General features: G+C 48.4%; 1 protein-coding gene across 3 annotated transcripts; it reads left to right on the plus strand.

Annotated features, from left to right (window-relative positions):
- Positions 1-29,726: 29,726 nt before the first annotated feature.
- TSKU (tsukushi, small leucine rich proteoglycan) lies at positions 29,727-55,606 on the plus strand. 3 transcript variants are annotated; one of them, XM_048840127.2, is made up of 2 exons: positions 29,727-29,903; positions 51,084-55,606. In XM_048840127.2, exon 2 carries the CDS (start codon positions 51,092-51,094, stop codon positions 52,148-52,150), a length of 1,059 nt encoding a protein of 352 aa, XP_048696084.1. In that variant the 5' UTR covers positions 29,727-29,903; positions 51,084-51,091; the 3' UTR covers positions 52,151-55,606. The 3 variants fall into 3 exon arrangements, with proteins under 3 accessions (XP_048696084.1, XP_048696094.1, XP_048696074.1); XM_048840137.2 differs by lacking the exon at positions 29,727-29,903 and adding an exon at positions 29,953-30,103; XM_048840117.2 differs by lacking the exon at positions 29,727-29,903 and adding an exon at positions 31,654-31,735.
- Positions 55,607-71,471: the final 15,865 nt, after the last annotated feature.

Below are 71,471 nucleotides of genomic sequence, written 5' to 3' on the forward strand. Positions count from 1 at the left end.
CAGCCTGGGTCCCCTTTACCTGGCCTTGTGGGTTTGGCTCACAAGCCTCTTCCAGCCAAGCACACAGGCAGGGCCACACCCAGCTGCACAGAGAGACAGAGATCCGCTCTGGAAAGATTCAGCCTTAGGGGCTTGCCCCAACACTCTGGTGCCCACTCCCTTTAAGGGGTACAAACACACAGGCTTTATGAAATTCGCCTCCTCCTTCAGTGTGGAGGGAGATATGCACAACTTCTCCCCCACCCCCACCGTTAGAAATTACATAAACTGGGTTATATTATAAACAAGAAATAAGTTTATTAACAAAAAAGGTGAATTTTAAGTGACTATAAGAGATAACAGACAGAACAAAGCAGATTACTGACCAAATAGACAAAATATGCAAGCTAAGATCAATATATTTAAGAAAAAGTTTACAAAATGTAAATTCTCACCCTAAATTTTAGGCAGGTTGCAAAGCTTCAGCGGTTCAGAGTTCCAGTTATATTCCTTTTCAGACTGGACCACTGTCTCAGTCTGGACTCCCCCTTGCCTTCCCTTCAGGTGGCTTTAGCAGTCTTTCTTCTTGGGCAGACAGCCCATGGAGAGGAGGAGTCCTGTTTGCCTTCCTCCCCACCCTTAAATACGATTTACATAAGCCAGGAATCCTTTGTTTCCCAAACTTGACCCCCCCCCCCTTCCCTTCCAGTGGAAAGTTACAAGAAGTCCCAGTAATGTTTAGTATCAGGTGACAAGACCACCTGATTCTGTAGTACCACAGCATCCACGAGTCAGTGGCAGTAGGGAGTGTCCGCAGGAAGGCCGAGCCTTTTCACAGTCCATTGTCCTCGCTGATGGGTCATCAGCCCGGTCTGGCTTTTCCATTGTTGTACCTGAAGTGTTAGCAGTGGGCATCACCCAAACTAGCATAGCTGAAATACAGATACAGAGTCAATATTCCTAACTTCAGATACAGAAATGATACAGGCATACAAATTGGATGGTCACATTCAGTAAATTATAACCTTTCCAATGATATCTTACACAACCCATCTTGCATAAAGTACATCTCAGTTATGTCCTATTCATATCATAAGTATGTTTTCATAAAGAATATGTAGTGAAACATAGAATCAATCATAGAATATCAGGGTTGGAAGGGACCTCAGGAGGTCATCTAGTCCAACCCCCTGCTCAAAGCAGGACCAATCCCCATTTTTTGCCCCGATCCCTAAATGGCCCCCTCAAGGATTGAACTCACAACCCTGGGTTTAGCAGGCCAATGCTCAAACCACTGAGCTATCCCTCCCCCCATCACAAATGTCTCCTGAGATTTTGACATCATCAAATGTAAACCCAGACTCTGGCCCTTATTTGGCTTTGAACCCTAACCTAAAACCCTAATGTACACCTAATACATATATCTCCACTTTGTCTACCCCTAATACATATGTCGCCCCTAACACGTCTACCTTGGCGCATCTGTTCATTATACAGCATCATGCAAATGGACAGCTATATTAAAAGAATGTTAAAGTTGCAAAGTCAAGCACCCAAAGCTAGACCCCTCGTGTGTGTGCGTTGTGATGCAGGCCTTAATTAAAGGATTACATTCTAGTTTTTCCACAGGACCCCTGTTTCATTCTCTGAACAGGACTGACAGTGCTCTGGGGATGAAACAGCCTTGTTCAGCAAAGGAGGTTGTTGTCTGTAGGATCCCTGCCTGATCTGTTTCAGAAGTTGGAAGGTGTGCTGTGAGTGGGAGTGGGAGTGGTGGGGGCTTGCAAGAAGAGAGAAGATAGTCTTGTGGTTTAGATATGTGAAGGCTGCCATAGAGAATTGGATTCTAGCCCTGCCAATGCCACAGAGGTTCCATGTGTTGCTGGGCAGTCAGTTAAACCAAGCTTTTCACATGTGGCCACTAATTGTGTGTGCATCATTTTCTCAGTGCCCAACTTGAGAGACTCTGAGGTCTGATTTGCAGAAGTTCTGATCATTCACATCTGCAACCGAAATCAGTGGGAGCTGTGCTTTGAGCATCGATAGGGCTCTGCAATGCTAAGGACTCTGAAACATGCCTGATATGTAGAGACAAATTCTAGTCTTCAATACTCTGACAATCTTGTTTAATTTGGGGCATTTTGACTCCTTATTCTGAGTCTTGTCTTTAGTTTGTTACATTTACTGAACCTTCCCAGTCTGCCTCTTCTGGTTTAATCACACTGTATTTAATATGATACTGTGGTTTGTTATATCAGTGGATGGGGATGATAAAACACTGTTGTGGCTTTCCTTGCTTGGCTTGTTCCCAGATCATTAGTTAGTAACAGTTGGTAAATATTTATATTTTTCATGCAGAGTTCACTATCTGCATGGATGTGGACTGGGATTTTCAAAGGAACCTAAAAGGCGTTAGATGTTCAAGGCCCACTAAAAGCTGAATGCCTAACTCCCTTAGGTTCGTTTATAAACCCAGCCCTAAAGTCCAAGGGCCAAGCAGCTGACCTCAGCACCCGCTGATGTCAGTGGTAGCTGAGGTGGAGCCTTTCACAGGATCAGACTCGAGTACTATAGTTGATGTATATTACATAGTGTTTGTGTTTTAATATTGTGATCTGTCTTGTCATGTTACTGTCTGCCAAGCGCTTTGGGATCCTTTGCAATGAAAAGCACTGTAGCACCAATTCAGCAAAACATGTATGCGTATATGTAAGTCACATTGACTGCAGGAGGACTTCAGCACATGCTTTGCTGACCTGGGTTGGACTTAAGTGAAGTCAGGCTCGCCTTCCCAGATGAAAATTTTTATTATTCCAAGAATAATCCTTTGGCTAACAGAGACCTCTCCCTGCGGACGATGGGAAAGAAAAGCACCCAAACTGGAATTGCAGATGGGGTTTAGTATGGATCATGTAACAGCATCAGAATGAAATAGAGAAGCCCGGCTTTTTTAAAAGCCTCCATGTTTTTCCTTAGGCCTTTAATTCTATCCCTACAGTAGGGTGTGTAGCTGGGAGGAAATAATTAACAAGACATAGATCACTAGTGTAATTTCAGCACCCACGGGGGGCCTGATTCAACATCCATGGGGGTTGTGATGGGTCTCGCTTTTAACTGCAGAGGAGTTTGGAGTAGGCCCCCAGAGAAAGCCTGGTAGAGGGAAGGGAAAATGGCTTCTAGACTAGGGTGCTGGAGACCCAGGTTCAATTCCCACTTTGCTACACCCCTCCTGTATAACTTTGGCATGTTACTTGGTCCCCCTGTGTCTTAGCTCACCATCTGTAAAACTGGGATATTAGCACTGCCCTATTTCACAGGGATATTGTGAGGAGATGAAAGCCATATCAGTATCTAAGGGTACGTCTACACTACCCGCCGCATCGGCGGGTAGTGGTCAATTTATCGGGGATCGATTTATCGTGTCTAGTGTAGACACAATAAATCGATCCCCACTAGCTCTGCTGTCGACTCCTGTACTCCACCGTGGCGAGAGGAGGAAGCAGAGTCAACGGGGGAGCGGCGGCCGTTGACCCTGCGCCATGAAGACATGAGGTAAGTCGACCTAAAATACGTCGACTTCAGCTACGCTATTCTCGTAGCTGAAGTTGCATATTTTAGGTCTATCCCCCCCCCCACCCCACCCCACCCCCCAGTATAGACCAGGCCTAAGATTGTGATGATGAAAGGTGCAAAATCTTTTTATTGCCAGCCCATATCTGGATCTACAGGAGCCAGCTGGCTGCTTTTCAGTTTCACTTAAACCAGTCCCAGCTACCTACCAATAAGGGCCCTGGTCCTGATCTGAATTACACTGGTGTAAATCCAGAATAATCACATTGACTTACTCCATAGTGCTAATCTGAATTTACACTAATGTCAATGAGATCAGAAACTGGGCCTAAAGCCTTCTCTATTGTTACTCGGTTAGACAAAGCTACATGGATAAAATAACCCTCTGTGCATCTGATTGTATGTGCCCTAGACATGAATCTTATGGCTTTGAAATATATCCCTTTCCTGTTGAAGGCTCTGTCTGATTGATGCCAGTGTACCATAAACAACACCCTGACCCCTCCTTCTGTATTCTGGCTACTTTGTAGCTCTCAGCAGTTCTCCAAGGAGCTGAACTTCTCTGTAGATCCATGTGGTCTCAGTTTTCTATGGACACATCTGTGTGAATAGTAATACACGGCACTTTTCATTTTCAACTCATTTTGAAAACACAATCCTTACAACTCTGCCTCTCGGAAGGAGGGTTGAAAGTGGCCTCCAAGGAGTGCTGGATTTGTCTCTGCTCACCAATGGAATGTTATTAATTTATAAAAACATTATGGAATTGGGGGAGGGGGGTTTTATTGCAAAATATATTTATAATTAATTTGTATAAGGAAATATGATATGGGTTTAATCATCAATAATGCCCTGCACTCAAATAACAGCTGGTGAAATTCTATGGCTTGTGTTACACAGCACGTCAGACTAGATGAACGTAATGGTCCCTCTAAAATCTAGGAATCCATGAAAGCTAACAGCCCCCTCCCACACGCTATCATCCATCTTCTTCATCCCATCTCCATCCCAAAGACTGAGGAGTAAAGTAGGGCTTTCCAGCAGGCACAGAAGATTAACAATCTGGCTCTGATGGACTGGAGTGGAGATGCAAGCTCCAAAGTCCAGGACCTTTGACAGCTATTCCCCTGATTTCCATTTACACAAAGAAGTTCCAGCTTCAGAGTCTCCTCTGATCACTTGTGTGGCAGTAGTACAAGGGAGAGCAGCATTGTCATAGGAAGGCAGGTCTCAACCCATTAGGGCTTTGTAGGTTGGAAGCCAGGAGGGACTAGAGTAGTTAGGACAGATCACAAGGGTTATGTGGTCCCAGCGAGTGGCCCTGCTCAATGATGTGAGTGTTTCATACAAGATAGAGATGGGACAGGTGTTTTAATCGTGGAGAGCAGGCACCAAGTGAATACTGCGGTGGAATAATCTGGATTTGGATGTGGGGGCTGACTTCCTGGTTTAACCCTTGGAGAGGCATTGACATGGCATTGATTCCCTGGCTGAAAAATAGCACAGTTGAGACATCCAAGAGTTCAAAAACCAGAAGACAAGGCAAAACAAACCCAGGAGACTTTGGTCCAGTGGTTAGGGTGCTAGCTGGGGATTTAGGAGACTCCGCTCTGACACAGACTTCCTGCATTACCTTGGGCAAGTCACTTGATCTTTCTGGTTCTCAATAACCCTCATAAATGGGGTTAGTAGCACGTCCCTAGCTCACAGGGGTGTGGTAAGGATAAAGTAAAGACTGCGAGATGTTCAGACCATTCAAGAGGGTTATGGGGCGGGGTTGGCCAACACTCCGCTCCCGGTTTCCCAGCAGTGGAGGGCTACGTCCGACTGATATGACACTATATGCACATGCAAAGCCGAGTCATAGAGTTTAAGCCCAGAAGGGACTACTAGATCATCTAGTCTGACCTCCTGCGCATCACAGGTCACCACCCCACCCAGCACCTGCACACTGACCCAGCAAAGTGAAAGAGGCTCACGGGAGACTGGACTATGATGTGCCACAGGCAGAGAACAGGAGGGATCAAGGTACTCCAGTGCCTCAGGCCCCTGCAGTATCTTTGAGCACAGAAAGAGGGGTCACCTAAAATGGTAGCCCTGTCCTTCATTGCAGGAGCACCAAGCCCCCACTGCCACCTCTTGACTCAGGACCGGATTAAGCATTAGGCTAATAAAGCTATTAGGCTATAGCCTTAGGCCCTTCTATTTTCAGGCGCTACTGGTCAGGCAGGGGGCGCGGCTGGGGCCAGGTGAGGGGGAGCGAGCTTGCTCAAGCAGCCCTGCTGGAGCGCTCCTGCTAGCATGAAAGACAAAGCAGCCCCCCATGGCTTGGAAGGGGCTCATCCTGCTGCGTCGCCCCGCGCTACAGGAACACACTGCCAGGGACCAGTTAACACTGGTAACCGGACACTACAATCCAGTTACCATGGGAACCCAGGCCAGCCGCGTGGGGTAGTCTGAGCAGGCATTGCTCCCCCCAACCTCTCCAACGCATCATCAAGGATCTACAACCTATCCTGAAGGACGACCCATCGCTCTCACAAATCTTGGGAGACAGGCCAGTCCTTGCTTACAGACAGCCCCCCAACCTGAAGCAAATACTCACCAGCAACCACACACCACACAACAGAACCACTAACCCAGGAACCTATCCTTGCAACAAAGCCCGTTGCCAACTGTATCCACATATCTATTCAGGGGACACCATCATAGGGCCTAATCACATCAGCCACACTATCAGAGGCTTGTTCACCTGCACATCTACCAATGTGATATATCAAAAAGAAAAGGAGTACTTGTGGCACCTTAGAGACTAACCAATTTATTTGAGCATGAGCTTTCGTGAGCTACAGCTCACTTCATTGGATGCATGCCATCATGTGCCCGCAATGCCCCTCTGCCATGTACATTGGCCAAACTGGACAGTCTCTACGTAAAAGAATAAATAGACACAAATCAGACGTCAAGAATTATAACATTCAGAAATCAGTCAGAGAACACTTCAATCTCTTTGGTCACTCAATTACAGACCTAAAAGTGGCAATTCTTCAACAAAAAAACTTCAAAAACAGACTCCAACGAGAGACTGCTGAATTGGAATTAATTTGCAAACCGGATACAATTAACTTAGGCTTGAATAAAGACTGGGAGTGATGGTCATTGCACAAAGTAAAACTATTTCCCCATGTTTATTCCCCTCCCCCCGTCCCCTTCCTCAGACGTTCTTGTCAACTGCTGGAAATGGCTCACCTTGATTACCTTGATCACCTTGATAATATTTGGGTTCAATGTAAAAACAGTAATTCATTGTCCTCAGCCAGTGTAACACTGGGAGGCAGCTTTCAGAGCAAGTCAGCCTGAAATACAATGCCACCCAATGTAACTTTCCCACTATTACTTCTTCTACTTCAGTGGATTTTACACTGAGTGGTTTTATTTTACATAATAAAAGCTGGCTACCTCCCAGGCTATGTGGTAGATACGCTGGAGGGGAGGGATAGGATACAGAAGGACCTAGACAAATTGGAGGATTGGGCCAAAAGAAATCTGATGAGGTTCAATAAGGATAAGTGCAGGGTCCTGCACTTAGGACGGAAGAACCCAATGCACAGCTACAGACTAGGGACCGAATGGCTAGGCAGCAGTTCTGCGGAAAAGGACCTAGGGGTGACCGTGGACGAGAAGCTGGATATGAGTCAGCAGTGTGCCCTTGTTGCCAAGAAGGCCAATGGCATTTTGGGATGTATAAGTAGGGGCATAGCAAGCAGATCGAGGGACGTGATCGTTCCCCTCTATTCGACATTGGTGAGGCCTCATCTGGAGTACTGTGTCCAGTTTTGGGCCCCACACTTCAAGAAGGATGTGGATAAATTGGAGAGAGTCCAGCGAAGGGCAACAAAAATGATTAGGGGTCTGGAACACATGAGTTATGAGGAGAGGCTGAGGGAGCTGGGATTGTTTAGCCTGCAGAAGAGAAGAATGAGGGGGGATTTGATAGCTGCTTTCAACTACCTGAAAGGGGGTTCCAAAGAGGATGGCTCTAGACTGTTCTCAATGGTAGCAGATGACAGAACGAGGAGTAATGGTCTCAAGCTGCAGTGGGGGAGGTTTAGATTGGATATTAGGAAAAACTTTTTCACTAAGAGGGTGGTGAAACACTGGAATGCGTTACCTAGGGAGGTGGTAGAATCTCCTTCCTTAGAGGTTTTTAAGGTCAGGCTTGACAAAGCCCTGGCTGGGATGATTTAACTGGGAATTGGTCCTGCTTCGAGCAGGGGGTTGGACTAGATGACCTTCTGGGGTCCCTTCCAACCCTTATATTCTATGATTCTACCACTACAAAAGGTTCCCCCTTCCCCCCTCCCGCTCTCCTGCTGGTAATAGCTCACCTTACCTGATCACTCTTGTTACAGTGTGTATGGTAACACCCATTGTTTCATGTTCTCTGTGTATAGAAATCTCCCCACTGTATTTTCCACAGTATGCATCCGATGAAGTGAGCTATAGCTCACGAAAGCTTGTGCTCCAATAAATTTCTTAGTCTCTAAGGTGCCACAAGTACTCCTTTTCTTTTCATGGAATGTGTGTGATTCGAGAAGGGAATGAGAACACAGGCCAATTCCTGCTGACAGTTACACCTGTGTAGCCTTATTGACTTCAGGGAGAACGAATTTTTGCACAAGAATAGATTTTGGTCCCTTCTGCTTTTTCACACGTGGCATAAGCAAAATCTCGTTCACTTTCCTCCCCTAAACTCTGAGCACTTAAGGGAAAAAAATAAGCAAGGTCTGCTTGATTTTCACATGCAAATGAAACAGGAAGCTCCCCCTTCATTCTACACCAGCCATAAACAGACCTGATGTAGCAAGGGTGTCACTACAGCAGCCTTAGTTGGACTGTTCTTTTGAAAGAGCCTTAATGGTTCTTTTAAGATGCTGATTTTCAGTGAAGTCTTTTTGTTCAGGGGGGGCAGAGAACACAACAGGGAATAGCTCTGTTTTGTCACCTCCTAGTTACTCAAAAGCTGAAAGGCTTTAGATTAAGTTTGTTTAATGTTTGTACAGTGATTCTGAAGAGCTAACATAGTACAGAGGTGCTAAATATTACGACTGGGTAACCATCTAAAGATCTGTGTCACTTCTAGCTTTTACCTTTTTCTTACAGAAAACTTAAAACAAACAAATGCAAACACTGTAAGGGGCTGGTGCACACAGAACTCATGCTTAAAGAACCTCATGTCAGAGCTGCTGATCACACATTCTAGAATAGATAATACTTTTAGTCCTGCCATGAGTGCAGGGGACCAGACTAGATGACCTCTCGAGGTCCCTTCCAGTCCTATGATTCTATTCTATTATTCTAATTGTGGAAGAGCTTGGTGACAGAATGGCCTGATGTGGTGATTCACTGGAGATTAACTATACAAACTGGGTATCATCCCACAAATAATATTTGGGTTCAATGTAAAAACAGTAATTCATTGTCCTCAGCCAGTGTAACACTGGGAGGCAGCTTTCAGAGCAAGTCAGCCTGAAATACAATGCCACCCAATGTAACTTTCCCACTATTACTTCTTCTACTTCAGTGGATTTTACACTGAGTGGTTTTATTTTACATAATAAAAGCTGGCTACCTCCCAGGCTATGTCTACACTACAGCTGGGATCGACCATCTGAGATCGATCCACCAGCGGTCGATTTAGCGGGTCTAGTGAAGACCCGCCAAATTGACAGCAGGTATCGCTCTCCAGCCGACCCCTGTACTCTACCCCTGATGAGAAGAGTAAGGTAAGTCGATGGGAGAGTTTCTCCCGTCAACCCCGCTGTAACTCGACCTAAGGCACGTCGACTCCAGCTACGTTATTCACATAGCTGGAGTTGTGTAGCATAGGTTGACTTACCGCAGTAGTGTAGACATAGCCTGCAGTCAGAGGGAGACAGGGTATGTGGTGTAGAGTCCATAGCTTGGGGGAACACCTGCAGGGCTTGGCTTTGCACTGTGCCATGTGGAGAGCTGAGGGTAGAAGCACCAGGTGAAAGAGGTGAGCAGGACGGGGAATGTTGCAGCGTTCATCCTCGTACAGATGACCACTCCACGACCTAGGAGAAAGGAGGCCTAAGACAAGGACCTTGTAGCATCCCTCATGCTACCTCTTACTCAGAAGTATCTGTTTGAAGAATTCAGTGTCGTGAGAGTAGAATAACCTTGTTAATTTTACATACATAAATATGTATGTAAGAGAAACGTTGGATGACTTCATAATTTTTTTTGCAATATGTCATTCATACTTAGGCCCTCCCCTCCCATTAGCCTTAGGCCCCTTAGAACCGTAATCCGGCCCTGCCTTGACTCACTGCGGGTTCTGGGTGCACAGGGACTGGAGGCTCAGGCCTTGGGGCGCAATGTCAGGTCTTGAGAGGGACAGGAATGGTGCATGCTCCTTTTGCTGGGGCACATTTCACCCTGAACTGGCCCCATTCACCTCAGTGCACTTGCTCCTGAGAGTACAGGCAGCAGGATTAGGCCTATATGTATAAAATGTTTGGAAGGACAGAAAGGCTGAGCGTTTCAAAGCTGCCTTGGTGTTTGGGTGCCCCGTTCCTGTTCATTTTAATAGGAATCAGGCATCCAAACCCCACAGGCAGCTCTGAAGCCGCAGCCATAAGTGCCAAGTTTTATCACTATTATAATGTTTTGGCGGAAGTGGAAGCTGGAAATTTGGTCTAGCTCATTTCTACTGGGAGTCATAAATCTCCCCCGCTTCATGATCACCCTTGGATCTCTGTGTGCTCTTCAGCAGCTGGGCGCTCTGTCTTGTTTTCAAACAACGCACCCGATGATGATGTTTGACATTCCCCTGTGCAGAGCCGAGCGCATGAAGCCAACTGTACGAAAGTTATTGCTGTATTTGAGTGCACTCCTGTATCTTTCAGTACTGCTCAATGCCAGGGCTAGTTAACTGCCATTTTAAAAATAAAAGTCACTGTGGTGACTGAGTTGTGCCACAGAATGTGAATCTGCCCGGTTTCGAAGCTTAAATTCATTGGAAAAGAGTCGGCCTCGATAACAGTGAGTGAGTCTGGTTTGTATCATCCTTTCTCCCTGGGCGAATGTGTTCATACACCGGGTATGCAGCATTTTAGCGTGCACATGTACTCCAAAGGTTATGGTATCACTCGCAGTGGGAGTGGAACAGAACACCGGTGAGGATCACTGCCACTCTAGGGAGAGAGAGTCAAGTTGTCAACAGCTGCTCCCTGAGGCAGAAGTTTGTCTGACTGATCACTCCTCGCAGCAGAGTGGCCATTCGCCATTTTGTAATACTGGACGTTGTTAACTATTGGAACAGCTGAGCAAGGGAAGTGGGTGGATCCTCCATGGCTTGACATCTTGATGAAGAGTTGATGTACACAGCTGCCGGAGGAAGTCAGTTAGAGTGCGTAACACCTTGAACTGGTCCTACAAAACCCAGGAAGTGTGCAACATATTTCTGAGCGCCATCCACAGGCACCTGGTCTATTAGCTAAATATATACGTATACACAGAGAGAGCTCTCCTAGGTGGTAACAAGATTAGATATCCTTCTAGGAGATGTGCTGTAGCACAAGCCACAAGTTATTGCGCTTCATGCAGGAAATTCTGTGGCCTGTGTTATGCAGAAGGTCAGATTAGATGATCATGGCGGTTCCTTTTGGCCATGAAATCTCTGAATGTGTGTTGGGGTATTGATTCAAGACTGATTCACAAAGAAGAGGAATAACTAACTGCACTTCCTGTGGCCTCTGGGTTCCTCTGGGGAGGTGACTAATTTTATCAGGTCAGACAGTTTCAGCAGCAGAGATAAGAGTTTGCAAAGAGAGAGTGTACGCAAACTGGCATGCAAATCAGTACACAAATTTTTGTTATGCATTTATAAAAAAGAGTGAATTCCATGATATCATTACCGGATGGCAGATGTATTTAAAACAGGCTTGATCAAACCCCTACAGCTAAGAACACCTGACCTTTGAGCTCTTCCAGGCCTGGATTGAGATATTGCAGCTTGGGCCCATCCTTCATTGTGTCTATATTTAATACCTGAGGAATGCATTCCATTGTCCCAATGCTGCTCCTGTTTGAAGCCAGTGAGAGCATAGCCATGAACTTCAATGGAAGCAGGACTGGCTTGGATACACTTCTGGAGGTAATGCTCGTTACATGCTCGTTTGTTTATATGTGAAGTAATGTGTGAGAGCGAGATGATCGCCCAGCGCAGTTCATTACATTTCAGTTGTTGTCTCTGAGCTCACTTCCCATTTCCCGGTGTGTTCCAGGTGTTAAGAAATACCATCAGAATAGAGATCATTGCTTTTATAGTTTACAGCATGGGGTTATTGTTACTGACCACGATCACATGGCATATCTGAGGACTACCAGCTGCTGCGGGCGGTAACTACTAACTACTAGGCAACCCCATTCACACTTGCCCTGTACTTTGTTCAGTCACTTACATCAGAGCAAAATGATGTACAATGCTTCCATACTGACCTGGTAGCATTTTACATTCCGTTGCACTGATATAAATGATTACGTGAGTTTATAGTTTTTGTGGCAGTGATGGAGCGGGGCTGATCAGACCACAGATTAGATGATCACAGAGGTTCCTTCTGGCCTGGGAATCTTTGCATTTATTCTAATCCTAATGCACCCATCACCTGGGCATCTGACTCATTCTGTGCCACCCTACGTAATTCCCCTCCATCCTTGGTGCTTTCAGATTTGCAGCCTTTTTAGACAGCTATCACAATATATATAAAAATAAATTAGAGCCAAGTCAGGGAGGCCTGCCCCCTCTCGCCCCCTGTCACAGGGTAACTGGTCCCTGTGAAAAGATCAGGCCCAGCACCCCGCTGCCGGAGCAGGTGGGCCCAACTGAGCCAATTAAAGGGGGCATGCTTACACGTGGGCTATGAAGGCCTGTTAGAGGGCAGGATGGAGAGGCACGACTGGGACAGGCTGTGCCTGGGGAGAGTATGAACTACAGAGGTGCGGAGCAAAGTCTGGTGGCGGGTCCCTGGAAGAAGGGGCCAGGTGCACAGGGAGGGAGCCCTAGGGTGTCTGTTCCAGAGAGCTAGCTGTGAGAAGGGAGCTGGCCGGGAACGGAAAGCTGCAAGAAGCTGGATTACCAGAGACCCCTGGGAGGGGAGGTCGTGAAACCCTAGGACAAGGGGTCAGCTGAGGAGCGTTTTTTGTCTGTCATGTGCTTATGTTTGGACAAATAAACCTACTTCAAGGAGACAAGGCATGGCAGTGAGTGCTGGTTAAGCTGGGGAGAAGCCCTGTCGTGTCATACATGGGGGAGAATACGGTTGCTTTAGCTGTTCCCTGATACAAGGGCAGAATGAGATGGTGCCCAATGAGGAGGGGGAAAATAGAGGCAGAGTGCTAGAGAGCGACCTTTGGCCACAAGGGGGCACTCACTGTATTACACCTCCCCGCACCCCATTAGCTGTTGCGTAGCAAGGCCATTCAGAATTGATTCTTTTAAACTTTTCTCAATACTGATATTGGGGGCGGGGAGGACCTTAAAACCGTAACATAAATTCTAGCAGTAATGTAGCCACAAAAAGAATAAAAAAATGGGATAAATCTCTTTCTTTCTCCTCCCAGCTCAGACAACAATCGTAATGATAGCCCAGATAATCTGCATTTACAATCAGTGAGTGACCACAAAAGAGGCCCCAGGGAAGCTGCAATCCATCCAAAGGCTTTTCTTCTTATCCCATTGATCAAAGGACAGAACAAACAAATCAAGGACTGTCAGGGGATGTTTTTACCTTCCTTTTGACAAAAGGGTAATACCATATTCTAGCTAAATTGCACCTTGCGGGGGTGCTCTGACACGTTTTAGTGCCTTCAGGGGAACAATGGGATTCTGGCCGTGTAGGAGGAAGTGTGCTCTTGCTGGCATTGCTGCAGGCTGAAGAGAAGGAGTGAATGAATGCTAAAGGCTGTGTCCAGGCATGGAAACCTGTCCAACGGTCAAGATTTGTCTTGCAAGCATCTGGAGCTAGAGGGCAGGCAAAAGGATGACAAAGCAAGGTAACACCCATACACAGAGGTCAAGGGGCTAAAAATGGGGAAATCCTTAGGCAACTGCAAAGCCTTGCCAGGCCTGATCAGGTGAGACTGCAGTCAGTGGGAGTTAAGGGCAACAAAATCTTGTGGATTTGGTAACGGGAGGCAGGTGACTCCTGCATTTGGGGAGGCTAGGTGCAAGCACCAGAAGCTCACTAGAAGTCGGGGGGTGCCACTGGCACCTGGATTGTGCCCCGCACCCCCCTGCTCCGCCTCAAGGCTCTTCCCCGCTTGGCCTCCTCCCCCAAAGCCCCATCCCCGCTCCGCCTAGCGTTGCCAGGCGTCTGGTTTTTGACCCAGTCGAAAAGAGACCCTGGCGGCTCCGGTTAGCACTGCTGACCGGGCCGTTAAAAGTCTGAACAGCGGTGCAGCAGGGATGAGGCAGGCTCCCTACCTGCCCTGGCTCCGCACGGCTCCCGGAAGCGGCCAGCATGTCCGGCTCCTAGGCGCAGGGGTAAAAAGGGAAGCGCCATGCGTTGCTCCCACCCCGAGCCCCAGCTCTACAGCTCCCATTGGCCAGGAACCGCAGCCAACGGGAGCTGCAGGGGCAGCACCTGCAGGCATGGGCAGTGTGCACTGCATGGAGCCGTCTGGCCATGCCTCCGCCTAGGGGCCAGACATGTTGGCTGCTTCTGGGAGCCACGCGGAGCCAGGGAAGGTAGGGAGACTGCCTTAGCCCTGCTGTGCCACTGACTGGGAGCCACTTGAGGTAAGTGCCACCCGGGTGGAGCTCGAACCCCCACTCACACCCCAATCCCCTGCCCCAGCCCTGAGATCCCTCCCAGAGTCTGCACCCCCATCCGCACCCACACCCCAACACTCTGCCCTAGGTCAGAATGCCCTCCTGCACCTAACTCCCTCCCAGAGCCTGCACCCCAATGCCCTGCCCCAGCCCTGAGCTCCCTCCCAGAGCCCGCACCCCCTCCTGCACCCCAACCCCCTGCTGCACTCCAAACCCCTTATCCCCAGCCCCACCCACGAGCCCACACTCCCAGCCAGAGCCCTCACCCCCTCCCACACTCCAACCTCCTGCCCCAGCCCAGTGAAAGTCGGTGAGGGTGGGGGAGAGTGAGCAATAGAGGGAGGGGGGATGGAATGAGTATGGGCAGGGCCTCAGAGAAGGGGCAGGGCAGGGGTGTTCGGTTTTGTGTGATTAGAAAGTTGGCAACCCTAGCTCCACCCCAGGCCTTGCTCCTGCTCCGCCCCTTCCCCTGAGGCCCTCTGCCCACACCTCTTCACCCCCTCCCCTGAGACCTCCCCACCCGCGCCTCTTTGCCCCCTGCCTTGAGGCCCCCCAGGCCCACCTCTCGCTCCTCTCCGCCCCCTCCGAGGAGGAGCGCTCCGAAGGCGGCAGGCTGGCACGCATCCAAAGGGAGATGTGCCGCATCCTGTTTGGGGAGGCTTAGCCTTCCCTGGCCTCTTATACCTGCCGCGGGCTTAAATTGGGTGTAAGTCATGCATTGGCCTTGTGTGACCCATCTGTTCAGAGTCATTATGATTGTTCTTGTTTGTTTGTAGCACCTTTAGGGCCCTAACCAAGATTGTGGGCCTCCCTCATGTTAGGTACTGTATAAATACAGCAGAAGACCGGAGTTCAATTTCTGGGTGACCTTGGGCAAGTCACTTCCCCCTCTGTGCCTCTAATGCCTCTCTTGCCCTCTGTCTGGGTCTATTGAAATTGTAAGCTCTGTGGGGCGGGGATTGTCTTTTAAGGTGTAGCAAGTGTGAAAAATCGGTATGGGGTTGGGGGGCAATAGGTACCTATTTAAGACAAAGCCCCGACTATCAGGACAGTCCCTATCGAAGCGGGATATCTGGTTACCCTACTGTCTCGTACTATGTGTTTGTACAGCACCTAGCACAATGGGGCCAAGATCTCGGTTGCAGCTCCTGGGTGCTGCTGTTAGACAAGCAGGTGCTACTGTAATATAAAGATGGCCCAAATCAAGGTGCTGATCCTAGGTGATGCCAGAGTAACCTAGGGTGGCTCTAGTCCATGTTTCATCCCTGATATTATGATCCTCACACTTTGCACAACCAAGGGTCACAGTAGCAACTTATCAGGAGCCTGAAGACCTATTTGTAATGGATATAAAATGATTGCATTGCTGCCACCATCACTTTTAACATGGGGGTGTGGCCAATGGAGGCTTTATGACTCCCAGCATGCATTGCTTCATCTTGAGCTGAGCAGGCCACCACCACCTCATTAAAGGGGGCAGGGGTGGCAGCATGGTGTATTGTACTCCACAGGGCACCATTGGGTCAGTTCTGCATTTTGGCTTCCCCATATTTTGTGCATATGTATAAATGGGTTTTCATAGTGTTAGCTCCACCCTGATTATTTCACCAGGGCTCAGTTTTATAGTCCCATGGCGGGAAAAATTCCCATTGATCTCGGCACGACATGCACTCTCAAAGAGCTGTGGGCGTGGACAGCTCTGGAAGCTGATGCACACTTGCTGAAATAGAATATTGGTGTCATTTGTTAAACTTTAATAACTAGCTTGCCTAACAAAGCCAAGAATTCAGGAACCCTATTTCCCCAAGCACTTTATTGGGTCATTATGCTTCCAGTTTACTTTTTTTTTTTTTTTTTTAAATGGCTTCTCTGAAAATATTGTTCTTACCCCAGGTGAAAAATCTGTTTATTTAAACCTCAGAGGAACACAGCTCAATTGCTGGCCCATACAATGTTATGATGACAGTCCATGGGATTCAGTTGTACACTGAGCAATAGACTGACTCATCACTGCTGTCCACAAGTAATGCAAGTTTATGTAGTATGCTGTGGGGGCTCAGAAGTGAATGAAACACAGTCTAATCAAAATTGGTCTCTTAAAGAGGAGATGGAAAAGACTTATATGACATCTTGTCCATGTTGCCTGTAGTGCTTAGATGGACATTCTAGATACGCCGCTGATTAGATAGATAAATCTATTTAAAGAGCTACAGCTCACTCTCACTCTAATAGTCAATTAATATTTTTGTCAAAGGGAGCAGGATGAAACAGATAGAGAGTATATTTTCAGTTCTTTGTCTAATCTTTAAATGCGTAAGCCATGGAACATCCACTACTTCCCCTCGGAGGCTAATCCATCATCTAACAGAGCTCACCTGGAGCAAGCTTTTCCTGATAGCCAGATCCACTTGCCTCCCTCCTCCCCCCCACCCCCGGCATTATTTGGTGTTAAATCTTCATGTGTGACATGCACAAGTGCCCCTAGCATGGTGCCTGTGTCAGCTTTTTTCTTAGAAATTCAGCCTTTGGGGAATTAATAACCTAATCAACAAAAATGGTGTTCCCTGCTGCAGGCAGGGAACTTGCTTCCAAGGTCTCAGCCCATTACCGCATTTGATTTTTCCCAAATTAGAAGGAGGGGGGAGAGATGTCTTTGGGCCACTTTGGCTTGGAGTTAGGACAGCAAAAAAAGAGTAAAGATATCTATCTATAGCTCTGTCTTTACTTAGGTTTGGATGTGGCCTCTCTCAGTGTATGCACAATATGCCCAGACATTTGATAACCTGGTTATCAGCCAGGTGAAGAGCCGGTAGCTCGCCAGCGAAGTCAGTCAGCGGGCACTTTCCAAGGATATGCGACATCGCACTCCCTGTCAGGGCCCAGGCAGGAGAAGCTAATGATCCAACCAGTGAACCGAATTCAGTGATGAATCTTGGTCACGTGCTATCTGACTGCAACCCCGCTGTATGGCCCATCCGACTGTCACTTCGACTTCTTCAGCTTAATGCTGGGTCTGTCAGCAGCTAAGTGCAGCATCGTTAGTGCTTTAGCCCCTCGTCACAGTATGGACATAATGTGTTTGGATGTGGTCTGGGTTTTCAGTGCTGGCAGCTCAAAAAATAGCCGTGCCCTTTATTTTTCCTCTTTTTTTCTCCCCCTGAGGATATTAATGCCATGGTGTTTATGAGCCATGATCCAGCAAAGCACGTGTGCATGTGATCCAGGTCATTCCTATTCCTATTCGTCCTATTAAGGACGTGCACAAGTGAAGTTAATGGGACTTAAGCACATGCTTAAATTTAAGCATGTGCTTAAGCGCATTGCTGAATCAGGGGCTGATCCAGCGCCCACTGAAATCAATAGGAGTTTTTCCATTGACTTTAATGAATCAGAGCCTCGGGCCCCAAGTGCGGAACATAGTGTAACCCCCCCTTTTCTTCCCTGGGTTACTCGGGAGCAGGCGACACTCACCTGTGTGCCTGATGTTGTTGACATTAAAGGAGATCCTGCATATCCCAGTGGTGCTGTTGGACAGGTTGAGAATCCTCTATCCACCCCTCTGCTCCTAAAGGAAGTTAAAATTGGCAGTGCCTCCACCTGGCTGGCCCCTGGACACGCTCCGTGGTGTGCCTTGGGAACCTCCAGCAATAAACCCCTTCAAATAGTAATGCTACTAAAAATGATCTGTGGCATGGGTGTAACTCAAATACCAAATATACATCCAATATGCTTAAATTAGAGCTAACACTCCTTTACTTAAGGAGTTAAAGAGACAGGATATAACAGACTAAGATGAAGGGTCACTACTAATTTAAATCCACGGGGTAGTTGAATAAAATCAATTAACAAATATAGGATACAGTAATAAATGAAACCTATGTAACTGGCATTTACACTGCCACCATTTACCCCACCCCGCAGTGCACACTCCTCTGGATTTCAGAGTCCGAGATGCTTGCCTGCGTGGGCGCGCTGGACGACCTGCAGCTGGAGACAGCGCTCTGTTGGGTCTGTGTATCAGTCTAGCCAAGGCAACAAGCTGCACAACCCCTCTGACGACTGGAGCCAGCTCCACCAAATGCCAGCAGCTCTGGGCCCTGGTTCAGTGGGAAGATCACTCTGCCTCTCCTCAGACTCAGTCTCTCTGCTGTGCCCCTTCCCTTGCACGTACTTTTCCAAACAACAGTGGGGGTTACTCACCGTCCTTCACTGCAGGCCCAGCTCAGTCAGCTCCAGGCACAGCAACAGTCTCTGCTCTGACTCCAGTGAAGCCACCAACAGCCTCTGAGGCTCCCTGCTCGATCAAAGCCCCCGCAGGCTCTCGGCAGCAGCTTCTGGCCTCCTAGCAGCAGCGCCTGGTCTGGACAGAGCTCCACAGCACCAATCTCACTCCTTTCCCCAAAATGCAGTCCGCCGCCGGCTCTCCCTGCACCAGGACGTCTCTACCTCTTTCCCCAAGGCACCATGGGAGTTGTGGTCTCTAAAGCTAGATTGCCCCTCACAGGCTTTCCCCAATAAAGTTCAGAGGCCCCTCTAGTAAAGGAACATAGCAACCGTCACACAAGTTCAGACCCAGGGTCCATTTAGTCCAGTTTCCTGTCTCAGACAGCGTCTCTAACTGGATGCTTCGAAAACCCCACAGTGTGGGGATGTGGCACAATCCGTCCACACATAGGTCTCCTTTGGATCCCTTGTAAAGCTGTGAGTTGTGTATGTTAGTACAAGAGACAGGAATGTTACCTTTCAAGCAAATAATGTGTTTTTAAAATTGCGTGCATATATTTTTCTGAGCCATGATGACTCCTGATGAGGTGCAATGCAACATTAGGCCTTGATCCTGCAAGCATTTAAACCCTAGAAACTACTCACAGGAGTAAATGCACTCGAATACATCAGGGTTTGCAGGATTAGGCCCATATTTTGGGCCACTGCTTTCCTACACATCAGTACCTAGGGCTAAGTAATGAACAATTGCCGAGTTCAGCAATAGCTTAGAACATACTGACTTTACTGAAATAAATCTCCATATTTATTAACCTAAGAGGTAAATATTGACTGAGGTGAAAGGAAGGTCAATATTTACCAGGAAGGACAACAAAGCAATGCAGCAGCTGTGAGAGGCACCCAGGGCATATCTGCACTCCCAGGGCAGGAGCTGCATGACTGGCTAGGAAATATCTAACCCACTTCCCACAAAGAGCTAACAAGTGGAGAGGAGACCGCTAGGAAACCTGGTGAAAAGAAAAGAATGGTACTTGGGCCAGGGTTCAATGAAGCACTAAAACACTTTCAGGGAAGCACATTGTAAAGGAGCAGACTCACCCCTGCGGCACCTCCTGCTGGTCATTGGGGGACTTAGCTCTTTCCAGCACAGAGCACCCTCTGCAGGCCAGTGATCTGCACAGCTCTGCCCCCCACCATGTCCCTTTCTCTGGGCTCTGCTCCCTGGCAGCATCCCCACACTCTACCTCTGGGTCTCCCCTTCCTGGGGAACCCCCAACCCACTATCCCCACATTACTTCAGTCTAGGCTAATGCCAGTCATCACCAAGCCCCCACTCCCTGGGGCAGACTGCTGTGTAAAGGCCACTCATCATAGGCAAGGGGGTTCAGACCTGCTGCCTTCCAGTACCTCTGTTGGCCTTGGACCAGGCCCTACAGCCTAGAGCTCCCCAGCTCGGCACCACCCTCAGTACCCTGTCAGGCAAGCAGCCAGGCCCTGCTCTCTCCCAGCCTGGAGAGAGACTCCCTGGGTCTCTGGCTCACAGCCTTTTTAGACAGGCCAGCTGGGGCCTGATTGGGGCGTGGCCCAGCTGCGGCTGCTTTCCCAATCAGCCATCCCCAGCCACAGCTGCTTTTAACCCCTTCTATTTTAGGAGCAGGGTAGCCATCCCACTACACATATGCTTTAGAACCCCGGCTTAAAAGTATTATTCTCCCCATTGTGTATCAGGAGAAACTGAGGCAGAGAGATTAACAGCATGATCTGCAGAGGTGCTGAGCATTCACAGCTCCAGCCAAAGTCAATGGGAGCTGCAGGTGCTCAGCACCTCTGAAGAGCTGGCACTAGGGCCTTCATCCTGAGCTTGTTGAAGTCAATGGCAAAATGCCCACTGATTTCCATGGTGCAAGTTCAGGCCTTAAGTGATTTGCCCAAGGCCACAGAGGGGAAGTCAGTGTCTCAAGTGCAGAGCTCTTGGCTCCCAGTCCTATGCTCAGACTACTCAACTACAGTGGCAGCCAGAGGAGAAAACAGGTAGGAAGGAGGAGGGTAGGTGGAAAAGGACTATATATAAGCCCATCAGTCAAGACTGAGGTAAGTGACCCAGTTTCAGGCCATCCCTAATAAGTACAGAGTTCAATAAACATTTGACTGGCTGCCAAGGCAGGAAAGTGGGGTGAAGGATTCTCATCACGTGTATTTTTTTCTTTTCAGTGAGACTTTTCCATGCCTGAGTTTGCAAAACATTTCCAACACCCCTGGAACAATGGTGGGAAGCTTGAAACCACCCAATGAAATTTTGCACAAAAGCCACGTTAGCTCAAAAATCGCCACTTGTGAATGTTGAATGAGGGGTTCCTGTTTACAAGATTCATGGGGGGGTTATTTTCATGTACAAGGAGCTGTGACATGGGGAAGGGCACTACCTGGTCCCTGGGGAACCAAGAGGTTAACATCAGCCTAGCTTCTTCTAGCCTTTCCACAGATGCTGAGGGAAGAAAGGGGCTGGGGAATAGAATAGCTTTCTGAATTCCCAGAGCTATGGGATCGAGCTCTATCAGCTTTCTGTTTCCTTTTCTGCTGCTGGGAACTTGTTTATATTTTTTTGTTATAAACATGAATCCTCCAGGAAAAGATCTTTCATCGAGGTTGGACATTTTCCTAAAACATCTACTCTAGGCCAGCAAGAAGTTACTGGGCTTGATAGAGTTCACTTACACTGCAGGAAAAAAATAATTCCTTCCTCAGCAGGAATTCTGTGACCTGTGTTACTGAGGCGATCAGACTGGATGATCACAATTGTCCCTTCAGGCTTTAAAGTCTCGTATTAACCTTGAAGGGACTTTGTGAGTTTTCAGGTTGTTCATTGCATGGGAAAGTTCTGTTCCTGCAATGTCATGAGAAGAGGAAAATCGATATTTCAGAGAATGCAGAACTGCATGAAATCCATAAGTGAAAAAAATCACACTAATTTTTCCCACCTCTTCAAGGCAGTGATTTTTATCCACACTCAGCTGGATTGTACTTGGCAACTAAAGGGTGTAATAAATATATTTGTAATCCTGGCTAACCGGGTTCCTTTTATGAAGAGGCAGTGCTTATGTCATCTGAATTCTCTCCCTGACTTCTTTTGCCAGTGTGTATCCAGTGGGAATTAGGTGAGGGAAAATCAAAATGACTCATGCTGGGAATTTCATACCAGATTTCTTTCCCGTTTGCTGTTGGCTTTTGAATTGCCATGACTTTATCAGACCAAACCACTCTCCTAAATACAGGTCTCTACCTGCTCGTTGTCTGAACACATATTGAGCCAGTTCCTCCAGAGTGGGAGGTCAAAGTGAGGTCTGAAATGCAGGGCAGGGGACTCAGCGGCCCCTGCGATATATAGTTCTGCAGCGGTCTCCAGAGGTAGCCCACGAAGGCATTGTTTGGAGTGAGGTTATTTGGGGGGCTGCAGATTCAGTGATCAAGCCTCACGCATATAGGCCTTGTTTGCACTGAGCTTTTTTCTTAACTCTCCCACTGTTGCAGCTCTGCTGGTGATAGTAACAGTAGGGGGTGCCACTGTAACCTGATTGTCCATTGAAAATCTTTGCTCCTTCTGCACTGAGCTGAGCAGATCTTGGGCTGCCAATTTTGGTTGGACCTATTCCTGGAGGCTTCATCACATGATAATCTTTAATTAAAGATTAATGTGTAATTCCTGGAGACTCCATGACAATCCTGGAGGGCTGGCAACCCTGGTGCTATGAATACAAATCAAAAGCTCATGATCTGTAGATAGCAAAAGTATAATGAGAGAGGAGGGGCTAGGGGCTTGGATCTTAGAGCACCATAGCCATGCCTGATTTTCACAGGGAAATCAGAGGCCACCGGCTGAGACCAGGGTAGCCTTACTCTCACTTTCACAATCGGCTTGTCCCAAAACAGTAAGGCTAGAGGCAGGGAGGTCAGTGAGCAGGGCACTCAGCTAGAGACCTGGGTTCAACTCCTCACTGACCTACTGCATGACCTTAGGCAAGTCACATCATCTATCTGTGCATTAGTTTCCCCTCCCACCCATTCTGTATTTAGACTGTCACTCTTTGGGGCACGGATCGTCTCTTACAATATGTAGGTATAACAGGGCTATGATCCCTTTTAGGGCTTCCAGACTAATGCAGTATTGCCAACTCTCATGACTTTTGGTATTTTTCTTGGTGGCCCTGCTCGGGAAATCATGAAAACCCCAGCTTTCATTAAACGAAAAAGAAGTTTCTAGCTCTCATGGTTGCAGAGAAAAACTGGAAAGCAAAACCCAGGGGGCTCCTGGAGATTCAAAAACCTGAAGGGATATAAAAAGGGAATTCAAAAATTGTTAGTTTTTAAAAGCTCAAGATTTTTAAGCTAGTCTCCTGACATTTTTTTTTTAGACCTGGCTCGTGATTTTTTGAATGTTTGGGATGGGCCACCCTGATACTGTAATGTAAATAATAATGAACGAGGCAAATGGGTGAGCGCGGACAAATTCTGGGTTCTGATCTCATTAGCTAGGCAGACAAGCCTGAGATGGATCAGCCAGGGCAGAAAGTGAAACTGTGGTGTAACATTTAGGCATTCCCCAAAGCTTCAGGCTGACTCATGCAAGTGTCAAGGTAATGTGGTGGTGGGTGCTTTGATTAGATTAGATTAGATTAGATTAGATATGTCTTTGATGGGAAAAAAAGGTGTGGTCTTAACTCGGCTTAAAATAGGACTGAAGACATAGCGACTTGGCTTTAACTGGGTTTAGCAGCTTGAGTTCAACTCCACTAAAGGAGTTCCTCAAACTCCTAATCTGAGTTTCTGTATCTTCACTGTTTGCTAACCTGAGTTAAGAACACACCTCTTTTTACCATGAATGCACGATCTTTGTGCAAGCATCTGGGAGTGTGACAAAGGCAGACAAACCCTTACACATACCCTGGTCACTGACACTGCAGGGGAACAGGTTTCAGAGTGGTAGCCGTGTTAGTCTGTATCAGCTAAAACAATGAGGAGTCCTTGTGGCACCTTAGAGACTAGTCTAGTTTTTGTAAAGTCCAGCCACGAGTCTTGAATAAAGACTGGGAGTGGTTAGGTCATTACAAAGCCTAAACCTAATTTCCCCCTACTGTTACTCACACCTTCTTGTCAACTGTTTGAAATGGGCCACTCTCATTACCACTACGAAAGTTATTTTTCCTCCCTTGATATCCTACTATTAATTGAATTGTCTCATTAGACTGACCTCACATTTGGTAAGGCAACTCCCCTCTTTTCATGTATTTATACCTGCTCCTGTATTTTCCACTTCATGCATCTGATGAAGTGTGTTCTAGCCCCCAAAAGCTTATGCCCAAATAAATGTGTTAGTGTCTAAGGTGCCAAAGGATTCCGCGTTGTTTTTACTGCAGGGGAAGTTAGCTATTGAAAAATCTCCCTGTGTGTTAAGAAAGCTGGTGAGAAGTAAGGGGGAAAGAGGATGGCTGATTATGTTGTTGATTTTTAAGCCACTCCTGTTTTTTTTGAATGCTTGGGGTTCACAGTATTGGTGACTGAACTTAATTCCAGCTGGGCAGCACAACGCCCATCTACTGCTCCGGCTGCTATACCAGAGGCTTTGACTGACACCTCATCACTAGGCTAGCTGGGGTTAGCTGCAGCTTAACAACATTAGCTAGATCTTCCTTTCAGTGGCATGCCCTAACCACTATGGTTGAAGTCACTCAGACTTCAGGGGGAAACAAGCAAAAGGGAGGATACAACAAGAGCTTCTACCTCGCACCTGCTCACATGGAATCATAACAACTAGAGGTGCAAGGATCTTGGTGAATTTACATTCGCAACACCCCTTTCAGGTAAGGAAGTTTTATTGTCACCCACTTTAAATGGAGAAGGGACACACAGCCAGATTAAGGGACGTGCCCCTGGTTGCGCAGGAAGCCTGTGACACAGCATAGTGTTGAGCACAGAGGCCCAGATCCTCAAAACTCCATTGAAATGAATGGGACTTAGGCCACGTCTACACATGCCACGCTGCAGGGGGCGCAATGGCGCTGTGCCGCTGCAGCGCGTCTGGTGAAGACTCTTTCCGGCAGCATAAAAAGCCTACCTGCGTGAGCTCTCCCGCCCCCATAGTGCTGTGCACATGAGCACTTAGGTAGGTGTAATTTATGTCGCTCTGGGGGGAGGTTTATTCTCACGCTTGAGCTATATAAGTTATGCTGACATACGCAGTAATGTAGACATGGCTTTAGTTACCTAAATACCTCTGAGGATCTGGGCCAGACCTTTAAATTCCATTTCACTGTCTTAATCACACTACTATCCTTCCCCCCGTGATCTCGGTGGAGTGACTCTAGTTTTGTAAAAAGAAAAGGAGGACTTGTGGCACCTTAGAGACTAACCAATTTATTTGAGCATGAGCTTTCGTGAGCTACAGCTCACTTCATCGGATGTGAAGTGATCACCAATGAAGTGAGCTGTAGCTCACGAAAACTTATGCTCATATAAATTGGTTAGTCTCTAAGGTGCCACAAGTACTCCTTTTCTTTTTGCGAATACAGACTAACACGGCTGTTACTCTGAAACCTCTAGTTTTACAGTGGGTTTTTCAAAGAGCTCAGAATCTAGTGCATGATACTGGTTACAGGACTATGGCAGAACCACATAATACTGATGTTAGTCAAACATTTTAAGACTAGAATGGACCATTGTGATCTATTCTGACCAGCTGCATAACACAGGCCAGAGAATTTCACCCCCAGCAAGCCCAGTAAGGTGTGGTTAAAGTTATGTAGGTGTGGGCTGTGCCACAGTTTCACTGTGGAATTCCATTGTGGCATGGGTTTCTGGCTCTCTAACTGTGAACGTACATGGAGAAATCAATCAAGAGAGGAGAGTTTAAATTGTCCTTTGTATTCGTTTTTCATAAAAAGGGGAGTTAAACACAAATCTACTTTAATGACGTAGATATAAATCAAGAAATTAAAAAGGTAAGAGTATCAGATTAAACTTCACTCATTAACAATGCACATGTGGAATATTTCAAATTACTAGTGCTACTCAATGTAAATTCAGTACAGTAAATTCAGACAGTACCTAATTATCCCCTCAAATATGCATGCACAATTGGAATTATACATATGTATCTGTGGCCAAAATTGTTCTGTACCAAGTGTAGGAAGGTAAGGTTGCTTTTGAGCACTTAACTCTTCTACTTCCTGACTTAAGAATAGTTAAAAATGTAACCTTAACATGACACGTGCTGGTTTCTATGTGATAAATTGCAAAGCCCTAGGAATAAATTCCACCTTTGATAACCTCACGTGCACTCTCCCATGGGAATACTTCTAACATTGCAAATGTGTACATAGCGTCAGAGAGCCACTGTTTTATTTTTAATCAACCTGCTAAACAAATGTCTCCTTTCTGCAAAATATGGAATTTCCCCTCAAACTTACCTGCAGGAAGCCCAGCACAGACAATATCCTGTATTTGGGCCAACGACAGATCAAAGTTTGATATCTCACAAATCTGCTCCTGAATCTCAATAGTTTGCCTCCAGTGAGGACCGCACTACTTACTCTAGTCCTGGAAGGTCCCAAGACATAGGATGAGGTCAGAGTCTTCACTGTCACTCCAGTGTGAAACTGGAGTGACTCCTTTGAAATTAGTAGAGTCAAACCAGCATAAAAAATGGAGTCATGCAACAGAGAATCTGGTCCATGGCATTTTTATGTATAGGACAGTTCAAGGTCATTTTTAATGTATTGGTGATAAATAGGTGGTAGGTAAGACACCTGGCTTTCCAGGGAGGAGACAAAAAACAGTCCTCGTGACTTTTAAATCAGTTTTTCAGTACTAGACATGGAATGCATGATGGGGTGGTATAAAGGTTTGTGGCCAGATGTGCTGCTCTGGCATAACAGAACCAGAAAGCAGCTGGATTTGGTCAGTCGATAGTCCCTCCAGTATGGGAGAAGTCTCAGTTGATATAAAACCAGCCATTCAGTCTTAGCACAGGGTGTGAAAAGTAGGCTTTGAAATGTTCCACCTGTCCTTGGCTGCTGTACAGTCCCCTGAGGAATGCACCCAGCTGGCAGAGGTTAGCACAGTCCTTAGGCCAGGGGTGCTGGTGAAGGTTGGCCTAGAGAACCAGGGAGCCATAACTAGCTTCCTGGTGGCCCCCTTTCTCCTGTTCTGTGTGGTGATCTGCCTAACTATTTCTGGCTCCCTCCCTTTACTTGTGAGTGATGCAACCATCCCAGACGTGCTAATTCAACCTTCATGCCACCTCTCTTCATATGTTTAAAATAAACCCTAACTGTACAAAAGATCCATAACTGCTGTTTCTAACCCCCCAGCTCTGACACAGTCAATTCCTTGCACACAAAAGGATTAGAAAAATATGGATCCCTAGTGGGGCAATATCCCATTCTGGGCCCGATCCTGCCACATTCATTCGCTACTATTAAAATCCATGTGACTATTTGTGTGAGTAGGGACTGCTATTTGGAGTAAGGGTTGTGGGATTGGGACTCTTTAGGGGAATTTATGTATTCAGAAGCCTGATTGTTTAAACAAAATGATTTGAGATAACAGAATGGGAATCATTATTGCTATTTGTTTCCCTGTTGCAGGGGCCTGATTCTTATTCTTTGTGCACCAACACTCCTACAAAAAAGCAAAAGGAGTGTCGGGTGTGCAAGAAATGCAGAAGCAGGTCTTTTCCCCCTCAGGGATACAGTATCTAAGGGTTTGTCTACATGAAGGGCTTAATCTGCAGCTTTTTGATATGCATCCAGTTATGTGCAATACGCAGCCGCACTAACAGCATGCACACAGGACAGCTGTGCACCCTTCCACTCTGGCAGTGGCTTGCTGCATGCTAAGCACATGGCGTTCGCGGAGGGTATCCCATGGTGCTTGACTTCGCTGCTGAGCAGTGTGCATCCTGGGGTTTTTCTTGCTGTGCATTGTGGAATGCATAGCAGAAGCAAGGCGGATTCAAGTTTTAAAAAACACCATGATTCATCTGACTCCACCCCGACTTCCTTTCTGGGGGGGGCTAGCACCAATTTTGAATTGCTGTCAGCCAGTGTGGACCCAACCGTACTTCATGCCATTAGGCTGGCAAGCTCAAACCGGCAGAGGCCACATTTCAACACTCAAAGCTGGATGAATTAAGCTGGGGACTTCTCCTGCTGCACCACCAAGCAGATGATGTGCCAAGGCAGCAGCTTCTCCAGCCACAGGAGGTGCTTCGGAGGTGGAGCAAGCAAGACAAGGTGAAGGAAGCTGAGGGAGACACCTAGCACCTGAGATTAGAGGAGCAGTTGCTGGAGCAGCAGGAGAGTGAATTTGTGGGGGGGGGTGGAGGGTGAGAAAACCTGGATTTGTGCTGGAAATGGCCCACCTGTTGATCACTTTAGATAAGCTATTACCAGCAGGACAGTGGGGTGGGAGGAGGTATTGTTTCATATTCTCTGTGTGTATATAAAGTCTGCTGCAGTTTCCACGGTATACATCTGATGAAGTGAGCTGTAGCTCACGAAAGCTCATGCTCAAATAAATTGGTTAGTCTCTAAGGTGCCACAAGTACTCCTTTTCTTTTTGTTCACACCGTGATGCACTGTTTCGTGGCTCAGGAAATCAGCGTAGGTAGGTGGAAGGGATCATTCTATGGGCCAGGGATGACCAGCAGTGGTGAGAGCATTTCAAAACAGGGAAAGCAACGGGTTTTTTTAGATATGTGCTGAACTAACCCTGGAGCTGCAGTGACAGCGTGCCAACATGTGGTGTTTCATATCAGTGGAGAAGCAGTTGCCCTTGCCACCTGGAAGCTGGCTACCCCCAAATACTACTTGGCACTGTGATCTAGTGAACCATGCCCCAGGGGGCCTTTGGGTTCTGGCCCCAGCTCTGCCACTTAACTTGTTGTGTTAAGGTGGGTAGATCACTTGTGTTAATGTGAGGTTTCAGAGTAGCAGCCGTGTTAGTCTGTATTCGCAAAAAGAAAAGGAGGACTTGTGGCACCTTAGAGACTAACCAATTTATTTGAGCATAAGCTTTCGTGAGCTAGTATGCATCCGATGAAGTGAGCTGTAGCTCACGAAAGCTTATGCTCAAATAAATTGGTTAGTCTCTAAGGTGCCACAAGTACTCCTTTTCTTTTTGTGTTAATGTGGGTAGATCCATCTCTCTGTCTTGCACGCTGGGGCCTTGATCTTGGTGGGGATCTCTGGCTGCTGCTATAATACCTAGTACAGCCTAGAGAAGGATCCTAATGCATCAATGTGATCCTTTACTTCCCTGGCTATGCGAAAATTAATAGTTTGATCCTGCAAACCTTAGAATGGATAGAATCAGGCCCTATGTTTATTTCTTAGTATTTTATTTATTTCCTGTTTTATGCTGGTTTATAATATTGTAAGGACTCAGCCTCAGTGTCTTTGTGCACCCAAAACTCCCACTGCAGTCAGTGACAGTACTGAATGCAACCCTCATGCCGGATCAAACCTCAATGTTATGGCACATCAGTGAGGGACAGGGATTGCTAGCTACGTGCAATGAACTTCATCTGGGCATACCCCTGGGCCTGAGCAGGATCAGGGCCCTGGATACGACAGTGGCTACAACTAGGTAGATACTTGAGGGAGCGCCGCTGCAAATGCTGCTGGCGCACGCCTGGTGCCTGTGTTGTGAGCGAGCCTATTGAAGCCAATGGTAGCAAACCTTGGGTGGTGGCAGGATCGGGCACTCACTGCGAGAGGGCCCAGTCCTGCTCTCCGGGCAAACTGGGGTGGTGACGCCACTGAAATCAGACCGTGCCCCCCCGGGGCTGAAGCAGTGGGTGTGACGGGAAGGAAGATGACCAGGGTCTGGCCCCCTCGGATTTTCCAACACCACGGGAGACGCTGTCACAGGCGAAGGGATTTTCTGCACCTCCACTTTGGTGCTGCGGCTGCAAGAGCTAAAGTTGCACAAGTCAGACCAAGCTGCCTCCGCCTCCTTCGCTCCCAGATGTTCCCTAGCGTGCAGCCATCTGTTGAGACCCCTCCCCCGCCCCTCCCAACATAAGAACAGCCCGGAGGCGAAAGGCGCAGCGCCTCCGGCCCGGGCGCAGCGAAGCCGCGCGCTGCAGACGCTCCCGGGCGCCAGAGCTTCGCCTCGCTGGCGCGGCGGGGAGCTGGACGCGCCGAGCGAAGCCGGGCACTTTGGAGACGCTCCCCGGAGCGGGAAGTGGGGCTGCCGCCCGGAGGCGGCGGCGAGGGTGAGCATGCAGCGGCGCGGGCGGGAGCGAGGGGGCGCCGGGATCGGGCGTGCAGGGATCGGGCGGAACAGGCATAGGAAGGGGCGTGCGCGCCGGGGAGACTCGGGGCAAGCAGCGCTCGCTCCCGCCAGCAGCCAGACCCGCACCCGCCCCGCCTCTGCCCAGGTGCTGGTCCAGGGGGGCCGCTCCCTGCGGGGAAGGTGAGTGGCTCTCCGCGTCTCCCCGCAGCCGGCGGTGCTGCCAGGGCGCTGCCCCGCCGCCCTGCTCCAGCCCGTGTGTCTGCAGCGCCTGGCGGCTGGGGAGATCGCCCGCCTGCCTCGGGCTGTGCTGAGCTGGGAGCCGGGCAGCCTCGGGCGGGGGTTGCCCTGCGCGGTCCCCACTCCGGCCGCTCTCGGGGGTCGCTTGCAGAGCAAGGCGGGCTGGCCCTCCAGCGGGCTCTCCCCAGCTCCCGCCGGCCCGGGGGGGTGGGAGGACGCAGCCGGCTCGCCCTCCATTTCCTAGGGAAACCGGAGTCGCCAAACCCTTCCCTGCTCCATCGTTCAGTGATCGCCTTCAACTTCGGGCCGGGCGGTTTGCTGTCCGCTCCGCCGCCGGGCTGGGATTGCGTTTGGCACATAAGCACCCCCTGCCGCTTCTCAGCCAGGAGCGAGAGCTTGGTCTGGAGTGGGGTTGGGGGTTGTGGATTTTTTTTAGTCTCTGCCGAGAGTTGGCTGTGTCTATACACGGAAGATGTCTCGATATAAAATAAGGTTCTGGGGGTAGAAGTGTTTGGTTTCCAAAGACTGAAATCTGCCCTGAAGTGAGTTGGAGGCAATTTCGCTCCCTGGGAAATCTGCATGCTTCCTGACTTCCGACCAAGATTTGCAAAGCTTTGCGTCTGTCTCGTTTCCCCGAGCAGATGGTGTGGCGTGCATGTGTCTCTTGTGGCGATTTCCCTTCTCGCTTTGCTTTGTATTCCCCTTCCCAAGCTCTTGTCTCCCCGCTCGGAACGGGGGCCGTCTGATGAGCAGTTGAAATTGCCACGGTTGCAAGTAATCTGATCAGCAGCTGCAATCAGTGCCCGCCTCCCATGCCCAGATTCTGGGCTTTGATTTCACACCCTGATTCCCCGCTTCCAGCCCTCTCTCCCCATAGGCGTAGGCTTCAGGGAAAGGGGGGGAGAGGAAGGAGGCTGTCTTGTCTGGCTGCGGTCGGTGGTGCTCCAGACACATTTTTAAAGGAACTTTTGGAGAGCAGCGATCTGATTAAGGAGACGAGAGCAGACGGGGGAGGGGAGGAAAGGGGCAGCAGGGAAAAGCCGCTGCGAAGGCAGGGCTCACAAGGGTTAAGAGGTGACTGCCTCGTTAACATCTGCCTGGATCAGCCCAGACTTGCAAACTGCTGGAAGGATTGAAGCCTCACAGCGGAGGATAAAGTTGATCTCATGGTCTGGTTTCGAATCCGGGGCATGCCGCCTTCCTAGTCCCGGAGTTCCAAGCCTCTCTAACTGGATTAAGATGAAGGGGGGGGGGGGGGGAGTAGGAGAGGATTTGTCGTCTCGAAAAAAGCAGGCAGCCCGCCCAAGAAGAAGAGGGAATAGCTTAGATAATGCACACACGCCCTGTTAACTTTTAACCAGTCATGAGGATCGGGCAGCTTTTATTAGTGATGCCTTCATCAGTAGCTCATGGTAAATGTATTTATGTGCTAGACCGCAGCACGTGTCGGTTGCTTGTGAACAAAACACTCTTTCTCCTACTGGCTTGGATTGGAAAATCTTGAACTGCGAACTTGATTGCAAGCACTGTGCAAAACTAAAGACGATGGCCTCTGTAAGGGAAGATGCTAAATAGGTAAGATTGTTCCTGGTATGGGAGGGGTTCAGGGTACCCCTCCTCCCCTGCCCTCAATAATCGACGATTCATATTGCTCTTAGCTTGGGGGCAAAATCCTAATGTAATTGAATGGTAGCGAATGAAACTGAGAACCATTGTTGCAAGAAGAAATGAGCCATGTAACTTCTCCAGTGGTTAAGACAAGTACAGTCAGACTAACTCCTGGTTTGTCAGCATGGGCTGGGGAGCTGGAGTTCTTGAGCTGGAAGATTTTCCCAGACATCAGCTATAATCACATCGTGCTACCCTGTATACAGCATTCGCCCGAGTTACATTAGAAAGCTCCTCTTTCTGGACACTGCTCTCTGCACTGTACAAAGCTGAGCACTGTGATGACATTCAAATCACAATCTAGGAGTTACTGCCATAGAACCAGCACTAGTATTTCAAGACGCTACAGATCTCACAGTGATGGTGAGCGTTGAAAATGCCTGGGTAGAAGATATGAACAAAATGCACCGTAGCTGTGCAACCTTCTAAAGATGCCGCTCTGACTCTGCCAGCAATGCCTTCTTGTCCCACTAGATGCTAATATGATTGGAGAGGGCATGATCGTCAAAACCTCTTTCTAAGAGTTTGTAACGTAAGCCTGTCCTCCTGCACCCCAGTACCCGAGGGTGTGGAGAGGACCCTAGCTCTGTAAGGGTTGGTTTAGCTTTAATCTCCAATATCCCTGTTCTTTATTTGTATTACACTATCACCTGGACCTCTGATCTCTGCTAGGGACTCTATGCTGCTAAGCCCTGTAAAGCTACACAGGGAGAAACAATCCCTGCCCCGAAGAGCTCACAGTCTAAACAGACGTGTCAGACAAAGGAAGCATTATTATCCCCATTTTAGAGATGGTGATGTGGGGAACCAAGGTACAGATTAAGTGTCTTGCCCAAAGTCATACAGGGAGTCGGTGGCAGAACCAGGTATTGAACCCAGGTCACCTCTTGGAGTCCAAGCCTCCTAAAGACCCCCTGAGAATTCCCAAATCTTGTTTTATAGTGTCTTGAATGTGGTAGCTGTGTGTGTGTGCACATGCGTGCTCCTGGGAGGGGTTTGATAAGTGGTGAGGAGCAGGAAGAGTATGTGTGAGAGAGAGGCATCAATGGTTATATTAAATACCAATTATGTTCTCAAGACTGTACAATGCAATTCTATATCCATGGCATCCTTGCAAACTGTACTCCATACGCCTTGCAGAATTACCAAGCACACAGGGCAGCAGGCAGTAATGGTGTCAAGTACGCAAAATTGTTCTGAATGCCTGGGATGGTGAATGAATATAGTGGAACGCTATAGGAGACTGGAGAGAGATGACCAGATGCTGAGGAGGGAGAAGATCATATGGAGTGTGCCTAAGGTGGTGCTGGTCACTTGAGAAATCCTGATAAGGCCTTGGTGTGATGAGGAAATACAGGAAGGGCTCCAGACTGCAGGAGCTGCGGAGGAGCAAGCTCTTGCATCAACAGAGAGCAGGAGGGGATGCAGAGAAAAAGCGAGTGCTGAATGATTGGGAAGAGAGGTGAGAGAAAGGAGGCCCGTGAATTAGGCAGCCCAGGAAGGGGCCTTAAAATTTTGAACCAGTGCCTGCAATGTGGATGTGAAGTGCATCTCCACTCAGCGTGAAAAGCTAAGAGTGAGATTTGAGTTTTCAGGAGGTTTAGAGTTTTCACTCTATCCCTAACTGTTCCCTTTCCTCTTTCAGGCTCTTCTCCCTCCTCCTTGCTAGTCAGCTGGTTGGGGGTGGGGGGGATGAAGAGCCTGAGAGTGTGGGGATGGGTCTCTTGCTTTATGAGACAATAATTCCTTTTACACCAGCCCTACTGACTGCGTGAGTTTCTGAAGGCTGGAGACGAGTCCAGGATCAGAGAGGAACAGGGGTGTTCTGTGTGGTGCTTCCCAGAGCTAGCGTTTTGGCAGGCAAACAAAAGAAACTTCCAAAGGTTGAGATTGTGGGGGAGAAGATAAACCTTGGCCAAACCAACCCATTTTTATTTTAAACCTTGGCACCAAGATTAATGAATTAAACAGAGTAAAAAAACAAAGGCAGCTGAATGCCATACATGCGTTAGCCTGGTGATGATTCTCTTTTTTTGAATGGGAGCTGCCTCCACTTACTACTTCTGCTCTAAAGGTTTTTCCCTCCGCAGCTTGCACGCGAAAGAGGCAGGAAAAACAAAACCAGGCATCCTTTGCAAACTCGGAACTGAATGACATTTATTGTTCTGGAACTTGCTCCCAGTGCCACTCAAGCCAGGCTGAAATCTGACTGTTGGGGCCGTGGTTAGTTGATGAAACCTAGCTGACCGTTGGGCCAGGAATGTGGCTGTATGTAATACTTGGTGGTGGAGCTTGCGGGTTCTTGTTGGTTCTCCTTTTTGTATCCTCTATCTGTGTTGACATCTCTAACTGACTCTTCTCCTTTCCCTCTCTCTTAGTCGCTACCCTTCAGACAGAGCAGCCTCCTGTTTCTAGGCTGCGGGGGGGAAGTGCATAGCTAACCGAGAAACAGTCCTCTTCAAAGCATGCTGCAGTCGCCACCATTAGCCATGGGTTTGTTACTGTTATTATTAGATGGGGTCCGTCTAGGAACTTCTTGGCGGTCATTATTCCACACAGCGTAGCCCTCCCAGAGTTTGCAACAGAGAATATGGGATGCCTGCTGACAGAATCACAGCCACCTGAGCTCCAGGAGCATCTCAAGAGTTGTTGGCAGAATAGGGCCTATGACCCACAGATGAATGATTCCGATTTGTCCCTGTTGTGGAAACGCTGGCTAGTTCAGTACAGTGGTCTGCTTTTTTTGGGCGAGGACCTGCAGGCCTCGATCCTCTGGGTCCATGCTTCTCAACTGTTGGGTTACCACCCAGAGTGGTCTTTGTGTCAGGCCTCTGCACTCCACTGGCCTTCCGACCGCTATCTATGGCCATTGTTAAGCAGGGCTCCAGCTAAAACGATTGCTGACTCGCTCTGGCCTTCAAGGGTTCTCACATGTATTGTAAAATGTGGCTCTCTACCCGGTGGCCAGCCAGTGTGGTCTGATCTCAAGTGGGTCAGCAACTGATCTTGCTGGAACCAGCTTAATGCAGAGTTTCCATTTAAAGACCATTTCTTATCTTCTGTAGTGTGGTAGGGCCTGAAGGCTCCGATTGGGACCCTGTTGGGTTAGCCACTGCTCAGGTACATTCAAAGACGTGGTCCCTGATCCAAAGAGCTGACAGTCAAGACGAGAGGCACCAAGTGAGTGTGACAAACTATGTGGGGTGGGGGAGGACAGGGGCCGTGGTAACCACGGGAGCTTGTTCCCAACATGCACAAAGCCATAGCTGCTGAGATGGGAAAATTTCTTGTGGGCCACAGTCTATGGCTAGCCTCCGGCAGTGCAGGATTTGCCCCCGACAGTGTATATATCGCTGGAGCGTCCCAGGTAGCGAGGTTTTCACCACTTCTTTTAGGGGAGCCTTTCTGTGCGGCGTCGAGACTGGTGGGAGAACTGCCGCCAGCCCTTGTGGTGACTGCTGTGCTGGGGCCAGGCCCGTGGCAGAGCACTAGGGCAGACCAGCCAACGCCATTCGTACCGCCGTGACATCTGGAGCTGCTCTGAGCAGAGTTAGCCGCTTCGTAGTCGAAGGTGCCAGCAGCTAGGCTAGGCGGAGGGCTCCCATCACTGATAGGCCCCAGTGCTGGAGCGGTGCGGGGAGGGTCTCCGAAAACCCTGCGTCCTCATAGGGGTCACCATAAGGAAACCGCTGTCCCTTGGTCATGGAAGCATACCCTTAATGCAGGCTCCTGGGCCCCGATTCAGGGAAGCATCCCTGTTTCAGAAGGGCGCTTAATGTGCGTGGATCCCACTTAAGTCAGTGGGACTTAAGCATGTGCTTAACTCTCTTAAATGTGTGCTTATGTGCTGGTCTGAACTGGGGCCCAATACAAGGAATGAGGCAAACGGTGCCCTGGTGCACTCAATGGTGTAGTGGGGCCAGAACGTGGGGAGCGCTCTTCTGGCACTGTATGTGCAGGGCCACGCTGGCAGGGGTGGGGTGATGCCAGTAGGAGCAGGGCATTGGTACTTCAGAAAATCAGGACTCCTCCTCTGGTTACACTAGTATCAATCATTCACTCCCGTGCGTGTCTGAGAGCACAGGTCGGCTCCCTGGGTTTGCCATGGGAATAATGCTGCTTCCTTTGCAAAGTGCTTTGGGATCTGTGGATGGGAAAGGCTGTATAAGACTCCTATCCACAATGACCAACGCGAGAGGTTTAACGCCCTTAAAACTGACATGGTTCTCTTATTTATTTATTTTTATTTAACTACGTTTTCTTGCTTGGCTTGTACCAGGTTTTTAGCTTTCAAAGCATCTTCGGGGATGACTACACAGCCCCCGGCTGCTCGCCTCCCAGCCCGGGTTGACAGACGTAGGCTTGTGCTTTAAAGAAGTTGCGTCTTAGCCTGTGAAACCTTGGGAGGGGGTTGAGTTTCAAAGTCTGAGCTCCAGTGACTTGCTGCCACTGGCTGTGTGGACGTAACCTTTGGTATTTACATGGCCCAAATTGCTGTAGTATCTGAGAACCTCAGACTCTTGGGTTTGTCTTTAAATTGATTTATCATCCTAACATCCCTGTGAGGTAGGGCAGTGCTGTTATTCCTGTTGTACAGCTAGGGAATGGAGACACAAAGAGATGAAGTGACTTGCCCAAGGTCACACTGGAAGTCTGTGGTAGACTGGGGACTTGAACCCAGGTCTCCCAAGTGCCCTGACATCTGGACCATCTTTCCTCTCACTGTTTCAAGTTGGCTGGAATAGACAAGATATGCAGCGTGAGCAAAAAGCCAGTAACCTGCAGATTAAGCCTTGGTCATCACTGGCCAAAAAAAAAAAAAAAAAAGGCCAGCTAAACTTTCCAGAATGAATGTTTTATAAAACCTGCTCAGTGCAGCTCATGGGGCATAGGCAGCTTGCTCCAGACAAGCCAGCTGCATGGCATCATTGGTATTCCACCAGGCACCACCAGCCATGCCGTAAAACCTGGGATTTTGTTAGTGTTCGTTACTCAGGATAGTAGTGTTTGTGAGAATTTTTGGGAGCCTTTCATTTACAGCTGTGCTGTTAGCAGCAATGATAGCCGGGAGTGTATTTATGCCCTCCTCCTATGGAGGATCTGCAGCTGCACTTTGAGTGCCCCATGCCACAAAGACAGGTTTCAGAGTAACAGCCGTGTTAGTCTGTATTCGCAAAAAGAAAAGGAGTACTTGTGGCACCTTAGAGACTAACCAATTTATTTGAGCATGAGCTTTCGTGAGCTACAGCTCACTTCATCGGATGCATCCGATGAAGTGAGCTGTAGCTCACGAAAGCTCATGCTCAAATAAATTGGTTAGTCTCTAAGGTGCCACAAGTACTCCTTTTCTCCATGCCACAAAGAGATTATTCACCAATAACAGCAAAAACCTAGTCTGGTTGTGGCAGTCCTGAAGGGCACCAGAAATTTCAGCTCAAGAGAGTAGGGTTGCAATCTCTTTGTTGTGTAGCACTAAAGATGTGAGGAGCAGGCAGCTCCTGGTATGGGGAAGGGGGAATGCAGAGCACTGTATCCCCCTCCCCCAAGTCCTCATTGGATCAGTACCCCCAGCATGATGCTGTGGGGGGTAGCAGGGGAGGGTGCCTTTTGAATGAGACATAATGCTGTGTCCCTCTAAGATCTCATGTCACTTTCTGCAAGATCAGAGATGTTATCCACTCGAATTCATTTGCAGGATTCCAGGGTTAATTCCTTTCTGCCTCCCACAGGTCTTCATGCAGTTTCAGCTGGATACAACATTCTTCTCTTCCTCTCCTAAAACATACGCAGCGTTATGGTGTGCTATTAAACACTGGCCATGCTGCATTCCAGATGCGTCTGCATTCGGGTGGGAGGCTATGCAAGAAGGGGTCTCCTGGTGCTACACATCAACAGTCAGTTCACCCCTTTTTTGGGGGGGCACGTGAAAAGGCCCTATATAGATATAAGCCATCGTTCATTAGTAGCATCCAACAGGCTGGATGCTGTTGACTGCATCTCATTTAGGCACATGTTGCTGTTATGCTTCATACCACCAGGAGGCAGCAACTTTCAATGTTTTAGTCCAGTGGGCCACTTCTTAAGGTGGGGAATATTTCAAGTGTCCCTGACCCCACCATTGCTGCTTGGTTTGCAACACATTCTGGGTGGGGAGCCATAGGAAATGCCTGGGAGCTGCCCAGTGGCCGTTCACATGAGATCCCTTGCTATAGTATAGAAAATGCCTCCCTCTGTAGTCAGAGGGCGGGGCGGGGAGGGAGATAATCCTGATGTGCACCTCAGGGGGCTGTGTCTGTACTATGACTTGTGGGGCGTCGTCAGCCCTGTTAATTGCTAGGTCTCGTAAGCGGCGGGAGCTTTCCTTAGAGCAGCGGGTTTCAGAGGGGGTGCTGTTGAAGCCATGACACTATCTGTGAATTCTTAGACACTGAGGTGCTCTCTATCCTATTTATTCCTTCATTGGCTTTGCTTTCAGGTTTTGAACCCTGGGCCCTGCCCTGTGGGCTGTGTGAGTGACCGAAGGCACGGTGGAATCCAGCTGTGGCTTGGGTTTTCCTTTGCTACTTCATTGCATGAGGCGACACAGTCGAGCAGCTCCCGGTAGAGGTCAACCCAGAGATTGAACCAGTGTTCTACGTCTGAGTAGTAGATCTCTGCAAAGGCGGATGGTGCAGTAGCAGCATTGGTTGGGTTTTCCCCACCTCTTAACGCTCAGCACTCGCCTTGCAGCTCTGAGACACAAGCAGCATATTATAAAACCAAGTGCATTCCACCCAGATTATATCATGTCTCTGGAAACTGGAGTGCTACAGAGAGGTGCAGTCGTAATGAGTGATTAGACTGGCACCAAGTGCATTTGGGTAGCTAGGTGCGGGAAGCCTCATGTAGGGTTTAAATAGAACCATATAAAGCAGTGGGAGAAGGAGCAGAGGAAAACAGGCTGTTTAAAAACCAAACAGACCTACTTACCTCTCCTTTCCATACCCTGCGGCTAAGGCACTTGACTGGGACTCAGGAGACTTGGGTTTAATTCCAGCCTCTGCCACAGACAGACTCACTATATGACGCAGGGCAGATTACTGACCTCGCCAGACTGTTCTAGCTTTCGATAGCTGGAACCGGGATAATTTCCCAACGTAGACCAAGCACCCTGCTTGCGCTCTCTTTGCTTCATATCTTGAGACTGTTTTGTTACATAGGAGCAACCAGACTAGCTCAGAGCAGTGAAGCCGTTAGTCCTCTCACCAACAGCAGCCAATAACAGGTGTTTCAAATGAAGGTGCAAGAAGCCCTGCAGTAGTCATTCTTGGCTAGCCTGTCCTTAGCGTTACCTCTGAACCCTGAATAACTAGAGACTGGCTTAAGTCCTGATGCAGGATGGCTTATAGCCCTTCCAAAACGCTTACATATTTTTAACATTTACTGTTGGGGATATCCTTCTTGCCCGTACAAACCCGCAATCCCTTTTGAAATCCTGCTGGCTCCGGGCCTCAGGGATAGTGTGTGGCAATGAAAGGCTGTTGGTGATTAACTGGCCCCATCCACTCCCCCCCACATGATGCAAGGGAACAGTTTACCACTGGCCTTAAGTGCTCACACTGCTGTGATCAAGAGGGTTTCCTTGACAAGCTTTCTCACAATGAGAAAGCCATAAAGCTGAATGGCTTTTGTCTCCCTAAGGAGGACGTGATTGTAAAAGGGGCCTGAACACCCTCTCCCTAGACGGATCCGCTTACATTTTATGATTTCCTGCAACTCTGAAGGGCTTCTCTACACATCAACTTGCATCAGAACAACTGGGTGGTAATTTGCACCTTTTATTTTCGGGCAGATCTGCGTGCAGGCCTTCTCGCTTCTGAAGAAGTACATTGATTTTTAGTCTGTCTGGGGTTTGTTTGTGTGTTCTTTTACTGGTTTTAAGTATCCCCAACTGAGATGAGGCCTCCATTGTGCTAGGCAGCACTGCGTACATATAGGAAAAAGCAGAACCTTCCCTGAAGTGCTTACAGGGGAAATAGACAAGGTGGACAAAGGGCGAAAGAAAGGAACAGACAGGTGAAGTAAATTACCTACGGTCAGCCAGGGGTAGAGCTGAGAATAGAACCCAGGTTTCCCGAGTGTTGGTGCAGTGCCCTGTCTACCAGACCATGCTGCCTTAGAGGTTGTCGTCACAGCAGAGTTAACTCAAGGGTTTACTCCAGTGTTGTCCATCACACTTGAGTTAAGACTTTGTGCATGGTGCTTTAAATTCCAGTTGGCTGGCCCATCGGGGATGGGAATAGGGGGGTATAAGCTACAGCTCGCGTTAGCACAATTTGCCAGCTGCTAACAGGAGTGAGGACACTGGGTAGTTCCACTTGAGGGCCACTAGTCCTCTGATGCCGTCACACAATTCCCACCCCACCCATGGCAGTTAACTCTGCAGGGATGGCCTCTCCAGATCCCTGGAGGCAGGAAGTGAGGTAGGGAGGAGGCTGTGCTGCTCTGCTTGCTGATCAGGATCAGTGGGTGAAGACAGGAACACTAAATCCATTGAGAACGGCAGCCAAATCCTAACCTGTCCTTGGTGACCTGTAATTGCACCCACCACTTGTTGGCAAGCCCTATAATGTATCTCCTTAATTGTGCGGCAGGGCTGCCAGAGCGCCCGGAGACCTCTCATGCCACTTGTCTTTCCCTCCCCTTAACAGCTGTGGGAGGATGACTTTGAATGCCTCATTTCCTTTCGGTAAATGCCTGTTCTGAGCACTCCACCTAAGGCCAGGGACCAAGATGATACTTTTAAACATTTTCTGAACAGTTGCAGGCAACTTTGGTCCTCAGTAAAACTATATAACATGGAGGCTTCACTGAGTGGACAGGGGGCTGTCTTTGTGGCATGCCAGACAGATGTCATGATTTCTTTCCTACTGTGCCTGTGTTCTTCCAGGAGCTTGTCGTCTGCTGCCCGTCTAGTCAAATCTTGCAGGCGTTGGAGTCCGTGGACTTTTGGCCACTGACTACGGTCTTGGTGCAGGGTTTGGCCCTGTGAGAAGTGTAATTCTCAGCGTAGCAGACACCAAATCCATCCTGTTTCAGTTCCAAGTATGAATTGGTTGGAATGTCTGTGCCAGTACGTGTCCACGCAGGTTTTCCTCTTGTTAGATCCAAACTGCACCTCCACTTCCTTATAAAAGCTCCCGGGAGAGGCAAATTGCGCAACTTGAATAAACTCCCACTTGTTTAAATGTTTGCCTCGTAAATTATTAAAGGTGTCGCAAGGCAGACCAGGGTTGAGAACAATCAAAATAAAATCCCTGTTTAAAGTAAACTTTTTGCTGGGAGGGCAGGAAAAGCCGTTTGAATTTCTTCTTTCTTAAAAGGAGGATGTTTCTTCAGAGCCCAGGAAACCAAATATGCCTCCAAAAGCAAATAATGGTCAGGCTGGAGAATGGGATGGAGGCACGGGCCTCTGACTTAATTAACCCCACGTGTCCACTCTGCATTCAGGCTTTTTAGCTTGAAATGGTGATATTTTACCTCCCTCCTTGCCTGGCTTTGCTCTTGCTATTGTCATCTGTCCCTCCACCTATAATAGATCTATTAATTAACTATCCTGGGAGCAATGTGTTGGTTAATAGCTGTTCGGCACGGATATAACTCTGCATCTGTAACTGACAAAAGGGAGTAACTCTGATCTCTCAGAAAAGTCAGGACTGAGTGTGTCAGCCTTGCCTTCTTCCCCTCCCGTTCTCAATTCCCTGCGTCCTTAGGTAAAGCTTTGTGGAGTGTTATTGTCTAGCATAGACATCTGTGTGTATAGAGTCATGGAGATATAGAACAGGAAGGGACCTCAAGTGGTCATCTAGTCTGTCCCCCTGCACTGAGGCAGGGTGACATGTGCCCCGAGTGTAGGTATTCCTTGTATGTAAGCGGTGGTGTGCTTGTGAGGGGGACAGCTGTGGAGATTGAAGTCTTGAGCTATGTATAGTGACGGTACAAGGTTCCCTTCCCCCACTGCTCTGCTGGGGCGTGCTTGTTTGGAGGAACTGCCTCTTGGGCATGGCCCATTCACTCCTTGGTACCTTTGCTGAGACGGCTAACGGACGGCCTGTGGGAATTGGATTGAGACCACCAAACTCATCTTCTGGTGGGCATCCAAGCCTATACTTGGGATGTTGCCACTGGCAGCCAGCAACCTGTGTAGGTGCATCTGTACAGACTTACAATGTAGACAAGAAAAGCTGGGATTTGCACCAGTTAACTTGACCAGCGCACACGGTGGCTCTCCTGCTCTAAACTTGCAGGTTGCACTCTTGCAGCGATACCGTTTGCTGGCTACATACAGCTGAGTTGGGGTTAAACTCTGAGCTAAATTCAGCCTGACAGCTCCCAGAGGCTCCATATTCTGAGTAATATAATTCCCCTGGCATCCTCCTTTCCAAGCTTCTGTTTGTTAGAATTTCAAGTGTAGCAGCCAGTGGCAATGATTCACACTGGTCCGGCACGGAGGCAGGTAACTGGCAAAGAGGGTTGCATTGCACATAGAGTCTCAACTGGTGTAAATCAGCATCTGTCCATCTTCGGTACCTTTCGGTGGCTCCACTTACCCCAGTATCTGAGCACCTCCCAATCTCTAATGCACTTATCTTCTCTACGGTGGAAATGCTGCTGTCCCCATTATACAGATGGGGAACAGAGGCTCAGACTGACTAAGTAAGTAGCCCAAGGTCACACAGGGAGTCCGTGGCCAAGCAGACTCCAAGTCCTGAGCTCCAATTCCTAGATCATCTGTGCTTTCTCAGTGACGTCAGTAGGGCTATGCCACTTAAACCAGCTGAAGAGCTGGCCTGGGACATCTTTTTCTAAATACTCCCCCCTCCCTCTAGTATAGCAAAATAAATGCATGTAAGGAAGGTAAGGAAGTGATTTGTGTGTGTGTATATATATGGTTTCTATTTTAAGTTGATTATCCTTGGATGCCCCCGGCAATGTGGCTTCCATGTGCCGTTGGGTTAATTACTTGTTAATGACTCCCTCTATGGTGGTGGTGATGGTGGCTGAAAGCAAAGTGGGTGTTTTTTTTACATACGTTATTGGATCTCATTAAAGCAGAACATAATTCATAGAAAAATGTTTCAGCCTCAGCATTCAATTCTCGTTCACCGAGTGAGCAGGGAGACGAAGCAGAAGGGGTTTTAGGAATGATTTCAGTTCCTATTCATGTCTCCGAGGACGCTTTAGCAGTAGAGGGGCACCACATGGGTTCCAAGTGCTGTTCCTCTCTCCCACCCTATCGCTCTGTTACGGCAGTAGAGGAAACCCGGCAATGCTAGACAGAAGAGAATTTCACACATCCCCCTGCTTTGTAATTTGGGATGTATCCGCTATCTAAGCTGCGTTGCACTTCACGCAGATAAACCCATCTCTGATAGCTTATCACAGATGAGGTGACTGATGCAAAGAATCTGGATAGAAGGCTCTTAAAGCCAGCACAGATTGCTAGAGTTAAGGGACTGATTCTCCTCTTACTGTCAGTGGTGTAAATCTGGAGGAACCCCTTAGGGTTCAATGGGATTGCATTGTTTTTCCAGTCCCACTAATGAAGAGTCAGGTTTAAAGGGTGTGGCGCTTGTATTTTATTTTTTGAATTGTCTGTAGCTTCCTCCATACCCAGAGCCATGTAATAGAGACACATTTATAAATACGGACTCCCCCTGATCTTCTGTTCTGAACAATGCAGGCAGACCCCATGAACCTGGTTCTCATTTTATGCCCAGGCCCCTCTACAGCACATTGGCAGGATAAAAGGGCATTACCCTGGGTATAAATGGCCCGCACTTTAAGGCTCCTATGCACTGCCAGAGTGCTGCAAAGGGTCCATTGCCTTCAGTAAAGCTCTGCATGGATCCAATTACAAGGTCGGGATCACATTTTAAATCATTGTATCCTTGTCCTGCTCCTTACCTCTAAGTATCTGTGACTTGGAAACATCAGTGGCCTTTTCATCATCTTCCCAAGGTAACCACTTTCTGTTGCTTCCCTGGTAAGTCTTTCACACATGCTCCTCCCTAGATCCAGCTACCATTCTGTATTGAGCCACCTGCGCCTATTATTTTAGGGACGGGCTATCCTAGTTGTCATGAAATAGTAAGAAAAAAGCTTTAACTTGAACTGATACAAGAATAAATACCATGCCTCTCCTGAGTTGTATCCTCTCACATTTCTAGAGAGGAAGCCCTTTCAGGAGACAGATGCAAAGTTTCTTTTATCTTCAAAGATTTTTTTTTTTGTTTTTTTGTTTTTTGTTTTCTTTTAGGGCTTAACAGTCTCTGCTTTTAAGCTAGTTCAGCCAGTTCCTTTTTTGCTGTCTGTTCACACTTGTGTGTGAAACTTGCAGCACTGGCTTTGGCAGTCAAATCTTCAAGCCCGAATGATGCTTCAAGAGAGTGTTTCTTAATGGCCCCGATTGGAAAGCAATAGCTGTGGCGATCTTGCACGTAGTTGTGTAGCCTGACTAAAGGCAGGCAGCTGTATTAATCAGGACAGGAAACCCAGGAGTCCATTAAAACTTGGCAAGCGATGGGAGCGTTTTTAGAAAATAAAAAGAGCTTTACAAAGCGGTTATTGCCTGAAAAGTGACTCAATTAAAATCCCCTCGGAGGAGTTCTTGATTTATCTGATGGGGCTCCCCTCTCCGCTTTAACTCAGTGCCTCAGAAATAACTAGCAATCGCTTTTCTTCCCAGCCTGTGGGATTTATTCCCACTGACATCTGTGTGCAGCTTGCTTAGTTGTCAAGTAGAATTTTTTGTTTTTTTTTTTTCCAACTTGCCACCTCTGCAAACCCAGCCTGGTGTCTGATCGTTCAGGCTGTGCTCTTTCTGTTGGTTATAAAGGCTTTGCAGTTAGTTGTTTTTTGGGTAATGCACAGGCCAGAATAACATCCTGGTCCCCCTTTCTGTGGAAATATCGTGCTAAAAAAAACCAAACCCCTCCTCCCAAACCCATGTTCCTGCCAGGAAAGTAAGTGGCTATGTCTGAATTACAGGGACAGACATCCTGAGTAAGTCCTTTTTTGTCAGTGTTTAAAAAGTCCATAATCCTGCGGTTTACCCAGAGAATTGGGAAAGCCTAAATCTGCCAGTCACGTAAGCCCCAAATCAGCAAAGTGCTTAAGCACGTGCTTTGCTAATGGAGAATTGAACCTCTATGAGCCTCAGTTTTCCAGTCTGCAGAATGGAGTGATCCTGACCTACGGCAGAGCACTATGGGTAGAGCTTTCAAAAGTCCCATCCTATAGCTGTGTATATATTTTTCTGGTTTTCAGTGTGCTTGAACACTGCCCTCATGGAGAGAGCTGGAAAATCCATCCAGATGACATTTCCAGGTTGGTGGTAGTCACTGCTTCTAGAGATAGCCTCGTTGTGTCCGGCCAGCCTGCTTTTCACATAGCAGGGACCACACAGGCCTGAGAGGTCCGTGTTTCTCATGCGGCTGTGGTAGATGCATGCCAAGGGGTAGTGCTGTCCAAGAAGGAGTAGCTCCGAATCCAGGGTATAGTGGTGCCAACATGTCTACCTGCCAGCTTGGAAGGTAATGAGAGAAGCCTTGATTATAGGTTAAGACTGTGTGTTCACAGAAAATAGTCATTTTGTTTGCCTCCCTTCCTCCCCCCCCAAAGTGTGGCTTTGCAACATTGCTCTATTCAGTGCTTACTCTCCACCCTTTTCTGCCCTCAACTTTTTAATTTTTTTTATCTATCACAGGGTGGGTTGGCTGATTGGTTTTACATTTTTCACAGGAACCCCCAGTGCAAGTACAGGCCCCGATCCTGCCACATGATCCAGGCGAGCTCATGTAGGATCCTGTTGAAGTCAGTGGGGCAGAGGGGTGTGACTGAGTAGGAACAGAGCCTGTGGTCTGTCTGGGCTGGGCCTATTTGCATATCTGTCCACTGCTCTGCCTTCTGAGGCTTTTTTAAATAAAGTGCCTCCAGAAGCCTTCCAGACAATGGCTGTTTTGTATTACAGTAGACCAGAATCCAGCTGTGTTCTGCACTTTGCAAATATATAGTAAGGGAGAGTCCTTACCCCAAAGAGCTTGCAGTATAAATAGATGCGCTAGACAAACGGTGGGAGGAGAAACTGAAGCACAGAGGGGAAAGTGACTTGCCCAAGGTCACCCAGCAGGTCAGAGGTAGAGCCAGGATTAAAAGCCAGATCTCCTGAGTTCAGTTCAGTGCCCTAAATAGTTGGCCACGCTGCCTTCTGACGAGGCTCAACAAGAGTTATGTGACTAACATGGAGAATCACTGGGGCGTTTGCTACTAGATTTCTTTGGTTTTTCTTTCTAGAAACAGAGGCCAAGACTTCAAGAAAACTGGAGTTTAGCTTTAGGCGCCCACGCTCTGACTTAGACCTGATGTTTTCTTAAGTTCTGAGCATCCAGCAGCTCCCACTGAAGTCATTGGACTTGCTCCAGATTAGGCAGGTGTCAAGGAGGTCAGGATTTGTCCCAGGGGGTCTGTTTACATTGAGGAAAATTCCACACCAAAGGCAAGAGTTGAGCAATACTCTTGGGGCAAACTGAAGGCTGCAGAGCTTTGCCCAGTGACTTTCCCGCTGCATTAGCAGCTGCTGCAGGCATAGGGGCAAGTAGGATTTGGCCCGGTGTGAACATATCTGTAATTTAGCAGTACGGCTTGTAGGCAGGAGGCCAAAGGCATTTTGATGTGGGTTTAATACATGCTGAACGCATTCCCTCTCTCCCTCCCCCCCCTTAAAAATGCACTATGGACTTCTCTAGCCTAGAATAAAAACTGAATGTACCTGGATAATTTATAACTGCCTAACAATGAAGAGGGTTTTTCTTGGGTCAGATGACGGACAACCTGTTAGCTTCAATAGGAGACAGAACAAATAAGACTTAAGCAACCTCGCTTGTTGCCACTCTTGAACGTTTCATGCTGTTCTCTAATGGAGTCCTTGCCTTGTTGTAATGAGAGAGAGAGAAAAAGTACATCCTGTTTGCAAGGCAATTAAGAGACCCAATGAGAGAGAGAGAGAAGATCCAGAGCAGCACTGACATAGGTTATTGCTCCCTTGGCTAGTCAGAAACTGTAATTGTAGTGTAAATAGCTCTGCTCAGCTGTGCCTTGTACATGGACGCATCGGCACCTGGTTAGCTCCAACTTCCTACTGAGGGGTAAAAGAATTCGTGAGTCATGGCTATTGGCACTGAAACACCTGTTTGGTCATCTTGTCTGTTCCCTTCCCTCAGTTGTTTCTGAAGTTGGGCAGGAAGGGAATTTCCACACACACACTGCAGAAGATATTGATCTTCTGGTTATTGAAGTCTAGCACTGGGTCTGATCCTCCACTCCTTTAAAGCTCTGTAACTCTAGTGATTTCAACGGAGCTGCTCCTGATTCTTGCTAGTGTGAGAGGAGACTTAGATTCGTGGGGTGAAGTCCTGGACTCACTGAAGTTAATGGAAGGTTTACCGCTGCCTTCCATGGGGCTAGGATTTCATCATGTGTCTTAAAAGTCATATTGGGCATTTTGACCTGGGGTCTGTCTGATTCAGCCCCCATTGAAGTTAATGGGACTCTTTTTTTTTTTTTTTTTTTCCCCCAGGAGTTGGGTCAGGCTTTAGAAGAAGAGACCACTTGGTAGGCTCTTTCCCATTGAAGAATCAAGCAGGAATAGCTGATGGGTTTGGGGGGTGGGATAGAGGACTCGAATACACCAAATGAATATAACTGATGGGTGTATCTCTGTTGATACAACGTTTCTAATTTTGCCAAGACCATAGGGAAGGTAGAAAGTGCAGTTCATTCATTTTACCCAAAAATAGTGGTCTCCCCTCTCAGCAAACGTTAAATAGCACAATGCTGTAACCAGGGTTCATCTTCCTAGGATGCCATGATTTCTACAGAAATGGGTTACACCCCATTTCTCTATCATACAATCAGAAATGCTTATTTACTTAGCTTGGTTTCAGAGTAACAGCCGTGTTAGTCTGTATTCGCAAAAAGAAAAGGAGTACTTGTGGCACCTTAGAGACTAACCAATTTATTTGAGCATGAGCTTTCGTGAGCTACAACTCACTTCATCAGATGCATCTGATGAAGTGAGCTGTAGCTCATGAAAGCTCATGCTCAAATAAATTGGTTAATCTCTAAGGTGCTACAAGTACTCCTTTTCTTTTTACTTAGATTGTAAGCTCTATAGGGCAGGGACTGTCTTCTTGTTCTGTTTGAACAGCATCTATCACAGAAGGAGGTCGGGGTCCACGGCCATGATTGGGGGCTCCTATGTGCTACTGCCAGACAGATAATAGTAGATGTCTGGTCAGATCATATTTTGTGAGGCATCTTCCTTTCTTCTCTGAATGCGTTTTGCAAATTGGCAAGTAATTCACAATGGGTCTCCCAGACTCTGATGTGAATTAGCAAAGAGCCATTGACAAGGGAGAGGAACTGACCTGGGAGAAGATGCAAGTAGGTGTGAACTTCTAGGAAATGGCTGGCAAAAGGTTCCTAGCCTGCAGAGACGGCACAGAGGAAGGATCAAAGGTCAAGTGGCAAAGATGACACTACACAAGAGTGTTGCCTTTTATTAGCCAGCGAAAGAAGAGGTGATAGGGGCATGCACCAGAGACCGTAAAGGCCGAAACCATGGGTAGCTGAGATAAAAGCAAAGTCTTGAAAAATAGTATCTGACACTTTAATCTGTGGGGGGAGGGTATAAAGGAGTGAGGAACAGAATCGCTACAATGTAGGTAGAGCGTTGTTTTGGGGGACACGTTGCTGTTGCAGATCTCCTGAAATCCTTCTCGGAAGGGTGTAAGGAGAGAGCAGGCATGGGACTTGTGATTCCAGGCAATGACGCGGGGAAACAATAGGAATAATCAGCCCTTCTAACTGCTGGGACATGACTGCCGCATGCTCCGTTTTATAATCCCCAGAGGTGTGTAGCTAAAGCTTTTAATCAGCTCTTTCTGGAAACCACGTCGCTGTAGCTACTACCGTTCTGGTTAACAGATACAGTAACAGAAAGACCTGGCAAGTCCTGTGAAACAGGGACAAGCCTCCTGGCTCCCTTCATCCTTCAGCTGTGAAGATGGCAAGCTTGGTGTGATGGAGAAGCAGGGGAAGAGCTGCAGAGGGCTTCACTGCTAGGTCCCTGGTTAGAATCCTAATCCAGACCAACAGCTGTTGCACGTAGTTACCTGATGGCTGTCCAGTGGCCTATGTGAAATGAGTGGCTTGTCCCCATAGGCATTTTGAAGTGAGTGTCTACCCATCGCACGGGGTGCCCTTGTTGGCAGTCAGGTTAAGAAGAGTGACCCATCCCCTGGTTCCTTGAAGGGGCCCTTCAAAACCAGATTTGAGGCCCAATTGTCAAAGCTGTCTGGGGGGGACTGATGGGTGAGAACTCAGACTTGTGCAAGTCTGGCTCTTGGCCAAGAGGACTTTGTTTTCCCAGGCTTTTGGATTGATGCAGATTTATTTCCCAAGCTGGAAAATTCAGTGGTTGGTGGCGAAGCAGACAGCTGCCGAAGCACAAAGTGCTGTAACTGAGGGCTCTGTGTAGCTAGGCGAGCTAGGATTGTTGCACCTTGAAAGCATTCCTGGGCATCTGCATGAGTCGCTTTCTGAATGCTCAAGTCTTCTCACAGTCCAGATTCAACCACAGCATGAACCCAGGCCAAGGGACAGCTGGCCAGGAAGCCAGGCGGTGCATTGACCACCACCCCTCATGCAGTGGGCCACGGGGCATAGCGCTGGCCGGAAAAGAGCAAGGATTCAGCATTTCCTCTCAATGGCCCCTGCACACAGAACTCCTCCTGTTTAAAGCTTCTCTCCCACCCGTCAGAATACCCAAGGGAGGGCTGGCAGCAGAAACTTGACATGCCCACCCTCTAGGTCCACTCCTTCCCTGAGCCCCTTGGATGCATTGGGCCTTGCTGGCTCTGAGAGGCACAATGTAGCGAGTTGGACCCATTACGTTTGCCTGTGAAGATCCAGTGCTCATTATGCCTCTTCACTTGCCTCGGTGCTACGGTAATTATCTATCTGAGTACCTCCCAGTCAGTATTGCATTTATCCTCTCAGTACCCCTGTGAAACAGGGAAGCGCTATTGTCCCCATGTGACAGATGGGGAACTAAAGCGTGGCGAAATTAAGTGACTTATCAAGGTGACCTAGGAATTCTGTGGCAGAGTGGGGAATTGAACCCAGGTCTCTCAAGTTCCCGACTAGTGCCCCAACCATTGGACCATGCCTTTGATGTGTGCATCTGAGCTGCAGCTTATTAAACCCCCATAAAGAACCAGGCCATGGCTACGCCAAAAATGCTACAGCAGCACCGCTGTAATGCTTCAGTGCAGACACTTACTACGGAGACAGGAGGAGTTTTTCTGTCGCTGTAGGAATCCACCTCCCAGTAGCTAGGCTGACAGAAGAACTCTTCCATCGACCTGGCGCTGTCTACACTGGGGGTTAGGTTTCACACCCATGAGAGACATTCCTATACTGATGTACGTTTACAGTGTTGACCAGCCCATAGTGTTTGAACCGTAATAGGAGAGGAGCCTCCTGTTTGGTTCAGCTTAAACTGCTGGAGATGCAGCAAGGACAGATCTTGCATCAGAGCACCTATAGCTCTTCCAGGCAATCCCAAATTTCCAAACTGAGTACTGACTCTGGGGTACTTGCATAGGCCAAGTCTAAGTGAGATTTTTCCCCTTAATCTCCCACTGGTGGTAGCAGTGGTAGGAATACAGTAGACAAGGCACTGGTGGCATCTTAATTGTCATGTTGTCTAACCCCGTTCAGAGCCAGCCTAGATAAGTGGTCCAAATGCCAGCAGTCACTGGCTACGCACTAGAGCGGTTACAATGGGGACATTTAGAGGGGAAAAGTCTAGTGTAGGACATGCCCCTGGCTACCTTTCTGCATTTATTTGAATGTGTGACAATCCAGTACATTAGGAGCACATACTTCACATTGCTGCTTCAGTCCAGATACCCGCAGTGGCAAATACCTGATCTCTAATGCAGTCAGATACTTTCACTATTGAGTAGTGTCCGGTATCATGGGATTGTTCCGTGCACTGACAAGAACATCTGTCCCGGTCTTTGGAGGCATACTGGTGATGTGATTATGCAGTTCAAATTGTTAAACTATCTTCGGCACGGTTTAAAGTTTGTGTTAGTTTGTCTACGGTGCTTCAGATTCACTCTAATTCTCTCCTCCTCTTGTCTTTCAGGTTCAGCAATGCCTCTGTCAGCCTGGTTCAGCCTGCTGCTTCTCTTTCTTTGTATTGGTACTACCAAAACCTGCTCCCCAGGATGCCACTGTGAAGTGGAGAGTTTTGGTCTCTTTGACAGCTTTAGCTTGACCAAGGTGGATTGCAGTGGAATAGGCTCACACATTGTTCCTGTCCCTATCCCTCTGGATACTTCCTATTTGGATCTGTCCTCAAACAAACTGGAAACCATCAATGAGTCAATGCTGACTGGCCCTGGTTATACCACCTTGGTGAGCCTTGATTTGAGCTATAATAAAATTGCTAAGATCTCTTCCACAACCTTCTCCAGGCTCAGGTATCTGGAATCCTTGGATCTGAGTCATAACTCTTTGGCAGTCCTTCCAGATGAATGCTTCCCCAGTTCACCCCTGGGGGACATAGATTTGAGCAACAACAACCTCCTGGATATAACGTTAGATGTCTTTGCTTCCAAAGGTCAAGGGAAACCCATTAACGTGGATCTGTCCAACAACATGATAAGCGCAGTCACGAGACACCATGACAAAAACATCCCCAACATCCAGAGCTTAAATCTGTCTGGAAACAGACTGAAGACTGTACCAAACCTCCAAGGGATTCCCCTGCGATACTTAAATCTCGATGGGAACCCTCTGGCCAAGATTGAGAAAGGAGCTTTCGTGGAACTGAAGGATTTAATTCATTTATCTCTCAGCAGCTTACGTGGCTTTAGAGAGATCTCTCCGTACAGCTTCAAAGAACTACCCAACCTCCAGGTACTCGATTTATCCGGCAACCCCAACCTTAAGTTGTTCAGTGCCGAAGTAGTCTTCGGTCTAAGCTCCTTGCAAGAGCTCAACCTGTCCAGTACAAGTGTTTCCTTCTTGCCAAAGACTGTGCTGAAATACTTACCTACCATCAAAAGCATTACCTTGGGGAAGAATGTACAGTGTCTTAAGGTGACCAAGGAAGGACAGTATCACCAACAAATCGGGCTGACCAAAAAAGAGGTCCTCCGTTGTCATGACAGCCATGGGTCGGTAGCAGCAGCGTCCTATGTCTCATGATGTAGGTGGAGGGGAAAGCACTGAGGGAGATTGTACAGCTACCTGGACTGAAATGACCTGCCGCGTGCCTTTCGTAAATCATTTTGTTAATAATTTATACGTTTGTCTATGCCAATACTTGACGGTGTGTGTCTTTAAATTCCGTATTACTGCCCACCGTTTTCTGCCACACGTCAGCTGTTGCCTCTTGATTCCTGCAAGCATTTGCAAGTGATAAGTGCAGCATGGCAGCCCCAAACAGAGTTCGCTGTGAATGAGGACCAAGTGGGGTTGCTGTTTTGAATTTCTAAGGAAGGGCAGAATATCTGGGGAGCAAATGCATTTGGCCCAGGCTTATTTGCAGGAGCAAAGGTAGCCCTGTCTACAGCATGCACCAAAATGTGTTAACACCACAGTCATTTGCTTACAAATCCATGCTTTATCTATTCTTTTTTTCTCCCAAGAAGTGCCTTCCAGATGTTGCCTTCATTAGCAGTGCCCTGCTCATTGTCATGCTCTTTCAGACTGAAGAAACCATACTAAGCAAACCTGAGTACAGGGTGTTTCTAATGCTTGGCTGCTGTGTGCATAAAAGTGCAATGAACTCTTGGTACTTGGGGACCATTTTTCCCCACCTCACCTCACCGATCCTTTCCGCACAGGATTGCATTAGATCCTCCGCTGGAAATCCCAGGGGCCTTCTGAGGCAGATGTGTTGAACCTTAGCAAGTGTTCAGACTCCGCGCTGTGCCATTCGAAGGACTGAAGGCTGTTTCCATGGACCCGGTTGCTGTGCATGTGGCTGAACAGAGCCCGCTTGCGATAAGGGCAGGTTGTCTGGGACTCAGGCTCCAGCAGGGTAAATTAGAGTGAGCGGTGAAAGGGAAAGCACATGTAAACTAAATTAAAAACTCCCTCCCTTTCTTGGGCATTTAAAGAATGCTTGATGAAGCTCCTTATCTTGATAACCTTATCAAACCAAGAGTAAGCCTATGGGACTGAGAAGAAGCTGTTTCCTCTCTGACTTCCCTGGCCTAATAAGAACGTGTGTGACGCAGCTGTGCTGTTTAATGCAATTTCAGGCCAGACAGTGTGGGGGGGAGGAGGGAGAACACTCCCACCCCAAAGCCTGGGGCTATTGACACCCCGCTGTTTAATAGAACAAGGTAGTAGCATGCTTGCCTGTGTGGGAAAGGATCCTTTCCGGGGCCTGCTGCTCTGTGTCATTCTTTCCACTCTCATGCTTGGCTTCTTGGCAGCTAACTGAAGTCTTGGGAGCACAGAGCAGTTTGTGTCGGCTTTACTCAATTGCCTGCATGCTGAATTTGGCAGAGGGAAAACCAAGCACGAGCAAAGGGAGTGGGAGCGGCAGACGCCGCAGGCAGCGAGGGGGAAACAACACATGAGAACTGGCGGTAAGGGAGCGAGACGCGCAGCTCGAAGAAATGGGGGGGGGTGGGGAAGATGCTACAAGGGAACCAAGCTCCTGCTCTGTGAATTCAATGGGGAACTTTGAGCCATGTCCCCAGAGAAACTCAGCCTGGGCGGAGTCATTTGTTTACCCCAGGCCTGAATCTGGCGCACTCTTCCTTGGTATGGGGGGGGCAGAGGGAGACAGCATGGGCAGAATCTGCTCTCAGCTGCACGAGTCGAAGAGCTTGTCTATGCACAGAGCTGCCCCAGTTTCACTAAAGGAATTATTTTTCTTTTTAAACCAGTTTAGCTGAGCCCATGCAAAAAGCTGTGTGGATGCTCTTCTTTTTTTTTTTTTTTTTTTTCTGGTTTAAACCAGGTTTTTTTCAGCTTAGTTTAAGTCCATCAGGAACAGGTTTAAACTAAACAGCAATAAGCCACTCTTAAACCAGAATCTGTGTGTCCACATAGGAGTTTGCACCGGATTATCTTAAACCAGTGCAAATAGTTGTGCACACGACCCCTGAGTTAAATGAAGTCTGACTTGAATCAGTGTAACAGTTATTAGAATCTGGCCCATTCTGTAGCCAGGCACCGATGGTGGCTGTAGACAAGAAGGAAAATGTGAAAGGCAGGGAGTACACTAGCAGATTCTGCAGGGGATCGGGCGTAAATGCACTATCCTCAAGAAGTGGGTGTGGGAAGACGACCATAAGAAGTAGGTTAAGGTACATCTGATCACATATGTAATTGTTGAGTAGATTCCAATCTGTCAGAGGAGGAGGGGGGGAAATAGAGTACACTTCATGGTGGAACAGCTTGCATTCTGAATCAAAGACACTGCCGTATCATCCATGGAATCCAGAAAGAGCTATATCTTCCCAGCTACATCTTCGAGAATATTTTGCAAACTGAAATTACACTGCCCCACACCAGCTATCTGTGGTGATGGTAGAAAACTTTTGAGCAAATCAAAGCCTGTTACTGTCTTGGAAGGGACAGATTCCCAGCTGGTGCAATACACTGACCTACACCAGCTAGGACCTGGCCTTGGATTTCCAAGTAGCTTCTCCAATGTCTTTTTCCTGTCTCTTATCATTGTGGTAGCCTTGTTAGTCTGTATCAGCAAAAAAACCGAGGAATACTTGTGGCACCTTACAGACTAACAAATTTATTTGGGCATAAGCTTTCGTGGGCTAAAACCCACTTCATCAGATGCATGCAGTGGAAAATACAAAAGGAAGAGACACACTCACACACACAGAGAATATGAAAATATGGGTGTTGTCATACCAACTGTAACGAGACCAAAACAGATTGGTCTCGTTACAGTTGGTATGACAACACCCATATTTTCATATTCTCTGTGTGTGTGAGTGTGTCTCTTCCTTTTGTATTTTCCACTGCATGCATCTGATGAAGTGGGTTTTAGCCCACGAAAGCTTATGCCCAAATAAATTTGTTAGTCTGTAAGGTGCCACAAGTCGTCCTCCTTTTTTTTTCCTCTTATCATTGAAATTAAATACTTTAAAAATCTTTTTTCCCCTTCACTGAGCCTTTTAAATGCTCGGCTCGCCATTTGGTTTTGCAAGATTTTTCTTAAAAGGCAACAATATTGTCTTAGACGGGATGTGATTCTATAAAATCAGGAGGGAAATGATGAACAAATAGTAATAACACCATGGGCTTGGGTTGGTTTGGGGTTTTTTCTTTCCTAACAGATCCTGCCTTTTTAAGAGAATTTTTCTGCTGGCAGAAAACTTAATTTTTAAAATTATATATTTGTTTAATTTTATAGTTCTGTACTTAGATGAAATGTTAGGGGGATAATATACAGGCTGTAGAAGTTACTGCCTTTGCACCACTGTGGTAAATTTAATACCCAATGTGACAATCCAATTGAAGACTGCAAGATTTACTCTTGTAATCTCATGGTAGCCGCTAGCTAAATGAGTCTTATGAAGGGCTGGTAAATACCTTCTGTGTCTTTTTTTTTTTCTTTAAGACATTGTAATGCTTTGTGATTATTCACAATATAATAAAGTAATTTTGTGGAGACAAAAACAGCTCCTGGGTTTATTTCTCAGATGCGGCAAACTGCTTGGAGAGTGAAAACCGGTCACTGGTTACAAAGCACAAGCTTCCGCCTACTCCACCCCAGCTGTAGCTGCATTATTCTCATGCTCTGTATAACCATGCCCAAGTCCATGGTATTGCAGTGGGCTTGTAGGTGCAGAACCCAGCCCACTGTATTTGACTTGGCTGTCTAGCTGGAAAGGGGTTAGTGACCATGAGTTCCCTCTGGTATGGCAGGGCTGCACCAGAGCAGCTCACTGCAAAGAATACTTGAAAGAGGCTTTGGACATGCAGCAACGGGGGATTCTTGCAGAGTGACTTTCCTGCTCCAAAACTCCTGGAACAGACTCTCCTTGACTTCAATGGGCTTTGGATCAGGACTCTATTAAGACGATGAGCAAATTGGAAATGTGGAGGCGGGGTGAGAAAGCAGTGTTTAATGACCGGCCAGATCCTTGAACCGTTAGTACTCTTATGCCAAGGACCTCAGTCCCCTGTAGCCCAGCAACGGTGGAGACTCGGCTACACTTTGGATTAGACCTGTTTTCAGCAAATCTAAACACTATCTGGCATGTGTGCAAACCACACGGAGCAATGTTGGGCGTGCCCATGAGCCGCTCTACAAGAGCGCGAGGGGGATCAAATGGTTCTAGTAGAAGCAAGATCTTATTCTCCACAGCCCACGTCCCCAGCTGTAAAATACAGGTGATTGTTACCTTATCAGCATCGCCCCAGGAGGTCAATGCAACTGTGTGTGGTCCTCTGACACTATAGTGCAGAAAAGCCTATAAGTAAAAAAAAAATAGGAACATAGCTCGGTTGATTTTTTTCCTTAGTGCTTTGCTGAGTCCTGCAAAGAAAGTTTCCTGTTGTTTACTTTGAGCCCTATACAGTGATATGGTAGTAAAATGAAGATTCTATCTAAAGCAGTGCAAACAAATCCAATGAGTACACTAGCCTCTGAGAATCTACAAAGATCCCTCTCCCCCTCATCCCCCAGAAACAACTGAAATCAACAGTTACATGCACAGTGCCCGGTCCAGTTTTTTTATGCTGTTCACGTGCCAGGGATTCTACCACGTCTCTTGGGAAAGTTATTCCACAGTTCAACAGATCTGGAAATTGGGAAATCTTTCCTGACTTTGAGCCTAAAGTTTCCATTTCTTAATCTTGTCCCATTTATTGACTGGCATCACCCTAAACTCTTCGCCATTTGTGGTGTTTGCACCCTCTAGGCATTGTTGATTGTTTCTGTTGCCCTCCCCCCACTTTTGCAGCTTTTCTTGGAACAACCTCCAGCTTTGTCAACAGCTAATGAGTTGCATGAAAAGGAACTTAGCATTCCAAAAGCAGTCACACGGGAGCCTTAAAAAGAGGGACTAATATGCCCCTCTCTGTGATGGGTCGTATCTGCAGCTCGGAATTACACTGGCTGTATATTTTTAGTGGCCACATCACAGTACAAACTCAGTCCTGCTTGCCATCCAGTCTTGCCCCCTAGTGTTTGTCTCATGGTTACGGGTTTCTCCTTCTTGCTGACTGCCGGTGGTTGGGGGTATTTTGGCCCTTCCCTAATCCCACTTCCACCTTAGATGCATTAGCTTGCAATTTTCTCGTACTGAAATTGCTTTATTTCCTCCCCGTCAGGCTGGCCTCTCTCCCTTTGCATTTTTCTGCCCTCTCTGGTGTTTGCAGCAGCACCCAACTTAGCTTTCACCTGTGAATGGGGCCAGTGGAGCTATTTTATGTAAACACTGTGGGCAAGGCTATCTGAATGAGAGCCACTGTGTCACTTTAAATATCAGTGTCCCACACAGCTACGAATGGATGTGTCCTGAAGAACATCATAGAGACCAGAGGTGGGCAAACTACGGCCCGTGGGCCACATCCGGCCCATGTGACCCTCCTGGCCCGGGAAGCTAGTCCCCTGGCCTCTCCCCCGCTGTTCCCCCTCCCCCCGCAGCTGCAGAGCCTGGCCTGACCCGGTGCTCTGCGCTGCACGGTGCGTGGCCGGCTCCAGCCGGGCGGTGGAGCTGTAACGTCGCCAGCCACCGGCGCTCCAGGCAGCGCAGTAAGGGAGCAGGGAGCGGGGGGGTGGGGTTGGATAGAGGGCAGGGGAGTTTGAGGGGGTGGGGGTGTGGATAGGGGTCAGAGCGGTCAGAGGGCGGGGAATGGGGGGATTGAATGGGGGCGGGGGTCCTGGGGGCCAGTCAGGAATGAGAGGAAGGGTTGGATGGGGCCACAGGTGGGTCCGGGGGCGGTCAGGGGGTGGTGGATGGGGCAGGAGTCCTGGGGGGGCCATCAGGGGACAGGGAAGGGGGGGGGTTGGATGGGGCAGGAGTCCTGGGAGGGCCATCAGCGGGCAAGAAGCAGTAGGTCAGGGGCTGGGCCACACCTGGCTGTTTGGGGAGGCACAGCCTCCCCTACCCGCCCCTCCCTACAATTTTGGAAACCTGATGTGGCCCTCAGGCCGAAGAGTTTGCCGCTCCAATATAGATTGTCTCTACTGTAACTTGACACCTTCACTGTGCTACAAATACTCCTGCTTAAGGAACTAGCTTATGCTGACTTAGATCTTTTACAATACTAAGAGGCAGTAATATTCAGTGCGTGAAACTGCTGGCACTTTAATACTGTGTATTACAGGCAGATAGTGGGAAAAGATCCGGCCGTGAAGAGCTTACAACCTAATTACACGATACAAAGTGTAGGAGCTGATGCAGTTATTCTAATAAAGACTGTGTGTTGGGTGCCCCGGTATTTGAACAATATATCACGACCAGTTAAACTGTAGACTTGCATGAGGCAACAAGATGGCTGCTTTACGTAGAGAAGGGAAGCATTTTTAGAAACAGGAAAACCTCCGACTTTGACTCCAACGCAAGGTGTCATAAATATAAAGGGAAGGGTAAACACCTTTTAAATCCCTCCTGGCCAGAGGAAAAACCCTTTCACCTGTAAAGGGTTAAGAAGCTAAGATAACCTTGCTGGCACCTGACCAAAATGACCAATGAGGAAACAAGATACTTTCAAAGCTGGAGGGGGAGGAAACAAAAGGTTCTCTCTGTCTGTGTGCGATGCTTTTGCCGGGACCAGAGCAGGAATGCAGGTCAGAACTCCTGTAAAGGGTTAATAAGCAATCTAGTTAGATATGAGTTAGATTCTGTTTTGTTTAAATGGCTGATAAAATATGTTGTGCTGAATGGAATGGATATTCTGGTTTTTGTGTCTTTTTGTAACTTAAAGTTTTGCCTAGAGGGATTCTCTATGTTTTGAATCTGATTACCCTGTCAGGTATTTACCATCCTGATTTTACAGAGGTGATTCTTTTACTTTTTCTTCAATTAAAATTCTTCTTTTAAGAACCTGATTGCTTTTTCCTTGTTCTTAAGATCCAAGGGTTTGGGTCTGTGTTCACCTATGCAAATTGGTGAGGATTTTTATCAAGCCTTCCCCAGGAAAGGGGGTGTAGGGTTTGGGAGGATTTTGGGAGGGAAACACGTTTCCAAGCGGGCTCTTTCCCGGTTATATTTTGTTAGACGCTTGGTGGTGGCAGCAATAAAGTCCAGGGGCAAAAGGTAAAATAGTTTGTACCTTGGGGAAGTTTTAACCTAAGCTGGTAAAAATAAGCTTAGGGGGGTTTTTCATGCAGGTCCCCACATCTGTACCCTAGAGTTCAGCGTGGGGGAGGAACTGGGACACAAGGATATTTAGGTTAGCGGGAGGTTAGCAAAAGTGGCAGCATTGCTACTGTCTTGACCGTTCGTTACGCCCGCTTGGAATCTCTGCTTTCAGTTTAGTGCCATTTTTCTAGCTTGCAGCAGAAAGTGGATCCTCCTAGAATTTAAGGCCAGCAGGAACTACTGTGATCATCTGCTCTGACCTCCTGCACATCTCAGGCCCCAGAACCTCCCTCATCCACTGTTGCAATAGACCCAGAACTTCTGACATGATTTAAAGACTTCTTTTTACAGAAAATCCACCATTCACCAGCAAGTTGCTAGTTCATACCAGCAAATGACCAATGTTGCAGAGGAAGGCAAAAAACCCAGGGTCTCTACCAATCTGACCTGGGGGCAATATTCCTGACTCCAAATATGGTGATTACTTAGACCCTGAGCATATGGGCAACGCCTCCCCAGGCAGACACCTGGGAAATAATTCTCTGTAGTAACTCGGTCCTCCTCGCTGGCTGTTGGAGATATTTGCTTCTAGCAGTCACAGATGTAGGTATTGTAGGCAATCTCCTCATGCAATCCTGTCCCTCTACAGCACACTGCAGGTAGTGAGTGTGTCAGTTCTCCTGGGTCCCAGGGCTCAGCTAGTTTTTACATTCTCCATGAGAAGGGGCCCAGACACCTTTCTTGCCAGCATAGCCATTCATCTCTTATTTTAAGGGATGTCCCTTCGATGCCCCAAAGCCCTTATATCCTCTAACCCAGCAGTGTCCAATAGAAATTTGATGCTAGCCACACTGATAGCCACACTTGTGGTTTTGAATGTTTCTTATTAGCCACATTATAAAAAAGCCACATGCATTAGCCACAAATTCAATAGCCTATTAGCCACATGTGGCTAGTGGCGAACGTATTGGACACCGCTGCTCTAACCAGTTAACAGAGGTCATTTTCCCCAGTTGTCAGCTCTAAGCATGCTCAGGCACATACGCTCTGCTGCAAACATCAGATTATGATTTAGACTTTTAAAAAATAAGCTTTGCTCTGTAATTTCCATTCCATTGTGCATTTTGTTTCCAGCTGAGTTGTTCACAGTCAGTCGTTCACTCATAGTGGAAAGCTCTGACTCACTCTGTCCAGGGCAGAAAGTTGTGCTGTGTTGTTGATCACTGATGTTTGTTGGACCCAGGGACTGAGTCTCGTTGAAACCAGTGGGAGCTGAGAAAGCACTGCAACCCCTTGGAGCGGGCCATTCGTTCTACCTTTGCAAATGACACATGGCAGATCTGTTCCTTCTGGCACTCCCTGTGGGCTTTACTTAAGGTTTCTGTTCCTTTCCTGAAAGCTTTTTCAAGCCTTTTCCTACTTAGCAGCTGTGTCATCTTTCGGAGAAGGAGCAGCTTTCTTGGAGCCACATTTTGTGAAGGGGATTCTATTATATAGAGTAGAACTTCAATGAAGAAATGGTATTCCCCTTCGCTTGAATGAAACTATTGAATTCTGCAGAAGGTGTGTGTACCACTGCCCTCTACAGGACTGAATCAGAACAGATCAAGTTTGTATCTTAGCCTCTGCTCTGCTATAACAATTCAAGTGGCTAGGGGGCCTGTGCCAATGGTGGAGAAAAGGTGGAGAGAGATGCTTTCTTCTGCCACTGAACAAGGAACCCTATTGCAGAGAGGTGAAAACTACCATCCCTAATGCCACTCTGTTTCACTTTGTGCTTCACTGTGCAGATTCTTCCTCGAACCTTCCCCCAAACTCTTCCTTCCGCAGATTTAAAGGAACAGTACACACGTTCTCAATAGGGGTCTGAGCTTTTTTGAGCAGAAAGATCAGAGTTCTATTGCGGGGTGTGAGTGGCCATGGGATATGGCAGAAAGATTATGCTAAAGTTCCTGGGTGACCATGGGTTTCTCAAAATACCCATCCGCTTTAATTTTTTCTATTCATAGGAGCCGCTTTCTAAATATTACACTGCAGTACTCTCTACTTATGAACCAATCATCTACTAAACTTGAGCGGCAGAAATCATCCCAGACTGTGCTGTACAATTGGAGAGTGGATAAATAATTAGAAATGCCATTAAATGCAGCCAAGGTAGAATATTTGATCCCATTCTACCTTTCTGTTGGACCAGCATATACATGATAAACTGGAACACACAGGCCTGGGGGCCTCTGTTTGAAAGCAGTGACTCTGAAAAGATATGGGGGTCAGGGTGGATAATCAGTTGAACGTGAGCTCCCCCTGGGACGCTGTGGCCAAAAGAGGTTAAGCAACCCTGGGATGCCTAAACAGGGGAATCTCGAGTCGGAGCAGAGAGGTTATTTTACCCCTGTATTTGGCCCTGGTTTAACAGCTGCTGGACTCCAGTGTCAGTTCTGGTGTCCATGGTTCAGGAAGGATGTTGATAAATGGGAGAAAGTTCAGAGAAGAGCCACAAGAATGATTAAAAGATTAGAAAGCCTGCCTTATAGCAATTGAGCCCCTTGAGTCTATTTAGCTTAGCAAAGAGCAGGTTAAGGGGTGACTTGATTACAGTCTATAGGTACCTCCAGAGGGAACAAATATTTAGTAATGGTCTCTTCAATCTAGCAGAGAAAGGTCTAACATGGTCCAATAGCTGGAAATTGAAGCGAGACACATTCTACTTTTTAACGGTTAGAGTAATGAACCATTGGAAAAATTTACCTGGGGTTGTGGTACATGCTGAACACTGACCATATTTAAATGAAAATTAGATTTTTTTTCTAAATAATCTCTCGGAATTATGCTGGGGAAGTTGTGTGGCCTGTGTCACACAGGAGGTCAGACTAGCTGATCACAGTGGTCCCTTCTGGCCATAGAATCTATGGAAGTCATCCCGTAAGCACTGCCTCTGCCTCTGAAGCCCCAGTACATCTTGCACACATGTCTTGCATGAGTCAAAATAACTTTGAGCCTCCCACAGGCTGATATCTCATCTACTCCAAGCAAGAATATGACTTATTTGCATTATAGTAGCACCTAGAGGCCTCAACTGCAATCTGGAACCTGCGGTGCTAGATGCTGTACGTACATAGAGTCCCTGCTTTTCAATCTAAATTACAAAAGATGGGCAGGGAAGTTGAGGCAAATTGATTTGCCCAAGATCAAACACTTGGTCAGTGGCAGAGCTAATAGTTCCCAGGTCTCCTGAGTCCCAGTCTAGTGTTCTATGGACTAGACTGTGCTGCTTCCCTGTTCAGACAGGCCTCCCCTGGGGCTCAGAGTGCTGCTGATGGTACTAGCCAGCCTCCTCCCATCCCTTGTGCTCTGTTCAGACAATGTCTGCCCCATGCATTTGCACACCAGGGACTGCCTGCAAACTTTCCTTGCTCTAGGGCTCTGGGAGCTTAATTTGGCCTTTAGCAAACAAAGGGACGGAATTACGAATTTCCTTACAGAAATCATCCCGCCACTGTGATCTTAAACGCCCCAGACCACTACCTCGGCCTGCTAAAGCACCAGCTCTGGCCCCCTGTGGCTTCCTCGTTAGCAGTAGATGTGTGATGAGGCACTTTCTGGTAATTGAGTTGGACTGTGCTGGGAATTCTAACCTACATTTCTAAGAGATCATTAACCTCATTTTCCTCCTGGCTTTGAACTGTGTCACTTCATTGGAGGTTAAAGTAAACGAGTGGAGTGGCTGCTTTTTCCTCCCAAAGCCCTTTCTGATGATGGCTCTGTACAGGGCCTGCTTCATGAATGGTGTCCTCTTCTTGCCACCTGGCTTGGGAAGAAGCATTTCACTTGCCAAGGGTCTGATCCAAAGGCCATTGAAATCAATGGAAAGACGCGTATTGATTTCAGTCAGCTTTGGACAAGACTGTAAATCAAGGAGTAGCCCAGACAGACTCAGGGAATTGGCAATGAGACACACATCAGGCGTAGGTCACTGGTTTGGATGTGGCCGTGATTGGTGGTATTTACCAGCTGCTCACTGTACATTGCCCAGGGAAATACGAGTTGGTGGTCTTGGGCCACTGAGAGTACAAAGATAAGCCAGTGGTTGGGGCATGGACCCCATTAAGAGGTCAAGAATGGCCCAGTGTTTGGGGTACTGGCCTAGAACCTGAAAGAGCTGGGTTCGGGCCCATTAAGAGGTCAAGGATGGTCTTGTGCAGTGGTCCCCAAACTTGTCACATCACCCCCTTACCCCTGTCTGTGCCCCCGCCCCCAGGTGCCTGGCCAGGAGCAGGGCCATGTCTCTGGAAGGAGGAGGGGCATAGACAGGGAGGGCTGAGGCCAGAGCCACAGCTGGGCTGGGAGCCAGGAGCTGGGGCCGCAGCTGTGTATGGGGGGGAGCGCAGAGCTGGGGCCAGGACTCGGGCTGGAGCAGTGCTGGGTGTCACTTCTTCTCTCCTCCCTCTGTGGGGGCTGGCATGGGCACCACTACGTCCCCCGAAACATTCCTCCATGGCCCCTCCTTTTGAGAACCACTGGTCTAGTTTTTGGGGCACTGACCTAGAATCTGAGAACCTTGGGTCCAGTTCCCTATTCCAGACTTCCTGTGTGGCCTTGGTTAAGTCCCTTAGCCTCCCTGTGCACTAGCTGGTGAATGGGGATACTATCACGGCCCTGCCTACAGGGGTGTTGTGAGGAGGTTGACGATTGTGAGGGGTTCAGGCATTACGGACACAAGGAGCTGTTACTTTTGATAGATAGTTCCCAGTGGACAAACGTCTATATCACAAGAGCCATCACCACCCCAAGTGATGTCTTTGTTGTCAAAGCAGGAGGCCATGGCTGGGCTGCGCTGGAGAGCTGGAATACACTCTCTCTTAATAATGGCTGCTGTTTTTCAGCTGTATTTCCCAGGCACTTGCCAAAGATGGGCAAGCCTCATTAATCTCATTTTACAGAGCAGGGAAACCGAGTCAAAGAGAGGCAAAGTCACTTGCCCAGAGTGTGTGTGACTCAAAGCCAGAGCTGGAGTTGATTGCATGCCTTGGAACCCAACAGCTGGGTCGTGCTGTCTCCCTTTGAGTGCTCCTTCCAGGCCGGAGATGAGGCACCTTGGCAGAGCAGGGAAGCTGGCACAGACTGTAGGTGTGCTGTAGATTAAACCAAGAGCTTGTGTGCAGGGCTGTGAATCTGGAACTTTTCTGGAGCGTTACAGTCACCACGAGATTTGCATACAGCGCAGCAGGAAGGTAAGACTGTAGATTAGCACGCAGGTTGCTCACCTGGGAGCTGCTGGATGTAACAGCAACGCAGAGTGTCTTTATGGGTGAGGCTGCTCGTTTTCTTTTAATGCAGCCGTCTCATTGTTCAGTTCCCAGCTGGCTTATGGGATACCTGGGGAGAGAAGACTCGTTGGTTTCTGAATACCAATAGGCCTTCTCCAAGGACAAGGGAGAGCCCAGGTCTTTTGGCCAGATCAGACGCTGCCCTGGGGATTCAGAATCTGGCTCCCTCCAACAGTACACGGGGTGGGGGACTAGAGGGTTGCACATCTTGTTAGTGGGCTGTGCTATTTTTATGAACTCTCTTTATGACTCTGTACCTATCCCGTTGGTATTGCTACCCAATGGGTGTGGAAGGGTTAAAATGCGGCTCCTGGGGCAAAGCAGGAGACAGGAGGTGTTTTGTCACCTAGCTGTCTGGGGTGCTATGAATGGGCCAGTAAGGATTGGCTGGAGCCAGCCTATCTTAGTGAAAGACCCCACAGAGACAATAGAAACCCTTTAAATGTGGGGATGGGGGGACCCAAGCAGGCTGGACCTGTGAAACCAGCATGCAACAGGAGGACAATGGGAAGAGGTGACAGGAGGCGGTGATAAGAACTGAGCTCAGACATGGTCTCTTGCCCGGGAGAAGAAAAAAGGGACTGAGACAGAGAAAGGAAGCAAAGAGGGTTCCTCCAAGAGCGCGACTCAAGGAAGCCCTTGCTGGCCTTGGGCACCGAAGGGCTCCCTGTTGCTGGGTTCCAGCTGACTCATAAACCCTGCTGTGGTCTGAAAGGGCTGCAGGGGGTCGCTGCAGATACTTGCTGATGTGCATTGATCCCTGAAGGGAGAAAAGGTCTCCAAATAGAAGTTGGACTCACTGGGCAGAGCTCCCAGTGAGAAACAGGAGTGCTGGTCCCATGGCTCAGTCTCGGAGGTGCTAAGGCAGGGTGGCTACCTCCTGGAGCAGGCTGTGACCCCTGGGCCGTCTGGCACACTGAAAGGATCCTCCCAAGGGACTGCTTAAAGGCCGGGGCATAGCACAGGTCCCGACAATCTGTGAGTTTACTCATGTAGGCCGAGCTGTGGGTGCACATGGAGGCCTAGCTGGGGGTCTGGCCAGAGCTGGGTGCAAGGGGCCTGGCTGGGGGCAGGCTGGCTGGAGTGGGGAGGAGGGGCCAGGTGAAGGGGAGGAGGTTGGCTGGAGTCGGGCAGGCAAGGGGCCCAGCTGGGGGCAGGCTGGCTGAGCTATTGCTTTGTACTTGCTTCCATGCTGTTGGGACACATGTGGTGGACTTATCCTCTCCAGTCCTGCATCACAAGTTTCATTACTGTTCAATGTGTGCTGAGTCAGAGCCGCAGCAGATGGGAGTTTGCTACACCCCCCAGCTAATGGACTTGGCTCGAAACCACAAAGGCATCTAGGCTAAGGTGACCAGATGTCCCGATTTTATAGGGACAGTCCCAATTTTGGGGTCTTTTTCTTATATAGGCTCCTCTTACCCCCCCGCCGCCCCCCACACACACTCCCCCTCACCCTCTGTTCCAGTTTTTCACATTTGCTGTCTGGTCACCCTAATCTAGGTGCCTCACTGCCATTGATTTCAGTGCAAGTTAGGCCTCTCGGTTGCTTGCTGGCTCTGGGGGTTAGTCCTTTAGCTCAAAGTGGAATGACTCGTGTGTTCGCTCTGCCGTTCCTGGTGATGGCCAAAATGACGAAAGTTAAGCTTGCCCACCGCGTCCTGGCTACCTTCGTATTTTGCTGCTTTCCCCTCCTTGCCACCCGGCTGCACAGAACAGCCCTCTATTGCATCTGCCTGCTCAGTGCTCACTCTTCATACGCCCGGTATCCCCCTTGAGAAGAACCCTCAGAAAAGCATAAACCAACATTCACAGAGAAGATAACAGCAAGACAGGCACCTGGGGCACCTTTCTTTATGCCTCTTATCATTCTTTAGCTTGGAGCATGGCCGTGCTTAAAAGCCCTGGCTGAGCTCATGGCCTCCTTGCGCTGGGTGCTGTGCGTGCATACAGTCAGAGACAGTCCCTGCCCCAAGGAGCTGGCCATCTGCACGGACAGGCAGAGTGGGGGAGAAAGGAAGTTGTAGTAGCCCTGTTTTGCAGATAGGGGACTGAGGCACAGAGAGATTAGGACTGAGATTTGCAATGCTACCTAAGGGTATTTTTACACCCAAGTGCCATTAGAAATGGGCAATGTGCCTCGGGTCACACAGGAAGCCACTGGATAGTCCATCTAGTTCAGACCTCTCAGCTTCAGGATTGTCCCATCCTATTTAACTGTCTTGCATCAAGTGGTGAAGGCCCCCTCGCTTAGGAGACTATCTCACAGCCTGATTAGACTTCACGAGTAGAACATTTTCCTCAGTCAGCATAATTGTCCGTCGCCCACACACCGCTTCTGCATTAACACGCACAGGAAAGGACAGTCATTTTCTGCAAACCTCTTCCCCCTTGGAGCTCTGTAAACATCCCGTGACACAGAGGGGTGTGTGCCACTCTTGGAAGGAGACGTGTGGGTTGGGCTGGCTTCTCTTTCATTTTCTGGGGCGGAGACACTCTTTTCCCCTCAATGATCTAATTATGGTCTGGCTCTCCAGCTCCTGGACAGATGCAATGGCAACTATCTCACCAGTTAGGCCTCTCTGCACGGAGGACTTACCCTGGTTCAGCCAGCAGTGGCCTGGTACTAGTGTAACTGCACCCAGTCCAACCACTAGAATAGACAGGCAAAGCCATTTGCAGTGGTGCAGCTTAACCGTGCTTGAAACCGCAGTAAGGTTCATGGGGGCAAATCATGACTTATGGCCGCTTACCCTGACTATATTAAGGGTACAGTGGTTGGCCACTGCAGCCTAAAATTGAGATGAAGCCCCTGAGCTCAAGATGAACCCAGCCCAACCCCCCAGGATCCAAACGCCCACAAATGTTCGGGGACACCTGAAATCTGAAGCCTGAGCCTAGGGGAGGAAATGTAGAATCTGGAGATGATGAGTTTTGCACCTGATCCCCCTCTTCTTTGCAACTGACCCAACACTTCCCTGCAGATGTAAAAGATGTTTGAGAGCCGGCTCCCGGTGTTGTGGCTTGAACTCAGCTCTGCTAAACCACGGTAGTGCTTTCTGCTTAGTCTTTAATAAGCGAGGCTGTGCGCACAGCTGCAGAGATGCAAGCTGCACACGGCGCGGGCTCATGGGTGCGCTGTCAGGGACTGTGAATTCATTTCCCTCTTTGTTTTTATTCCTCTTCCTTCACCGCAAGCAGCCAAGTCCGCATCCCTGGCTGGAGGAGCTCTGTGCTAGTTAGTGACAAAATAATACTAAACTCAATCAGAGACAGGCCCAATGCCAAGCCCAGAGGCACTCAGGCTCTGGAGAGGAGCTTGGGAATCCAGAATAGGAGCAGAATTTCCCCATTTGCAATCAGATCTTCAAAGTGATTTAGGTGACTTAGCTCCCATTGATTTCTATAGGAGTTAGGCACCTTTGAGGATCCACTCCTTGGTCCCTTTCTCTGTAGTGGGCCAAATCAAAACACCAGGAGCCTAATTCTCAGTTACTTCCTCCCAACACTTGGGGCAAAAATTGAGGGCGTGGGGAAAAGGATGCTATAATCCACCATTGCACTTCTCACAGCGGGGGCATATGGGGGCCAGCTGGGTCACTGGTGCAAGTTACAGCAAACTCAGGGCTACTGCCTCCCACGACTCTCTTTGGGCTTGGGGACACTGAGAATAGGCCTAGCATAATGTGATCCAGCCCTGCCCCGCAGTCCATGTGTAGCCTGCCTTGTTCCTCTCCTGCCCTGACATTCTAGGGCGAGAGGTCCCACGTGCAGGAATATTCTCGGGGGGGGGGGCCTCTCTGTCCCCTTTGCACGGCTGGAGCAGCATAGGGCATCCTGGGTGTAACTAAGATTCAGGTTCCAGATCTGACGGTGCTGGAGGGCATGGCCGTCGTGATCTGACTCCACATTGTGCCTCGGTTCCCCCTAATACTTTGCACTTACAGTGCTTTCCCTCTGAATGAGGCAAGGAGCTTCACAGGGCCAGCGTTCCCATTTTAACAGTGGGGAAACTGAGGCACAAAGAGGGGCTGTGCCTCGCCCAAGCTCACGCACGAAGGCAGCAGCAAATTAACCATGTCAGAGGAGGCAGAGCAGATGGAGCTAAAGGGAAAAGAAAAACTGAAGCAAGATCAAGGAGAGCCACGAGACAGGAAACGGCAGAGGCTGGGTCTCAGGTTTGCCAAGGTCTCTTTCTGGGTTACTCTGGCCCAAATCCTCAAAGGTATTTAGGCACCTAACTAACTTCCACTCACTGTGATGGAAGTTAGGTGCCTAAATACCTTTGAGGAGCTAGGCCTCTCTCCTATCTCCCTATAAGGGAATCTGTTTCCATTGTGGCTGGAACTGGCTCAATAAATGCAACCACACAGCTGTGTGCATTTAGTGCACAGGTGTTTGGTTCATCAGCTGATCAAGCTGGGGTGGGTCCATGGGGGGGGGGGCGTGATTTGCAGCTGCGGCATAGAAAAGAGCTCCCAGCAGCAGGACTCACACAATGTATGCCAGGAGAAGCCTGCATTTCTGGAGTCCGAGGGCCTGAGTCCCCCTAGCTTTGCCCCTTGTGCCATCATTTACATTTGTGGAACATGGTCTAAACTGCTACCGTTCTGATGTGGTGCAAGGCAGAGGAGAGCCAGGCCTGGATGTGTGACCTCAGGGGGTGTTGGCACCTGCTGTCACGGGGAGCTGGAGGGGCTGATGTCCAGGTACCAGGTCAGGCATTGCTGGAGGTGACCGATGAGCACGCAGCAGGAAACCAGAGCACGCAGTGTCTCACTTCCTGTGGGAACAGTGACCGGCAAGAAACTGAGGCCCAGAGAGGTTGTCCCTCCCAGGCCTTCCCTTAGCACCCTGTTGTCAGGTGTCTACCCGTTTCTTCTGCAGTGTCAGTGACTGTGTTGTGGGCAAAGGCACAGCTCCTCAAGGATGCTATGGGTGTTGTGCGGAGTGACCCCCTGGAACAGGGTACAAACCCTCCAACAAGCCATTGCACTGTGAAATGCTGGGGCTTGGGAGAAGATGGAGGACCAAGAAACTCAAATCCAGCCCTGCTGAGGGTGGACTGAAAATGGCTACCATTTAATGGTGCTTTGGTGGCCACTTGCAGGGCAATCTCCCCACTCCCAGAACCGGCCCCTCGTTAGCGGTCTCTTTGGAGAGGCAAGGACTGAATGGGCCCCACTTGCCCCTAGAGCTGGCCAGGGCTGAGGCATTGTGAGGAGGCACTGTGTGGGGTGAGCAGAGAAGCTTGTACTGCTGCTGTCCATCTCATCTGTGGAGACGCAGGAGCCCTTGGTCTTCAGGGCTGGGTCCCTTTCCCCAGCACCACATTCCCCACCCCCCCACACACACAAATGAGACGTTGAGCATGTTACCTACCATTGGACCTGCCCCTGGGTTCCAGTCACACACTAACGGGCTGAACTCCCAGCTCTCGGTGCGTTAATGATAATGCTCTAAAGCCAGGCACAGACTGGGACCAGGCAGGCATCATTTATCAGCCTCACTAAAGATATCTGACTCTGGGATCTCCTCTTCTCCCAAGCACTCAGCACCAGATGCAAGTTACCCTGGGAACGCAGGGCAGCCAATTACACACAGAAAAGGAAAAGGCTGCCAGTTAATAAGGGTTCAGAGGAACAGCCATGTTAGTCTGTATCTGCAAAAAGAACAGGAGGACTTGTGGCACCTTAGAGACTAACCAATTTATTGGCGCATAAGCTTTCGAGAGCTACAGCCCACTTCATTGGATGCATAGAATGGAACATATCGTAAGAAGATATGTGTGTGTGTGTGTGTATATATATTTACACACACACAGAGAAGGTGGAAGTTGCCATGCAAGCTGTAAGAGGCTAATTAGTTAAGATGAGCGATTATCAGCAGGAGAAAAAAACTTTTGTAGTGATAATCAAGATGGCCCATTTGGACAGTTGACAAGAAGGTGTGAGGATACTTAACTTAGGGAAATAGTTTCACTATTGGAATCTGAGTTCTCCTGACCCACCCGCCTCCTGAGTAATCTTCTATTTATATCAACAGAAGTGATCCCGTTGCATCTCAGGGTACGTCTACACTGCAACTGGGAGCATGCTTTGCAGCATGGGTACGCAGACGTGCGTGAGCTCTGCTCAAGCCAGTTTGCTAAAGACAGCAGTGTAGCCGGGGGTAGCCCGGTCAGGGGCTTGGGCTAGCTGCCCAAGTTTGTACCTAAAGGGGTCCTAGATGGGTTTCTGCTCAGAGCCTCAAGCAAGTAGCCTGAGCTGCTGCCTTTGCTACCCCGGCTACCCTGCTATTGTTAACAAGCTAGTGTAAGCAGAGCTAGTGCCTGGCTGTCTACCCACGCTGGGAAGCACACTCCCAGCTCCAGTGTAGACGTACCCTCTGTGTCAGGGGTTCTCAACCTTTCTGTTTCTGAAGCCCCCCCAACATGCTATAAAAACTCCATGGTCCACCTGTGCCACAACAACAGTTCTTCTGCATATGAAAGCCAGGCTGGTGTTAGGGGGCAGCAAGGAGGACAGTTGTCTGGGGCCCTACACCATAGGGGCACTGCGAAGCTAAGTTGCTCAGGCTTTGGCTTCAGCCCTCCGTGGTGGGGCCTGGGGCCCTGGGCTGCAGTCCTGCATGGCTGGACTTCGGATTTCTGCCCTGGGCCCGAGTGAGTCTAATGCCAGCCATGCTTGGCAGCCCCCCTGAAACCTGCCCCGGACCCCTGGTTGAGAACCACTGCTCTATGTGGTTACAGATGTAAGCAGTGTCAGAATGAGCTCCACCCTGACATCTGGTGGTGAGATGTGGCAAATTGTGGAAAAGAACTTCAGGGGCTGATCTCATTTGCATAGGCATACCCACCCCGCCTAGAATGAGGCCATAGCTGCCCAAATGGTCACTTTGGCT

The sequence above is a fragment of the Caretta caretta genome, chromosome 1, assembly GCF_965140235.1.
Source record: "Caretta caretta isolate rCarCar2 chromosome 1, rCarCar1.hap1, whole genome shotgun sequence".
Lineage (NCBI taxonomy): Eukaryota > Metazoa > Chordata > Testudines > Cheloniidae > Caretta > Caretta caretta.

Excerpts from the sequence above, each read along its gene's own strand:
- TSKU (XM_048840127.2), top strand. The coding sequence starts at position 51,092 with ATGCCTCTGTCAGCCTGGTTCAGCCTGCTGCTTCTCTTTCTTTGTATT.